A 64,549-nucleotide genomic window follows, 5' to 3' on the forward strand; every position below is an offset into this window, starting at 1 on the left:
CTACCAAAGTGACCTCAGAAACATCGACTTGCTGTACGTTAAAATAGATCAGATATATGAATAATTTCAATATACATCTAGAGATACAAAGCCCTAAGAAGCAAGCAATAGGTACTAATGGAAACGGGGATCCCAATCTTTCGTCAGGTACAGGTAATTATCGTTGTGGCGGAGAATGACACACTGATCCCACTTCGGATCAAAAGATCAAACCCTGCAATCTTAGCACTACAACTCCTCTGGTTATCAACTGAGACACGTATCTAGTTGACCTCGCCAAGATGGCTAATCCTTGCCTACGCAACAAAGAACACAAGCAAGAACAAGAAAGAAAGCAACCAAATTGCAGATGAATGATTAATCTTATGAAGTTGGGGTCTCACAAACCGATGAACGGCGAAACTATTCTTGACAGATTAATCTAAGTAAAACCCCAAAACCTAATGACGGTGGTAGCATATGATTATAAAGGTCTTAGGGTCATCGCCTACCCTGGACGTGCCCCCTAATGGGCCCAAACACGATACATGGTCCAACGGACCAAAAGACGGTGTCACAGCACCCTGACAGATTCTGGATATTGACTTGTTTTGACGATTCCTGTTGATTCTGAAGGCCTTTTGACATGAGACCACTTGGATTGGCTTCCTTATCAAATTAGTTTTCCAACCATATGTGGATCGTTGAAAATGGAGTCTGAATGCGTCTTGGGTGACCAGTTTAAGGAAGACTGGTCCTAGAGGCCGAGGCAGACTCAAACTTAAGTTGCTTTGGGCCTCCACCTTGGGGACTTGAACCGAATTAGCCTCGGGCCTCCTTCTTGACTTGGACACCCTTGCTGGCCTCCTACCCCTCCATACCATATGCCAAACATGGTCATATGCAAGGGTGTCATGTCCTCATCATCCTCCCATTCTTGACAAAAAGCCATCATCAGCGTCGATTGTACTTGAAACTGATCCTGCACAACATAAAGGAGAACGGGGTTGTGAAGACAAAGGGAACTAAAATAAGTGTGAGAAGGAACGTGACCATGTTTCCAAGAAATTTTAGCAAGCATGTAAACTCCATGATCCGAATGCACACGATGTATGTCAACACTATCCTGCAAAAGATTAGAACTAACCAAAGACAATGTAGGAATAGATGGTCTAGCAGACATAGGTAGCCACCAACAATGCTCCCCTTCTTAGAAGTGAACTTGCTTCTTTGATTAACATGAGAAAATGTTTGTATTATTATAGCTGCCCTCTAAACGATCATAATCTTGTACAACAAAAGGAAAATTCATATTACTATGAATGTATACTCGATGTATCGTATATTGTCCCTTGTTGTTATATTTGCCAATAACATGATATGTGTGTTTAGAAAACCAAGGCAAATCAACATATTTAAAAAGGCTCTCCTCCAAACAATCTAGGTTACACAAAACATCAAATTCAATGTAACCAAAAGTATGTAAAGAAGACAACAGTTTGAACTCATCAGTTTTTGTAGCAATATGAATAACATGTTTATTTTTATCACAAGTGACTGGTTCCAAAACATGTAAAACTGAAGCATCATCAACCAATTCATCTTTATCACAAGGAACTTCAAGCAAATTATCATGGGACAGAGATAAATCAAGAGAGGGTTCCACTAACAATTGCTCTATGATAGCATGGTTTGTGGAAAAATTTAGTACATTAAAACATTTCTCACCTTCTGTGAGTGTAGCACCATGAGCATTACCTGTGTTCTCAGCAGGAGTAATAGGTGCATTATGAAGTGATGGTTCCGAATTTGCATATGAGGTTATGAGCTCCTTATTTTCTTCCATGTCATCCTCTTGCTTATGGACATTATCCTGCAGAAGGTTAGTCATAGCAAGAGGAATAACAATAGACTCTTCCTCTAAATGGTGCACCTCAGCATATGAAGTCAAAAGAGGAGGTGGATTAACAAAGGTTTCTCGCATAAGGAGTTTCATATCATTCCAAGTTTAAGGTTTATCAGAAGGATCTAAAGACTCCCACCAAGATAAAGCAGAATATCATAAAACACTAGCTGCATTTTTTACCTTCCTCCTTGGACACATAAAGCGAGTAGCAAATATGTTATCTATGGCAATTTCCCACTCCATGTACTCATCACCACCTATACCATCATAAGTCGGTGGATACGAACAACCAGTCATTGTTAGAAGACAGCAAAAGACAACACAAAAGTATTATCCCTATCAAATGACTACGTGGTTGTCGTGGTGTCACTTTTTATAGCAAGTGGAAGTGTCTTACCAAGCTCTTACAAAGTTCTTACCAATGCAAGCAGTGGGCGGTACAACCGGTGGCTAGTTCGTGATACCTGTGAAGCAGTGGTACCGAGATTGCAAGGCCCTTTTTTGTACTGATCTGAAGAGTTTGTGGAGCTTGGAAGGCACACAAAGAATAATATGTATATCTAGCACACAAGTCAGTAATAGAAAGTAATGTTGAATTATAGTCCAAAGTACTTGTTCTCGTTGCTAGTCTAAAATGTTTCAAGTACCAGAGGTGTAACAAACAAGTATGGTGGATAGCAAGGTGACAGGTGTGTGAAAAACAAGTATGGTGGATAGCAAGAGCAACACAAACAAGGAACAAGACAGCACACGCTAACATAACTCACTTTGGCCTTCTCTATGTGCTCCTCTAGATATTGTTCCTCTTTTGCCCCTCTTTTTTCTATTTTTTGGGCTGTCATTGTTTTTTAGAAAATTTTGACTTTTTCTTTTTTTTTTGATATTTTTCCTTCACTTAGGATCACAAAAGAAGTAATCACAGAAAATATGAGCCTAAACAAGTGAAAGGTGTGGCCTGTGGAAATTTCAGAAGACGTGCTTAAAAACGACAAAAAGCTTGTGACCACGAAAAGAGGATCTTGTGACCAGTTTTTGACCAAAATAAAAATCTCCGACCCTAACAAGTCATGGGATGGACGGATCCAAAATTTTTTTCTGATCAATTTTGATATATGGAACGTCGAAATCCGAGTTCGTATGCGAAAACTAGACTAGTTTTAAGAATTGGCTTCGAATTAGATGACAAAACGGGAATAATGTGCGCAAAATTGGTCACGGAAGCAAAGATTTGATGGAAACAATGGGGGAAAACACACGAATTGGACTCTAACACGACCTAACCAGCAACAAGACCTTGACCAGGACACAAACTCAACACGACGGACTCTGAAACTGAAATATGCAAAGGCTATGGCGCGGAAGGTTCTAGGACAGGAAAAAAAAAGTATGGCACTGGACTATGGGATGAATGCGAAACACTCCAAACTAGGGGATAAATATGAACCTGACGGTATACCTTAGCTCTGATTACCACTTAATGGGGACGGGGATCCCGATCTTCCGTCAGGTATAGGTAACTATCGTTGTGGCGGAGAATGACACACTGATCTGGTTTTAGATCGAAAGATCGAACCCTGCAATCTTAGTACCACAACTCCTCTAGTTATCAACCAAGACATGTATCCGGTTGACCTCACCAAGAAGGCTAATCCTTGCCTGCGCAATAAAGAACACAAGCAAGAACAAGAAAGAAAGCAACTAAATTGAAGATGAATGATTAATCTCACGAAGTTGGGGTCTCACAAACCGATGAATGGCGAAACTGTTCTTGATAGATTAATCTAAGCAAAACCCCAAAACCTAATGATGGAGGCGGCATATGATTATAAAGGTCTTAGGGTCATAGCCTACCCTGGATGCGCCCCCTAATGGGCCCAAACACGATACATGGTCCAACGGACCAAAAGACGGTGTCGCAGCACCCTGGCAGATTCTAGATGCTGACTTGTTTCGACGATTTCCATTGATTCTGAAGGCCTTTTGATGTGAGACCACTTGGATTGGCTTCCTTATCAAATTAGCTTTCAAACCATATGTGGATCGTCAAAAACGGAGTCCGGATGCGTCTTGGGTGACCAGTTTCAGGCAGACTGGTTCTGGAGGCCGAGGCAGACTCGAACTTGAGTTGCTTTGTGCCTCCACCTCGGGGACTCAAACCGAATTAGCCTCGGGCCTCCTACTTGACTTGGACACACTTGCTGGCCTCCTACCCCTCCATACCATGTGCCTAAGGCTGGATAACGAGCCGACTCGGCTCGGCTCATTCTGGCTCGTTAAGATAACGAGGTAGCTCGGCTCGGCTCAGCTCGTTAAGCTCGTGAGTCAGGTATAAAAAATACACAAAATATAATATTTGCATTTATCTAAAGTTTGAGAATAATAATAATATAAAAGAAATGCATCTAGACCAGTTACCAGTCAATTTATAGGGTCTAGACCAGTTACCAGTCAATTGTAAAGTGCAAGACATGTAGTAATACAAAAACTAATATAAGTTTTGATACTTTTTTCCTGGAAGCTTGGCTCGTTTAACTCGTGAGCGGCTCACGTGCTTATTATAGCTAACGAGCTAAAATCTTGACTCGGCTCGGCTTGTTATCATAACGAGCCGAGCCGAGCCGAGTCGAGCCAGCCACAAGCCGAGCGAGCTAACGAGCTTCAAGTTTTTCATCCAGACTTACATGAGCTAAACATGGTCATATGCATGGGTGTCTTGTCCTCATCAGGTACGAAATTAGAGACGATGGCTTGCTACCTGATGAACTGGCGAACTGAAGAGTAATGAACGGAACATGAGGGCACCACCGGGTTGGCAAAGGTTAGGGTTCCGGCATCGTGCAGCGACAGCCAAGAAGATGTAGGGCAGTGGATTAGGGCACGGCGTGGAGCAATGTGGCACCATGGCGTAGTGCGGCATGGGCAAGCGGCGTTAGGGCATGAGAGCAGCACGGGAGGCGGCGGCGCTCAGGAGCAGCGCGAGCATTGTGTGGACGCGGTGCAGCGAAGCTCTGCTATGTGGTGGCACTGCTTCGATGCAGGCACGGCGTCGCAGGGCGCGAGGTGAACGGTGGCACGCGGGCGCGGGGAGGCATGGTTGTGCGGTGGCAGCTAGGGCACGAGCGAGGCGTGGGCAGGAGCGGCAAAGTCGGTGCGGTGGTACAGGTTAGGTCACGGCGCGGCCCGATTTTATGGTGGCCCCCAAGGTGATAGAAAAGGAAACAGAGAAGAATCTGGATCCCGCATGATTACTATTGACCGAACGCTCCGGTGGCAACGACCGGACGCTACCACCCAAAGTTCGGTCGACTCCAGAGAGGTCCAAACCCCCTTGAGTCGCGATCGGATGCGTCCGGTCCCAACTGATCGGACATAGCCAGAGTCCGGTCGATCCTATCTTCGTCTTCTTCGCTTGACCGAACGTAGGAACACCTTCTAACCGGATGCAGGGAGAACACAGTTCTAGCATCCGGTCACTCCTTCGTAGCACCGGTTCACCACCTGTGAACTGATCGGACGCCGGACATCAGAGTCTGGTGTAGCGTTCGATCACTCTTTTTCAGCAGATCTTCAAAGTTCCTTCGTGCTGTCTGTTCCCAATCAAGTTCCAACTTCAATAAGACCCAAATAAACACCAATTGGGACTGATGTGAGTGACCTCTCTTAAACCCTCAATTTTTTCAAAATATTTTGCCTTAGGCTATAATTCTTTTTAAGAAAATAGAGAATAAAAGGGTGATTGAACATAAACGACAAAACAACATTCACGTATATGCAATGCAATACTTGAAAGTAATTCGAGTTGCTTGTCAAGTTTGATCCAAGGTTAGGCTTCTTCACATGCTTTTCGGCGGTTATCTTAACCATGTTAGACAAGTCCTAAGTGCATTACCACAAAGTAAACATGTTGTATAATACAATGCAATGCAAGGGACAACACAAGCTTATTTTCTAGTGAAGTTGCTAAAATCAAGCACATTGAGCTCATTCCTCAACCGACAAAATGTTGCCTCATCTAGCGGTTTGGTGAAGATATCCACCAATTGATCATCGGTCCTTACACCTTCTAGTGAAATATCATTCTTAGCAACATGATCTCTAAGAAAGTGATGGCAGATATCTATGTGCTTGGTGCGAGAGTGTCGAACTAGATTATTAGCAAGTTTTACCGCATTCTCATTGTCACACGAAAAAAGGTACTTTTTCTAGAACTACACCATAGTCTAGCAAAGTTTGTTTCATGTAAAGTATTTGTGCACACCAAGCCCCCGCGGCGATGTATTCCGCTTTGGTGGTGCACAAGGCCACACTATTTTGCTTCTTGGAGGACCAAGACACAAGTGATCTACCAAGCAAATGACACCCTCTGAATGTGTTTTTTCTATCAACTTTGCAACCGGCATAATCCGAATCGGAATAGCCAACTAATTCAAATCTACCTCCTTTGGGATACCAAAGGCCAATGCTTGGTGTGTGCTTAAGATGCCTAAGGATTCTTTTAACAGCAATCAAATGAGCTTCCCTAGGATTAGCTTGAAATCTAGCACACATACACACACTAAACATGATGTTGGGCCTAGATGCGGTTAAATATAACAAGCTACCAATCATAGAGCGGCAGAGAGTTTGATCAACCGTTTTACCTCCCTCATCTAGGTCGAGATGTCCATTAGATGGCATTGGTGTCTTGATTGGCTTACATTCATCCATATTGAACCTTTTAAGAAGATCCTTGGTATACTTTTCTTGAGAGATAAAAATCCCTTCTCTCATTTGCTTGACTTGAAAACCAAGAAAGAATATAAGCTCTCCAATCATTGATATCTCGAACTCCTTCGACATCAATTAAACAAACTCTTTACAAGAATCTTAATTTGATGATCCAAAGATGATAGCATCAACATACACTTGACAAATGAAGATATATCCACCAAGCTTCTTAGTGAATAGTGTGGTGTCGACCTTCCCAATGGTGAAGCCCTTCTCAATGAGGAAATCCCAAAGACGCTCATATCAAGCTTTGGGGCTTGCTTAAGACCATATAGTGCCTTGGACAACCTATAAACATGATTAGGATATCTAGGGTCTTCAAACCCGAGAGATTGATCAACATAGACTAGTTCATTTATAAAGCCATTTAAAAATGCACTTTTCACATCCATTTGATATAATTTCATTTCATGATGTGATGCATATGCAAGGAGGATACGAATGACTTCTAGTCTTATAACTGGTGCAAAGATCTCTCCAAAATCCAACCCTTCAACTTGAGAGGACCCCTTTGCAACTAGTCTTGCCTTGTTCCTCACAACAACGCCTTGATCATCTTGCTTGTTGCAGAACACCCACTTTGTTCCAATGACTCTTGCACCTTGTGGTCGCTTTTCAAGAGTCTAAACTTCATTGCGGGAAAAGTTGTTCAACTCTTCATGCATGGCATTTATCCAATACGGATCTTAATGAGCTTCTTCTACCTTGGTAGGCTCAAAGCAAGAGACAAAAGAGTGATGTTCAATAAACAAAATAAGTTTTTGAGATCGAGTCATTACACCCTTTAATGGACTTCCTATGATGAGATCTTGTAGTAGAGGTGAATTTCTTCTATCAACCACTTGAGGGGGACATTGTGGAGCATCAACATCTTGTGCTTGTGTCACCATTTACTCATGGGAGACATGAGTATCTTTATTTTCTACTCTCCCATTATTATCACCATCTTGTGGCACATTTGATGAAGAAGGTGGATTAATCACTTGTACATCATCTTCATCATCTTGTGGCTTGATGTCTCCAACCAGAATATTCTTTATGGCCTCCCTCAATGGTTCATCACCTACATCATCAAGATTCTCATGTGCTCCTTGGGAGCCGTTAGATTCATCAAATTCTACATCATATGTTTCTTCAACCAAGCCGGTGGCATGATTAAATATTATATATGCTTTGGACTTTGATGAGTAACCAATATCACAACGTCTTTGAAACTTCCATAGGTGTTGTCGCTTCTTGTAGATGTAGCATTTGCAACCAAACACCCTAAAGGAGACGTTCGACTTCTTCCCATTGAGCAACTCATAAAGTGTCTTACCAATAAACTTTTGAAGGAATAGGCGGTTGGATGCATAACATGCGGTGTTGATAGCTTTCACCCATAGAGCTTCGTGTGTATTGTACTCATCAAGCATTGTTCTTGCTAGTGTGATTAATGTCCGGTTCTTTCTCTCAACTACACCATTTTGTTGAGGAGTATATGCTGTGGAGACCTCATGCTTGATCCCAACTTCATCACAATAAGCTTCAATGTTTGTGTTGTCAAATTCTTTCCCATTATCACTTCTAATCTTCTTGAGCTTCATCTCAAACTCATTTTGTGCTCTCTTAGTGAACTTCTTGAAGCATGATGCAACTTCAGATTTGTCATGAAGGAAGAACACTCATGTGTATCATGAGTAGTCATCAACCATCACAAGACAATAAAGATTTCCTTCCAAACTCTTGTATGTTGTTGGTCCAAATAAGTCCATATGAAGGAGCTCTAGCACTCTTGTTGTTGACATGAAAGCTTTTGTAGGATGAGTCTTTGCAACTTGTTTGCCAGCCTGACATGCACTACAAAGCTTGTTCTTCTCAAACTTCACATCCTTCAACCTTCTCACCAATTCATTCTTCATTAGCTTCTTGAGTGAGCTCATCCCAACATGAGCAAGTCTTCTATGCCATAGCCACCCAATTATTGTTTTGGTGAATAGGCATGTCTTCAAGTTAGCATTTTCGGAGGTGAAGTCCACTAAATATAGGTTGTTGTATCTAAATCCCTTGAATATCACTTGATCATCATCTTTCTTGGATACAACCACTTCCTTCTCGGTAAATAGGCATTGAAAACCAAGATCACACAATTGTCCAACAGATAGCAAGTTGAAACTCAATGAAGCAACATATAACACATTTGAGATTGAATGATCATTTGATATTGCCACTTTGCCTAATTCTTTAACTTTGCCCTTTGAATTATCTCCAAATGTGATTCTTTCTTGTCCATCTACTTCTTCATCTAGGGAGGTGAACATATGAGGATCACCGGTCATATGTTGTGTGCAACCACTATCAATTACCCAATGACTTCCACCGGTCTTGTAGTTTACCTACACATAAGAGATCAAGCTTGTTTAGGAACCCAAACTTGTTGATGGCCCTTCACTTTCTCAACAAGTAACTTTGCTACCCAAATTTTCTTAGACCTATTCTTGTTGGGAGGTCCTAAGAACCTAACTTTCATCTTTCCACTAGAGTCCTTTCTAAGCATGTAATGAGTATTGAAAGCAAAAGGTCTAGTATGCTTGGGCAAGGGTTGTGGTGGTGGAGTTTGACACTCATGGACAAAGTGACCTTCTTGTCCACACTCAAAACACCTCTTTGCCTTTGGCTTTGACTTATGTTGTTGTTGAACTTGATCCTTCTCCTCTTGGTTTGCCAAGTACCCAATGCCACTTCTATCCATCTTCATAATGGTGTTCATTAGCAACTCACTTTGAAGGTGCTTGCCTCATGTGAACTTGCTCAATCCAATCTTGAGATGTTTTTTTTCCAACTTGAGCTTCTTGTTCTCTTCTTTGAGTGCATCATCGTTTTTCTCTTTCTTCTTCTTGCCATCCTTCTTCTTGTATGGCTTGTTTTTTTTCTCATCATTATCTTCATCACTTGAGTTATCTTTCTTGCCCTTGTACTTTTTCTTATACTTGTCTTTCTTGGGCTTGGTGCATGGATGAGCTAGATGACCAAGTTCTCCACAATTGTAGCAATCCATCTCAAAGATTGGCTTCCTTTTTGTGCTAGTGAATAACTTCTTTTTCTTGCCATCAAACTTGATGCCATTCTTGTTAAGCTTCTTTAGCATCTTGACGGTTTTTCTCACCATGAGAGCAAGACTTGCATCATCAACTTCATCATCACTTGAGCTCTCATACTCAATTCTTGCTTTGCCCTTCTCTTGGCTAGCCTTGAATGCTAAGCCTTTTTCTTTCTTCTTATAGAGGATGAGCCATCTTGTGGTGTGATGTGCATGTACATCTCATGAGCATTAATCTTTCCCAAGATTTGAGTCAGTGTAGCGGTGGAAAGATTACCTTGATGAAGCATGGTAACAATATGCCCATATTTATCAATGGGGAGGACACTCAAGATTTTTCTTACAACATCGGATGGTTGTATTTGAGTGAGTCCAAGCCCATTGACTTCCTCTACAAGAACATTTAAGCATGAGTACATTTCATTAGCACTCTCCTTAGGAAGCATCTCAAAAGAATTAAGCCTTTTCATTACGAGATGATAGTGTTCCTCATGCTCGCTCTTAGTTCCATCATGGAGCGTACAAATGTCTGACCATAGTGCATGGGCGTCCTTGTGGTTCCTCACCCGATTAAACACATCTTTGCAAAGGCCTCTAAAGATGGTGTTTCTAACCTTTGCATTTCATTTCTCGTAGTTCACTTCATCGCCTTGAAGGTGCGTGGGATCCTAAGGTTTTAGGAATCCTTGTGAGGCGGCTCTAAGTATTCCAACATCTAGAGCTTCAAAATACATATCCAAGCGGATTTTCCAATAAGGAAAATCATCACCCTCAAAGATAGAAGGAGGACCATCCCCATGAGACATCTTTCTCTAGACGGTTAAGCCTAAAACGTGAGCACGAGGCTCTGATACCAATTGAAATGATCAAGATCTCCAAGAGGGGGTGAATTGGGCTAATTCTAAAATTCTTTGCAATAATTAATTGGGCTAATTCTAAAATTCTTTGCAATAATTAAACCCTACACTTAGCCCACTTCACCCCTTGTGCCTAGAAAGTGTTTCTAATGTTCTACCGCACAAAAGTTTAGCACCCTAAGTTCTAATCCTACTCTAGCATGGCAATTCTATGAATGTAAAGACACGAATTGAATTGCTCAAAGTAAATGCTTAAAGTAAAGAGAGAAGGAGAAACACGATGATATTTTGCCGAGGTATCGGAGAGTCGCCACTCCCCACTAGTCCTTGTTAGAGCACCCACGTAAGGATGTAGCTCCCCCTTGATCCGCGCAAGGATCAAGTGCTCTCTACGGGTTGATTCTTCGACACTCCATCGTCGTGAATCACCCACAACAGCTCACAACTTGAGTTGGGTCATCCACAAGCTCCACCAGATGATCACCAAACTCCCAATCACCACCAAGCCGTCTAGGTGATGGCGGTCACCAAGAGTAACAAGCACGAACTCTCACTTGACCACGACAAGCCTAATGAGAAGGGTGGATGCACACTTTGCTACTCTTGCTTTCACTAATGAGGTCTCTCTCTTGGATTCTCAAATCTCAATCACCTCACTAGAACCTTGCTCTTCTTGGCACTCTCAAGGGTGTTTCTTAGCTGTTGGAATCAGCAAAAGTGATCCCTTGAGTGAATAGAGGAAGTATTTATAACCCCTCATTCAAAACGAACCATTATGTGCCACTGCGGGGTGACTGGACGCTCCAGTCAAGGTGACCAGACGCTCCGATCAGTTCTCCCCGCCATCGAGCAGTTAAGTTGTGACCAAACATAGACCAGCGTTCGGTCAGCACTGACCGGACGCGTCCGGTCACAAAAATTGCTCTCTAAAACCTTATCGATGTTGATCGGACTCTGGAACCCAGCGTCTGATCACTTTGCTGCTCCGCATCCGGTCAGTAGCCAGAACCTGACCAGCGTCCGGTCTGCACTGACCGGACGTGTCTGGTTAGGATTCTCCCTCTCTAAAACTTTACTGCAGTTGACCGCACTCTGGCACCCAACGTCTGATCACCTTTCTCTTAGTGTCCGGTCGTATCCAGATGACTTCACCTTGATCAAATCAACTGACCGGACTCTGCGCCAGCGTTCGGTCACATGGGAACCAGCGTCCGATCAACATTTGACCCTCCATTCACTTCCAACTCGCAATCATATGTGAATGAAGTTTGCTCCAATTAATCTAAGGACTATTTAGGAGCTACCTAGTGCTAGATTTGACAAGTGTGCACCACACCTAACCCACTAGACTCACCGTGGTCAAGTTACCTGTCCATACCCCCCTTAATAGTACGGCCAAAGGAAAAACAAAGTCCTAAACTACTCTAAGTGTCTCTTCAACACCAAACGACACTTAGAACTAGTCCATCCTTAACCTTGTCGTCCATCCTTTGAAAACCAAAATGATTTCCATCGTAGGGGCATGACAACCATGATTACCCAATTAATTGCCATTACCATGACCTAACTTAATTGCATCTGTAAAACACACGTTAGTCACAGTAATCACATATTGTCATTAATCATCGAAACCCAATGAGGGGCCTAGATGCTTTCACTAGTTTCCTTTCCCCACGGCCCTTGGGTAGACAGGAGGCGAGGAGTCACGCTGCACACAGCACACTCTGATCGTGAGTTCGCGACGTACGCCTTACACACGCGGAGCTAGCGAGTCGCGCTGCCGTGAAGAGCTAGACTACCGGAGACACAGACACGGCGCACGAGGACGGCGACTAGGCAGGGCTCCACGACGATGACATCTTGATTCTTGGCTTCTTATGAATTGCGATCACCGATCAGTTGTTTAGGCCCAAGGTATTTTTTTCCTTTTTCTTTTTAATTCAAATTAATTATTTGTATAGTATTCCAGACTTTTAGTACTTTGTACCCATATAGTCATATTTTTCTTCTAATTTAGGTGTTAGAATTTTAGAATGTTACCTAAGAAACATTTGTCATGGGTGAGAAGAAAACAAATATATTGCTTTTTTAATCTACATTGTTTCTCAATAATTATCATACATCTATAAATATATTGCTTAATCTACGTTGTTCCTCGATAATTATCAGACATGTTAAATCAAAAATATGTTATTGAATTTGGCAGAAAGAAAAATGAAATGATATGATTGAACTTACTTTAATGCAATACAACGTTCTAAGCTGGTCATGATGATAAGACAAGGAAACAAAATATACCAAATGATTATCACCAAGCAAAAGTAAAATGATGAACAATAATAAAAAACAAGCATTTGTATTTCGTTCATAAGCAACAAGCAAGATGACACTACGGTTCAGAACTAATACTATAAATCCAGACACTTCCATTCATATAATTTGGAACCATACTGTAAAAATAAGGAAAACGTGACACTAATGATGTAAGTTAACTTACATATGTTAAGTTTACTAAGAAACGTCAAAACATTGCGAACTCTCTCATCATACACTTGACATTTGACTTCGACTGTCTTAAGGCGTTGTGATAATGCAGCTGACATCTCCAATGGTTTGCAGTTCAATTTAATCTCCACTTCATGTTTAGGCCCCTGTAGTAAATATAATGATTTTACCTAGATCAATCCACAAACTACAATAATATTTCGTTTTGTAGTTTCTACAGCGCAACAGTAGCATTCGAAATTATATACCCTTGAATATAGTTGAAGAGTGAGCTTCTCTAACACCGGTAAAAGTTTGAGGAGGCAAGCTAGGGCGCTGAAATCAGCAGGCCCACACTAGTATTCGTCGAGGAGCAAAGACTTCAATTTGTTGAAACTAGAGCAAAATTTCAAGTCCCTTCTGAAAATAAACTAGACAATTGCAAACAAAGAAACATCAATAAAACTTAAATGTAAGCATGAACATTACAACTCAAGTGTGTAAGGAAACCATGTCAGTGTCATGAGATATCAGCACCAAGTTCTGAACTTTTGATAGACCTTGCAAGAGAATACTTTGGTTGCTGTCTGTTGACAGAATATCATCGGCAGTCCACCAAGGGGTATCCCGCGATGGTAGATTTGTTGGTGGGGGTGCGCATAATCAGGAACCGGATGGTGACACAAGGCGTAGAGATAGCGATTTAGACAGGTTCGGACGGTCTGATCGACGTAATACCCTACGTCCTATGTCTTTGGTGTATTGTATTGATCTGGACGACCAAATAGCTTGTCCGCTAGGGGACCCTTGCCTCTCCTTATATAGTCTGTAAGGGCAGGGTTACAAGTAAAGTATCCTATTTGGTACTATACAATGTCTTGCGGTGCACACCGAGAAGCGTCGTGTACACCTTGATCTTGTGGGCTAGGCCACCTCTGATGGTGCGGCCCATGTCTTGGGGGCCATACCCCCATAGCTAGTCCCTGAGACTGACAGTAGGTGACACAGTCATGTGGTGCCAGGGTCATAAAGTAGAAGGCCAGCCGAGCAGGCAGCCAGTCCCCGAGCGTAGCCTCGAGATGAGAACAAGCACATTCACCGCAAGGTGAAGTGTGCCCACTTAGTCCCCGAGCCTGCTGGAAGATGAAGAATGAATCTTGTAGCAGGGTCAAAAAAGTCTGAAAGCTTGTCGACATCGTCTGACATGCGCGTATCAAGACCCCAGATGCGCTGCCCAAGATCCGCACCCTGATCCGAACAGCATGGACCAGCTTCATAGCACACCGATGAGACATAGCAAGATCCGAGCAGCAAGGGAGTCCTCGGCGTCGCCGGTGATGTTTGAGCACCGAGGAGCGAGGAGTCTCCGGTGTCGCTGGCGATGACCGAGCACCGAGGAGCGAGTCCCCGATGTCGTTGGCGATGACCGAGCACCGAGGAGCGAGGACTCCCCGGCATCGCTGGCAATGTCCGAGCACCGAGGAGCGAGGAGCCCCCGGTGTCACTGGCGACGACACCGAGGAGCAAGGAGTTCCCGGAGTCACTGGCGATGACCGAGCACCGAGGAGCGAGGAGTCCCTGGTGTCGCTGGCGATGATCGAGCACCAAGGAGCAAGGAGTCCCCGACGTCGTTGGCGATGACCGAGCACCGAGGAGCGAGGCGTCCCGACGTTGCTAGCGATGACCGAGCACCGAGGAGTGAGAAGTCCCCGGTGTCGCTGGCGATGATCGAGCACCGAGGAGTGAGGAGTCCCCGGCATCGCTGGCGATGTCCGAGCACTGAGGAGCGAGGAGCCCCCGGCGTCATTGATGATGACACCGAGGAGCGAGGAGTCCCCGGCATCGTTGGCAATGACCGAGCACCGAGGAGTGAGGAGTCCCCGGCATAGGCGACGATGTCCGAGCACCGAGGAGCGAGGAGTCCCCGGCGTTGCTGGCGATGACTGAGCACCAAGGAGCGAGGAGTCCCCGACATCACTGGCGATGTCGGAGCACCGAGGAGCGAGGAGTCCCCAGCGTCGCTGGCGATGACCGAGCACCGAGGAGTCCTCGGCGTAGGCGGCGATGTTCGAGCACCGAGGAGTCCCCGACATAGGCGGCGAGGTCTGAGCACCGACGTAGCTGACGACGTCCGTGCGGTGAAGTGTGCCCACTTAGTCCTCGAGCACGAAGTATCCGTGCACCGAGGAGTAACCGGCGTAGCTGGCGATGAAGCATGAGCGACGAACAGTCTGGTCAACTGGTCGGCAGCGAAGTGAGCATTGAGTAGAAGCGACTGGCGAACAGTCTGATCAACTAGTCGGCGACGGAGTCCATGAACCAAGCGGTCTGTGGTAGAACCGCCCGGAATAGCATACTTACGGAGGCGCTTGTCTTCCACCAGACACTAAGCACCCCGAAAGCAACTACAGCGAGCGGTGTCCGTCAGGCACACCCCAAGGGAGAACCCAAAAGATCCGCATTTTTTCCAAGGATCCAATAATGAAAACGAGTTACAACACAAGTCCATCTCATAGATTAGAGTTTCTTAGAAAGTACATTATTACAATACCAAATACAGAGTGCGGAATGATAAACAGCGAAATATTAAAAGATAACATCTAGCGATAAGATAATGAGGATTTCGTCTGAGCCCACCAGAAGAATCCTCCACACAAGGTACTCCTCAAGCATCACCTGCAACAGGGTAAATAAACCCTAAGTACACAATGTACTCGCAAGACTTATCCGACCAGTGGGAATACTTTCCTGACTCCAAGGAATATGCTAGGCTTTATGGTTTGCTGGTTCTCTTTTAGCAAAAAGCAATACTAATAGTGAGTCCTTATTGATACATTATTATCATCAGCCGTATTAAGTTTTCATCTAGTCAATCTATATAAGCACATGTTCTACTTTCAAGCAAGAGTTGAGCAATCGATAATGTTCCTCCTCCTTTTTCCACTTACAGTTCTTACTATGGTGCTAAACCGCAGACAAGCCGTACCGGATAACCCGGTGATTTGCGAATCAATGTACCCAGCTGGGTGCCCCGAAGACACACGTCCCGCTTGTACCCTAGGCACAAGCAGGACTAACCCACCACTCTCCTATCCTAGGTGTCTAGGTCCCCGTCCAAACTTGGACTCCAAGCCCCCGCCTCTGAATCCCGGACTCAGTGCGGTGCAAGGACCTCCACCACCTCCTCTTCCAATCAGTCGGTCCGGAAAGAGCCGGATCTGCAACAAGAGAGTAGCAAGTCTTCCCTGCGCCCATACCCAAGTATGTGCTCGGGACAATAGTCTGTGACTTGCCTAAAGTCATATGCAACGACCGGTCCTTAATCAACACAGATAGGGAAAAAGTGTAACCGGGCTATGCCCTGTTGGCAGCAGGACACAACCCCTCACACCCATCAGTACCAAATCCATATCCCTGTCCGGTCACCATTTTCCTTTCCATTATTTCATCATGATATCATAGTTTAATCACCTATTTGCGAGTAACGGCTGGTTACTCATGCTACCGACATCCTGAGCATAGTAGCTACTCGACCTGTACTAGTAGGACTCATGGTAGATATATTTATGCATGTAGTTTCCATAAAATGCATGTAACGTAAATGCATATCATATAAATATATTCAGTGATCATTTAAAAATAGGGGTTATGCACCGGGGCTTGCCTTGGGTAGGTTCCGGGTCAGCAAAGTCAGTACCAATAGGCTCCTGGGCTCCCTCCTACGCGAAGAGCTCCTCATCGTACTCCTTGATCACCTCGTCGTACTCCAGCTCACCGACGGGTACGAAGTCTACCTGTTCATGATCTACATGAAATGACAATGCAATGATTAACACTACGGCAACAGAAATTCTCAATGCAAAAGTACCTCTATTAAACTGCTAAGTGATATCTACCCACTAAAGTCTAAGCTACGTATCAGCACTACTAACAAGTATGAACGTGTCATACATTCTTACGGTGACTATGGATACTCCTACTCCTAATGCCAGTTTATGATACATACACTAAAGCAAGGATAATAACTACGCCATTAAACGACTCGCTCTATGGCTACTAATTTTACAGCAAGTATATAAAGGTCTAAGGACCCTACTATAACAATTTCGAAGCTAAAGCTATTGTCGGTTCGCCACAACAATTCTTGCAATTATTGATCGATATAATTCTAAGCTTTCTATTTAAATCTTATGAGCCTACCATCCTAACAGCTAATGGTGAACTAACTGTACCAACAGGTAGATGACATTTTTGCGAACCTAACAAACTTAGTTTCGCTATTTTTGGACAACCATGCAATTTAATACGATTTTTCGAAGTTGGATTCATAACAGAAAAATAAATAAGCATTTCTAATTCCAGGAAATAATGAAAACCGAAACCTCTTTCGCCGGCCCACAACGCGCGGCCCGGACCAGCGCGTCACCCCGCCCGCGCACGACGGTAGGTCAGCGCGCGGCCCACGTGGAGGCGCGGCCCAGCCGACCAATGGCCCGCGACGGGGACGGCCTGCGTGCGAAGGCGATTATGCACGGGCACCCCCGACGTACACGGTATTTGCTACGAGACCTACGGTACTGTTTCACTAGTCTACAGTTTTACACCTGCACCCTCCAACTTCTACGTCTTCACCGCGGCGAAGTCCCTGGCCCCCCCTAGGGCGCGCACCGGTGCGACGACGCGGGCACTAGGCGACTATGCCGGCCACACCTGAACCTCTACGGTCTACCTAAGGGGTCGATAGGTACCTTGACAACAAGTTGAAGCTACTTGAGGTGACACGGCGAGCAGAGGCGCAGTGACGAACTCCCTCCCCGACGGTGGCTCCTGACCTGCAAAGGTGGCCGCGTTCCCGTGAGCAACAGCGAAGGCGAGACCAGCACATGAGCACGCGAGCACCAGGGAGTACTCACCGACACCATGGCGCTGATGGTTTAGTTGGAGGCGGTCTGAGCAAGGCTGGCCACGTGAGCTCACGGTGGTGCGGTGGTGCCCGACGGTGGCACTACCACAGCGGTGGGGCTGGCATGCTGCGAAGCTACGGCTGCGGGGCGTGGGATGCTCAGGAGGACATGGCGAGACTGTGGGTGCACTGAATCGCCACGAGGTGTATTGCGGGGCTGGCTCGCCGGTGGAGGGCGTCGGCTCGGCCTTATGGACCCGGTGGTGTGGTAAATCGAAATTGGAGCACAGTGAGGTGAGAACGGCAGCACGGTAGGGTAGGTTGGACGATTGACTGCCTAACGGAGCTGCAAGCAAAGCCAATCGAAACGTGGTACAACCACTACGGCGAATTAGGAGAAATCATCATGGCGGCAAGGAGACAACGGAGATAGGGGAGGTCCTGGCTTGGCTCGTCTGCGGCGTCAACGTTCAGGCCAACATCACCACTACAGACAACGGGACAGGCGGGACGTACCCCTAGACGGCTGCCTGCACGACCATAGCAGCAACGCGATGAACGCGGTATGGCGCCATTGCTGCAGTCAGCACCCGACACCGACGCAAAACGATGCGACGCGGAGGTATGGCGGTGCAGGTGGACGTCCAGCGCGCAAGCAGCCAAGGAAGTCAATGGTACAGTACCGAGCGTAGCCGCTGGCGACGTGAACGCGGGACCCGATGCGACAACGGCCACAGCGGGGCAGGGCAAGGCGCTGGCAGAGCACGGCCGGCAACCAGGGCGCAACGCGTCAGCTGGCGAGGCGAGTAGCAGTGAGGCAGTGGCCTTAGCGCGTAGGGTGTGCGCGCGCACAAACGCGGCAATGGGCGCAGTCAGGTGGCAGCGGGTGCGACCCGCGCGGCAGAGCGCGCTGGCAAGCGGGTGGTGACCGCGCTCAGGACTCAGCTAGGGGCCATGCACGGGTTTTAAAGCGGTTAGAAAACGCGTACGCCGTGTTCCAAACGCTAAGCTAATTGCTAGATGCGCAAAGGGGTACAGCGAGCCATCCACCACAGTCACGACATTGCGCTACTCCTTAAGCCAATTGTTCTACAAATAATGCCAAAGATGGCTTCGTCGACCTCTTCTAAAACTTACGCGAAGGACGTCAATTCGAATGGTTTCGCGTCGAATCCCAAACCCGACCCCCGGGACGTACTCGCTAGCCATCCATGTCTTCGACCGCACATTTTTTATCGTCGTTCGCAAAAACATTTTATAACATTTTGTTTTAACAAGAATTTGATTAAGATAATAAACACGTTATGTGACGCGAAATATAACATTCGCTTTCCCGTTTCGTCAAAATGTTTCAATGCCAACATTGATTATAAAGCCTGTCATACACAGGTGCACATAATTCAGATGTTTACGAAATGTTTCAGCAAAACATTACAATGTAACACCGGGGTGTTACACGGTCCGACCAGTTGATCGGTGGAGAAGTCCGAGCACCAGGTGGTCCGATCACCTGGACGATGATCCTGCAATACAAACATGTAGAACGGGTAGTACATGACGCACAAATAAATAAACTCCGGAGAAAAATCAGCAATGGTGATAAAACGACGTATGTAGTTCGGTGATTAGTTGGTGTGAAGATATATTTATATTTAATATAAACCGCCCGAACAGTTCGTGTGTAGCTGAGTCTCCAGCCCTAGCTAGCCCATAGTCCATAACGTCGAGCGCGGAGCCTGTGCACGTGTAGGAGGAACAGACGTTGCTAAGGAGCCGCTGCCGACCACCCATAACGCAGAGGGTAGATGCTCGTGCACGTGTAGGGAGGAGCCGGGGACAGGGCCGTCTCTGGAGGCGTCCGAGCATCAACAGGACTGATCGAGGGTTCGGAAAATCGTTTGGAGAGCAAATAAGGAGAAAACAGTTCGGAGAAATATCATGGTGATATACGGAGATTGGAGAATATTTAGAAGAATATTAAAACGTGACTTAGCTTTGGACGGAGCGTCTGGTTGGCGACGTATGACGTTATCTGGTCGGCGTTGACAGCGAGCACCTGGCGGGCGGTGAGTTGTTAGTGAAGGCGACCTCGAAGGTGGTTTCGAGATCGGATCTGCTGTCGCGGAGGCTGATGTAGCCAGCGATGAATCGTCATCGTGGACCGGCAAGGATCTCCACAAGATTGATGACGAGAACGCGCTGTTGATTTAAGGTCCATCTAGCTTGCCATAGATTAAGCGCACACCCCTACCTAGCGCACCAACTGTCGACAGAATATCATCGACAGTCCACCAAGGGGTATCCCACGATGGTAGATTTGTCGGTGGGGGTGCGCGTAATCAGGAACCGGATGGTGACACAAGACGTAGAGACAGCAATTTAGACAAGTCCGGGCCGTATGATCGACGTAATACCCTACGTCCTGTGTCTTTGGTGTATTGTATTGATCTGGACAACCAAGTAGCTTGTCCGCTAGGGGACCCCTGCCTCTCCTTATATAGTCTGAAAGGGCAGGGTTACAAGTAAAGTATCCTATTTGGTACTATACAATGTCTTGCGGTGCACATTGAGCAGCGCCGTGCATGTCTTGATCTTGTGGGCTGGGCCACCTCGCAGCCCATGTCTTGGGGCCATACCCCCACACTGTCATCATCAGAGTCAAGGGTAACCAGATCATAACCGTGGATTTTGATAAACGCTGTTAGTAAGGATGGCATCCTCTGAAGCGATGGAGTCCTGCCATCACGGACTTCAAGCCATAGTGAAACCAGATTTGGGGCACAGATAGGCAAGCGCCATTCTTCACCAAATTAGCAACACTGGATGGTTAGATGCTTTAGGGATTGTGACGAGATGAGTAAGAGATCCCCTAGGTTGCAGTCATCAACCTCAAGGTCTTCCAAATTCGGGCAGCATGAGAAGTCAAGCAATCTGTTGGGCAATGTGTCAAGTCCTTCAAGCTCTAGCTTCTTCAGGTATTGGGAGATGAAGAAAGGATGGCCATCGAGAGAACAAAATTGGCCCGAATAGTCAAGCCGGAGCACCCGGACTTTGCACTGGAGAGCTATATGGATCCAAAGGTTAATGCGAGCCATGGCGGTGGCGCGATAGTACTCGTCGAGACGGGACTCGCACGTGTCGAGCGGTGTGCCTCCGTGGATGCGGAGGCGCAGCAGATGGTCCACAAACTCCGGAATCTCGTCCATGAACCCTGGTTCCTTCAATCCGCTGCACACGAAACGCAGGACGGTGGTGGACTCCACAAGTGGCACTAGCGCTTGGCGAGCACACATGTCCGCACGACGTCCTGCGCCGGCAAGGAGAGTATGTGCTGCAGCACGCCGTCCGGGAGGTTGCTGATGTGGTCGTGGCCTTCGATCGGAGCTGCGGCGGCGGCCGATGCAATTTTGGGCGCTTTCCGCGGAAGCATCCTGCCGGTCGTTCGATCGAGGATGCCATTAGGCACTGTGGGTGTGGGACAAAAGAAACAGTCAAAGAACACAAGAGGTTAGCTGCATTGAAACAGCTAGCAGATCGATCCATGGGGAGGAAGACGAGGAGATGGATATGCATCTGCATCAATCACCTGAGATAGAGAGGCGGCGGCAGCCGTGCAAGATGATTCGCTTCTGCTCGGCTCTACCCTATCCCCTTCTCTCCCTCGCCCGTCCCTTCTCCCTCGCATCCCCCTTCGTCCCCTCCTCCTCAGATCCGTGACAACCTCCAAGAGGCCGCCCCCCAAGGGAGGAGCGGCGGCGGCGTCCCCGAAACTGCGAGAAGCAGCGAGGGCGGGCCACAAGGCCACAAGGGGCGAGCAGCGGCGGCGGACGGCTTGCTAGCTTAGAGCGGTGGGGGCTCAGGCGTGGGGTGGCGAGTGGTTTGCTAGAGCAGAGCGAGGTGGATCGGGCTCGGGCATGGGGGCAACGGTGGCCCGGCAGGCGCAAGAGCGGCGGCGGCGGCTGTGAGGTCCGAGGCGGAGGTATCCCCTTCTACCAACGGTTGGATTGCGCTTTGTGATTCGTGCGTCAACTGTTCTGCCAGTGTAGCCGACTGGATTCATGCCTAAGAGCAACTCCAAGAGTTTGTAAAATTAAACAGCTAAATCAATGATTTAGTTATATTTTTAAAATAGAAAACCCCTCCAAAAAATAGATAATGAACTTGCGGTGAAAATTGTGGTCAAACTGCGGCAATGAGGTGTACCCCATCACTGCTGGCTTAGTTGTGTCGGTTCAAATCCGATAGTGAAGGGAGGTTTGAACGACACTAATTAAAGGATATGAGGTAATGTATATTATATGATAGCGTGTCTCGGCGCTGTACAGCGACTCGAGTAGGGTTCCTAGCGCGTCGTGTTAGGGTTCCTTCCCTTCCTCGTTCATGTTCTAATCTTCCCTCAAGATCTGAATTAGAATCCATGCCCCCATCCATCCATTGTGACCATGTAAGTCTCCGTGACGGAGCTGAGCCTTCTCTGCTTACTGTGTAGATACACCTTTTCAGTTGGTTCTTAGGGTTTGGGGTGGCGAAGTTGCCTAAACGTGAGAACCATGAACCCTCAACAATGGATGCAGTGGCAGGATTGATGGAGAAGATGAAACTCTTGAAGGCGGAAAGGAGAGGGATCCGAGCGACGACAGGGAGTGGAGGTGGAATGGTGGATCGAAGTCGGCAAAACCAATCGGGAAGGTTCTGGCGGATAGCTTATCAACGCGGAGGGGCTAGGGCAAGCACTAGGAAGGTCTGGTGTCCGATCCGGGGCATCTACGGTAAGGACCTCGAATCCAATCACTTTCTATTCACATCCCATCAGCCGATGGGAAAAAGAAGGGCGCCAGAGGACGGGCCGTGGTGTTCACAAAGGATATGATCGTTGTGGTTCATTTTGATGGGAAGAAAAGGCCGGAAGGCAATAAGTTTGAGTGCGTCCCAATTTGGCTTAGGGCTTCGGGAATACCACTTTGGATGATGAACAAGGTGACAGGGAAAGGGATCGGCAATGAGGTGGGGGGTTTTTGTGGACTTGGATTTGGAGGACGACAGCTCTGCAGTCGGCCAATACCTGCAGATCAAAGTGAAGCTGAACATCAACAAGCCGCTGGTGCGGGGAGTTTCTTGGTAGTGGATGAAGATGACAAGCCCCTATGGTGCCCCATAGTGTACGAATTAGTGGGGATCAAACAAAAGAGAAGAAAGTGCTCCTCTAAACTTTAGAGCTAAAGTCTTCAAATAGGTGGTCTAAAGTTAGCTCTACTTTAACCCACCTCACACTAAAGCTTTAGATCTCAAAATTGAGCTAAAAGTGCTCTAAAGTTTATAAGGGATCCAAACACGCCCTGCCTACTCACTAATTAGTGGGTTGCATCCCTAGGATTTATCACTAGGGATAAGATGACAATTTCTATTAGTTCATTTGCTTCTCCACCGGATTGCTTCGTAACAGTTTCAAGGTTCCAGCAAGAGTTCAAATAAGTGCTCGTTCCTTAGTGCTGGTTCAACATAGCAAGCAAACATGTGCTATTAGGTTTCTGATACATCAATATATAGTAAATGGACAGGTAAGAGGTAGAGTTAGGTTGAGCAAGCTATTAAGCAAGAAGGTAGCCTGAACTACATAACGTGGTACCACGCCGGCTACCTGATTACAGACAAAGACGTCATCCTTAATACTTGTGCTGCTTTAGTTGATTTGAGCTTCACCTTGACTTAATTAAGTGATAGTAGGTCCATCCTCATGCATAGCCTTCTGTCCGCTGAACTGAAACCCTTCACATATATCAAAGTCATGCCACAAGTTGAGGAGCATAAAAAAAATACATGATAAACATATAGAAATGATGATACCAATATTTGGACAGCAATAAGATCAGCACAAAAGAAAATAACCAAACCACACAAAGACAATTTGTCTCGAGGCTTGACAGATTGTTTTAGAATAATTGGTCAAAATCATTTAAATGAATATGTGTCGGTGTTTCGTACAAACACCGGCAAATAGATTTATAGTAATGCGCGTTAGGCTCGGATGGTGCGCTAAAGGACACAAGATTTATACTGGTTCGGGCTGAATGTCCCTACGTCCAGTTTGTTGTTGCTCGTGTTATTAGCACCGAAAACGGTTCATAGTAGGGGGTACAAACGATCGAGAGAGGGATTGGTCCCAAGTCTCTGATGGAAGGGTCGAAAGGAGGTCAAGAGCTTGGTAACAGCTTGACTGTGTGTTGTGTGTTGTGCCGTCAAAAGTTGGTCCCTCTGTTGGAGGAAGCGCATCTCCTTTTATAGATGAAGGGGCTGGCTTTACAAGGGTGAGGGCTTAGGATGCGTACTCTACCTAGTCTTGTGGCTCACGTCTACCCAGCCTGGTTTCTCATTCTGATGGGTGCGAAAGGATGATAAGCGTCTACAATACTGTCGATGCCCCTGTAGAATGTCAGGATGGTTACAGAATACTGCCCTGCGCAGGGTATGGGCTGCAGTACAGTGATTTTGACTTATGAACCTCGCCCAGCCTTGCTCCGCACGCCTTCTGGTTCCTATGAGTCTCTGTCGGAGGGACGCGGGGTCGGGGTCCGGAGTAGCGCTGTGGGCAAGGTCCTTTGATTTGGTGGACCCGAGAGGTCGGGAAGCGGGCGCCGCTCCCTTGGGTCCATAACATGGTGACGGCATGTCCGTCATTTGTGGAGATCACAAATCCTTTTCTGGAGTGTAGTGGTTGTCGTATATCTTCGTCGGGTTCCGTGTCCCAGAGCTGAAGGCGGCACCTACAACTCTACAGGGCGAGGAGCACGCGCCTGCAATACCATTCGGGCTCTGCGACGCCCGGAAGGGTCTAAAGCACCCGTCCCGTCGTTCCCTGGCAGTACCTTTCCTGCCGGGGCGCAGGGTATGGTCCTTGAAGCCGTGGTTGACGCGAACGTCTTGTCTTGCTCTGTACCCATCATCGTGAGGGAACAGGGGAGAAGTTATCAGGTAAGATGAAACCAGTCTTTGGACATCGAACGGGGCGAGGTTCGTCCTCGGTTGTCGAACGAGGCAGAGTCCAGTCCTTATCCCTTGGGCGTGACCGAGCCCACCCCTCGGGGGTCGAGCGAGGCGGAGTCTATCCCTCAACCCTCGAGTGAGGCGGAGCTATCCCGAAGGCGTCGGGTGAGGTGGAGACTAGCCTTCAGCCCTCAGGCGAGGCAGAGCTGTCCCGAAGGCGTCGGGCGAAACGGAGGCCAGCCCTTAGCCCTCGGGCGAGGCGAAGCTGGCCCAAAGACGTCGGGTGAGGTGGAGACTAGCCCTTAGCCCTCGGGCGAGGCGGGGCTGCCCAAAGGCGTCGGGCGAGACGGAACCAAACTTCCGTCATTCGGGCAAGGAACATAGCGGCGCCCTTGTTCGTCCAGAAGTTTTTAACGTTCGATGGTTATTGGTTCCACCTCCTGGGGTACCCCGGTATTAGGTCCCCGATAGTAGCCCCCGAGCCTCTGGGTGATTCGGATAGAATCGCCTGGGGGTGTTCTTGATTTCGTCGGAGTTACTTTGCCGGAGGGTGCGCGCGAGCGCACCCGATGGGTGTAGCCCCCGGGTGATTCGAATAGAGTCGCCCGAGGGGTAGTATCGGACCCTTCGCGGGTAAGGCTAAAAGACTTGGTTTTTTATCAACTAGGTATTTTTAAGGGGATCGTGGTATTCCGTTCGTGGGAATTTTATTCAGTGTTGGCCCGGCTGGGTCTCTACTATGGATCGAGGCCCTAGTGGTCTGCGGGCCTATCCCTCGTTGGGACGGCCCTTTGGCTCTGGAACCCTAGGTGGGCCAACTTCTGGTTGTTATGGGCCCAGACGAGTTTAGTGAAGAGATTTTTCTGGTCCACGTCCCCCCTATGGGAAAAGAGTCCGGTTGCTTCGGGAAAGCGAACCGCCTGGCACGATTTTGGTGGGAGAGGATAGGGATCATGGGCGCGTATCCCGCGACGCGACGTGACGGTGCGCTTGGCTAGCCCGGAGATCGAGGCGGACGGTTGCCCTTCTCGCATCCGTCGCCACTATAAAACCCCGAGGTTCGCCCCCAAGGTTCCATATTTCGCCTCCTCGCCTTTGCGTCCATAGCCTTCGCCGCCAATCGCCCTAGCTTCCCACGCCAAAATCACCGTCGCCGTTAGGTTTGCATCTGCGTTTACCGCCGCCGTCGAGCTCGCGTCCGCGCCGCCGCCCTCGTTTGAGCTCGCACCCACCTTTCCACCGACGTTTCGATGGAGCTGTGGGGCAGATCTGGCATTACTTCTCGGCATTTGGAGGGCCTCGTCCACCGCGGCCTCCTCTGCCCACTGTCCGCCGTCGGGGTGTGGCTGCTGCCCGATGATGAGAGCGAGCCTGCGCCGCCCGAAGGGTACGTCGTGTCCTTTGCCATCTTTCATGAGCGAGGTTTTGCCGTACCCACGCATAGATTTCTTCGGGGGTTGTTGGATTATTACCAAGTAGAGCTGCAGCATCTTACCCCCAATGGTGTCCAACACATGGCGGCGTTTGTTGCCCTGTGTGAGGGTTTCCTAGGGATCGATCCCCACTTCGATTTGTGGAGGCATTTTTTCACCGTTAGTTTGTCGAAGAGGAAGATTGGGGGGAAGGATGTGAGCGTGCCGTTGGGATGTGCTAGCATTCATCTGCGCCACACCCGGTCAAGGGACTACCCGCTGATGCGTCTGTCATCCTCAAATAAGGGGTGGCACTCGCAGTGGTTTTATATCAGGGACGACCCGAGCGCCACATTGTCGAAGTACTCTGGGCACCTCATCGACGAGGCTCCAGAGTCGTGGTTGTGGGGCTGTCCGACTACGGAGAAGAAACACCTTGCCGACCTTCTCGCCGCCATTCACGCTCTGAAGGCCCGGGGCGTGAAGGGGTCGGGGATCATTGTGCCTACCAGCACGGGACTGAGGAGAGGATGTAAGCAGCGATGATGATGATGATGATGACAGCGATGATGAGATTGATGAGGTCGCTGCCGGTGTGGATTAGGGCGTCCTGGAGGACGAGGGCACGCTGACCAATGTCCCCTCGTCTGTGCAGGAACCCCCCCCCCCCCCCCCGTCCCGCGTAGAGGGAAGTGAGTCCGCAAGGATAGAGGAGGTTGGAGCCGAGGAGTCTGCCGTTTCGCGCGGGGTGCCGACAGAGGATCGGTGGGTGGCTGGATCCGAGGAGGCCCCCAAGGTGCTGACGGAGGAGGGGGGGCCTGTTGCCGTGTCTCATGAGAGGACGGAGGTGAGTGGATTCACCGCCCAGCCTGAGGTGTTGACCGAGAGGGGTGCCTCCGCAGCCGCGCCCTCGGAAACGAGGGAGATAAGCTCCATTGCCCAGGAGCAGGGGACAGGTTCGAAGCGGTCCCATCCCGATGAGTTAGGGCAGGGGTCCGGGAGTTCGTCCCCAAAGCGCTCCCGTCGACCGAAGGCGTCGGGGTAAGCCATTGTCTCCCCTGTTTTTCTTTTATTTCGTTTTTCTGTTTTGACTTTATGCCTTTTCCTTTTGTGTAGACTTTTGCGGACGGGCCGCGTTCTGGGGATGGCGCCCAAGAAGAGCCTTGCCCGTCAAGCGGGATGGGGGGCGTCGCTCGACGCTGCTCCTATTTCGGGCAGGAGTGGCAACGAGGCTACGGCTGCGTTGGTTGACTCGACGGCAGCCGTGTCCATACCCGTGCCCTTGTTGGCCGCCGAGCAGGCAGGATCTTCCGCAGTGGGTGCGGCAATGCCGGCCGAGGGTCGTGTATCGCCGGTGGAGATGGTCGTGACCGCGCCAAGCCAGGATCAGCTGGGCGCAGCCACGGTGGTGCTCGAGGGCGTAGTGCAGTCCGCGCCATCAGGGGCCCAGGCGGATCCGCTCGAGGCGCTCAAAGTGGCCCGATGGAGGAGGATCTAGTCGGAGGGTCCTCGAGCGTCGTTGCGGTGGTGCGGAGGACTAGGAGGGAGTCTCCCCCGGCCCCTTTATCGGGAGGCAGCCGCTCCCCCGCGTGGGGCGAGCCGCCGCTTCAGTGGATGGACGCTTAAGACCCAACGTCGGCCCTTTTCACGCTCGACGACCATTCCGAGAGCATGGAGCGGGAAATTCTCGACTTCGAGCTTTCGACAATGATGAATGCCCTGGACCAGGTCAGAGGGTCCCTACATGAAATTGTCGTTCCTACTAGCCAGGTACCTGCTAGTTCTTCCTTGTTTTCCTCCTTCAAGTACTTTTGTGTTTTCGTATTTTTTATACCACTCTTCTTTTCAGATTATCGTTGCTCGTAGTCGGAGCAAATCCCAGTTCCTTCGTGAACAGAAGGCGGAATGGGATCGCCTTGCCGAAGAGGCCTGACTGCGAGATGTGGGCGCGCAGCTTGCTGCTGCCCAGCAGCGGGAGGCCCAAGCGCGTCAGGACGCGGAGGAGGCCCACGGGATGTTTGAGGATTTGTCGGCGAGGACAAAGCTAGATGAGGAGATCGCCAGACTCCGAAAAGAGCAAGACGAGCTGCTGCAGAAGAATGCTGCAGCTAGTGAGAAAACTGGCGAGCTCCTGGCGGAGCTACAGACAGAGCGAGACCTCAAGCTGAAGGCTGAGGAGAGGTCCGTGACGTTGCAGGAAAAGGCGAACCAGGATGCCGCAGTGATCGAGCGGACGACCCGAGAGCGTGACGAAGCGCGTCGGGAGGCCAAGGCACACCAGACGGATCTTGGAGTCGAGGTGACCCGACGGTTGGATGCCGAGGAAGTTTCTACCGGTTTGCGCATCGATCTTGCCGAGGCGCGGCGGCTTCTTCAAGCTGAAGGTGATGAATATGATCGCCTGTCCCTCGCCGTTCTGGCGATCTGCGACAACCTGCAGGTGGCACAAGAGGAGGGGACCAGCTCGCTTGCGACCCGTGCCGCTAGTATTACGGCTCGGGTGGGCCAGCTTGAGGAGAGTGCTTTTCACGCCAAGATCACCCAGGCCTTCACCGTCGCCCATGCTCATTACGAGATCAACCTGGAGGTGATGAGCGAAGGTTTCCCGCCTACCTATGAGGATGATGAGCTGGACGCAATTGAGAAGGTGGTGGCTCCCTTGCGAAAAACCTAGCGGATAATCTGAAAGAAATGGTTCTCCCTTCGCGGAAGTAGTTAGTCGAATAATTTTGAACACAGCTTATATGTAATATGTGAACAAGTGTCGGTACTTTCGAGTCTGGACGCAGTTTCGTGATTTTGCTTCGTAATTTCGTTTTGTTTGATTTCACCTTCTTCCCTTTTTGCAATAAAAAAGAGTGTTTATTCGATCCGACCCTTCCCTTTGCCTAAGGACGCAGGGCTAGTGGTGCTTTCAGGGAAAATTTTGGGTTGTGCTGCTTGAGCAAAACATACCGTAGCCGTCTGGCCGTTTGGTTTTTGCGGTCTTACCAATCTGTTTCCCCGAATCTTGCCGCTGGCCTTGACGTGAGGAGGGAATCTTAACCAGCCCCCGAGTAAGGCCCGACCCCCTGCATTTGCTGGGTCGGGTGTTACTAGAGACCGGAACGTTCAGATGGAATCTCATTCCATGGTTTTTGTGACAGGGTCGGCGAAGTCCTTGGATGGCATCGCACTATTCCCCGCCCTGCCTTCCAACAGAATTCCCCAAATGGGGACTCTATGGGCTTGGCAAGGTAGGGCCTTCAAACTTGTGTCCCTATATTGAGCGGCTCGAGCCCTCGGACCTTGTTAGGGTCTGATAGGGGTCGACCGTAATTCGCGTGTTACCCCGTCCTCGATTTTCGTAATCAGAGGGGCTGAGTAAACAACACTTGCCTCGGTGGCTTGAGTGTTGTGCTCAATGAGCTCGCTAACGGGTACGTTCGTGTGGAATCCGTGCTCATCATTTTGCTGATGGGGTCAGAAGAGTCCTCTGGTGGCATTCCACAACTTCTCAACCCGCCTCCCGGCAGATGCCCGAGCCATTCGATAGGCTCAGGTGGCCCGATGGCCTCTCCTCGATGGAGATTCTGTGGGTTGAGACGTCCCTGTCCGCTTCTGAGCGAGGTCGGGCAGGGCCGCTGGGGCTCATCTCCGCTATTTCTCCCTGGCTCTGTTTGGCACGAGGCGGCCTCGAGCCCTTCGCGGGCCGGCCTTCGAACCTCGGCCTGCTGCCACCCATATCGAATGAGGCGACGACTGTTTCGTGACGCGATGCAAAGCGTTGGGATGCAACGTTTTGCATATGCAATGTTTGAATGTATAATTTAATCGAAATAAAGGCGGGGTCAGCATGAGTGACGGAAAGCTCCTACCGGATGTGTCCGAGCCAGGTTCTGGGTCCGATGTTTCCAACGAGGCCGGCGTAAACTGCATAAGTATTGCTACTTCTGTTTTTGTGATTGATTTTTAGGCGACCTGCCAGCTTCCCCCCTGAAAGGGAGGGCTCTACGGGTGGACCCCTCCGAAGTCCTTTCGGGAAGGTAGGAGCTAAGGCTAGCAGTGTGAGGGACTGTGAACGCGATTATGCTGGTGAACCAAAAAGACTCCGTAGCCGATGGAGTGTAGGGCCCGGTGGTTCGTCCAGTTGTATTCATCGTTATATTCCCACACGCCGTGCTTTTGGTTTCCCAAACGTAAGGAGGGATCGGGCTAAGAGGGTGTTTAAACAAACATGCGCCCTCGGCAGCCCCCGAGCGATGTCCATGTCCTTGCCGTTGCTAGGGTCGAAAGCTCGACAAAGAACTCAACACTCAAAGTAAATAAACAAGGGTGCTTATCTTACGGTCGATCGTTCGTTGTTGGTTGTTTTGCCTAGGCCGACCGATCGACCTAGGGGGCCCGTTGGGCTTCCCCCGGATGGAGGTTCCATTGTTGGATCATCCCTGGTCCTGCTTGGGGAAGCGGAGAGTCGACTGTAGGTGAGTGTGCCCTGGTTCTTGCGTCCGGGGCGCGTTAGTGGTGGGCCATGCCCGGGTGACGTTCTGGCTTACCAGGCGGCGTCCCGTCGATCAGAGCGCGTCCCGTCGTTTCCGACGCGTCACCTCAGATTCCTGTCAGCATTGATTTCGCATTTGTATTGAATAGGAGAAGGCAGAGATCTTTTCGGCCGAACCTTTTGCCTTTCCTCAGCTGCTGAGCCCCTTCTTTAAATAGGGGGGAAGAGTTTTCGTCCCACCTCCTTGCCATCCTCTAAGCTGCCACCCCTTTTCCTTGTTCCTTTCCACCGAATGCCTCGGTTCCTAAGTAAGAGAGGGTGATGCCAGGGGGAGAGAAAACTCATAGATCCGCTCGTGAATCTAGAGCGTGATGTCGAGCCGGAGGTCATCCAACGTAGATGAGATGGTGCGAGCCGCCATTGCTGAGGAGTCGCTACTGCCGAAGGAGAAGGAGCACAGGAGGGCGCCGCACGTCGTCGACTTTGCCGTCATTCGCTGTGTCCCACCTTTGGCGGGAGGCGTTTCCTGCCCTGACGCCATTGTCAGGGTTGTGGCTAACGACGATGGCGTAGTCCCTGGACGCCCTAACGGAGGCGTCACTGTCAGGGTTGCGGCTGACGACGATGGCGTAGTCCCTGGACGCCCCGGCGGAGGCGTCGCTGTCGGGGTTGCGGCTGACGACGATGGCGTAGTCCCTGAATGCCCCGACAGAGGCGCTACAGTTGCCGGCATGGAGCTCGACATTGCAGGTGACGACGCCTTCGAGGACCCCGCGAAGTGGTAGGACGTCGCCGATGGAGAGCGTGGTGCGGTGACCGTAGTAGACGAACTGGCCCGTGTACATGCCCGGACGTTGCCGATGGAGAGCTCGACGCGACGGCCGTAGTAGTACTCGTAGTAAAGCTAGGCAGGGACTGTAATCGAATAAGTTTGTGGGGTGGCCCCCGAGTAAACAGACTTCTAAATCTACGAGTGTATTAGTCCTTTTCGTGATGAAATCACTTTGTAAGTGGTGAATTCATGCGAAGAATGAACGAATTTTCATCTTTTATTGTGGCAAGCAGTTTTTTTTAGCTTCCTCTTTTTGTAGAAGAGGTTTTGGTGCCCTCCGACCCTTTCCATGGTTCAAGTCGTAAGAAACTAGGAGTGCGGGCGAATTAATTCTGATCGCGCTGGTGAGCAAAGAGGTTGTAGCCGCTGGAGCGTGGGTCTCCCGCAGTCCTACCAGTTGTACTCGGAATTAGTTCCCGAAATCTTAGTCCTTAGGACTTGTTTACGAGAAGAGCGAAAAACTTAGATAAAGTTTTTCAAGGATAATACAAGAAGTGTTTGCGAGATAAACATACTTGTACTTATATCAGCCCCCGAGTGAGGTTTGGCCCCTCACAATTTGTAGGGGTCGGATGTCACTAAAAATCGGGGTTTTGTAAAGACAAAGACTGATAAGAAGAAACACGCGTTTATTTAAGGGTAAAAACGACGTAGCTGCTCAATGTTCCAGGCGTTGGTGAAGACCTCGCCGCTGACGGTTTTCAACCTGTAGGCGCCTGTGGGGGGATTAACCCCTATATCCTTACGGCTAGGCTTGGGCCGGCCCAGATCAGAGGGTCCGGTCCATCAAAAGACGACGCGTGGCCCGGCCAACCTATTTGGAGTCCCGCGCAAGGAGTCAAGGCAGATTTAGCGATCAAGCAAGATCCTAGTCAGTTAGAAGAGAAATCCTTATCCGGCCACCTATGGCAATTGTAACTGGCTAGGATTAGTTTCCATATCTATAACCCTGCCCCCCAGACTATATAAGGCGGGCAGGGGACCCCTCTAAAAACATCTCTCATTGACATACAGCAATATAATCAGACGCAGGACGTAGGTATTACGCCTTCTTGGTGGCCAAACATGGATAAAACCTCGTGTCTGTCTTGCGTCACCGTCTTGTTTGTAGCTTGCGCATCTGTCTTCCGACAATCTACTACCTTGGGCATACCCCTAGGTAGACTGCCGACCATATTTCGTCGATAGTGGCGCGCCAGGTAGGGGGTGTGCGTACTGCTCTCCAAGCAAACAAGATGGTCATCATCTCTGGCTCCACGGCTACGCCGAACGGCCTCACGTTCACCGTCGGCCAGATCACCTAGACCACCGGCTCCGACGACTTCATCGCCATGACCACGGAGGAGGCGTCGATTCAGTCTGCGCCGACCACTGCTTCACCTGCATATGCTACGGCTCCGACCACGGTGGATACGGCTCTGGCCACGGTGGATACAGCTCCGACCACGATGGATCTGGCTCCGACCACAGTACATCTGGCTCCGACCACGCCTGCATCATCCTCAGCCACGCCGACCACTCGTCGTCCGCTTCCACGCTACAAAGGAAAGCAGATCGACCACACCGACCTGCTCGACTCCATCGATCAGGTCGGCACCAAACTCACCGAAACCCTAGCTCTAGTAAGTGCAATTCAAAATCGACCTAATGAGCAGGTAAACGCTCCCCACAACAGATCTACCCGACCCGCTCGGGCCAGTCGTCCTGCACGATTAGGTACAGATCTCGTGGTCATATCTACTCCCAAAGGGCGCTCCGCTCGTCGCCGGCCAGCCTCCGCGGCCGAACTCCAGCTCTCTGAGTGCGAAGCCTCGACGGAGAACTACCAGGCCCAGCCCTATGGCCTGCGAAACGCTGCCTCCAACTACGCGTATAATATACAGCGCTGTTCAGATCTGTCTTGTACATCGACCACGGCCAATGCCACGCAACTTCATCAACATGATCCGAGTTGAAGATTATCAAGAAGGATCCGTCCACACGGTCCAAGAGGGCGACTCTAGCTCCTCGTCTGTCATCGCATCTAATGCTTCCGTCCGCACCGAGCTCCAGCATCATGACGATGAAGGCATCAAATACGATCTGGATATACCAGACCACGCCCCGAGGTTCCCACAATTCCCATCTTTCCCGCCAAGACGAGGGGATTTGATCAATGTTGTCAGCAATGACGAACCGCCAGCAGTTGGCGAAACAGAACAAAAAGGATTGCACGCGAGGCACGCAATATTGACCGGTTTAATCGTCGGCAAATCGAAGCTGAAGCAGAAGAGGAGGCACGACGCATAAGGGTCCAACCACGCGACCTTAATAATGCTTTCGACAGGGTGGGGGACAAACAGGTCTTCAGGACTCCAAGCGCCAACATAGCCGTCGCCATGGCGACAATGCAACGGCTACCGAACACCCCGGAAACCCAGGCAGTTCGTGATGAAATACAAGCCTATCTGACGGCTCCTATGGCCCAGACCGCAGAGATTGTAAATCAAGCTCGGGCTCCATCCGTCTCAGTCGAGTCAAGTCACAGCCGCCAGTACTCAAGTCGCTCACAGCCACTCAACCAACGTGGCTCACGCAACAACGACCCATCAGACAACCGTCAAGGCGGAAACGGTGGCCATGATGGTGGTCAGGACGACAACCGCCGTCGGGAGGATAACCGCCGCGATGTCCGGGACGATAACCGTCGAGACAACCGCGACAATCGACGCGATAACCACGGTCGCAGGGCTAATCTAGATGGCAATCGAGATCGCCGTGATGGCAATAACGATCTCCGCCATTACCTCGTTGGACGTGATCTACGCGCTCGCATCAACCAGAGAGCCAACGATCGTGCATCCCATGAAAGCTATCGCCGTATGGAATATGACACTACCCACGGCCCGCCGGGTTTGAAGCAGTTTACTCCACACCTTCGCCAAGTCATATGGCCCAAGAACTTCAAGCTCGAGAAACTTCAGAAGTACGACGGCAAGGAGAACCCCGAATTATGGGTCATGCTCTACGAAACTGCGTGCAGGTCAGCCATGGCTGACGAGCACGTCATGTCTAACTACTTCCCAGTCGCTGTTGGTCATGCAGGTCACCAATGGCTGGTCAGCTTGCCGACGAACTACTTTGATTCTTGGCAAGAGCTCAAGCAAGCCTTCATCGACAACTTCATTGCTACTTGCGAACAACTCGGCAACAAATATGATCTGCAACGGATTCGAGATCGAAAAGATGAGCCACTGCGCATCAAGGTCCCGTCAATCTCCGACAACGAGGCAATCGAGGCTTTCATCACTGGCCTCCGCTTCCACGACGCCCTGAGGGACAAGCTCCTCCGCAAGAGACCCGAATCGGTCACAGCGCACTTGGCCACCGCTAAGAAATATGCGGACGCCGACAACGCTAAAAAGATAATTATCGAAGAAGCAGCAAGGATTCCACGCTCCGACCACCCCACACCGCGCTGACTACCGCGACAACCGTGGTCGGAACGACAATTTTGACTGCCGCAACCAGCGCAACGACTTCCGCGACCACCGCGACCAACGTAATCAGCGGCATAACCGTCGCGATGATTACAGGGGCAAGTGTGCTCGGGAAGACGACGGCGAGGTCAACACCGTTAAAAAAAGTGGCGGACGTCGTAACTACGAAGACGACTACGCCAAAGCATTGAAAGGGCCCTGCCAGCTCCATCCTAAGTCAAACCATACCATGAAGAATTGTCGCGTTCTCAAGTCTATCTACACGCGTCAACAGGCTCCGAATACGTCCAACAAGCCTAACGACGTAGGGGAACAGCGCAACGAGGACAACGATGACAAAGACGCGGATCCTCATCACAAGTACGTCAAGCCAACCAATCGCGTGCACACCATCATCGGAGGCAAAGTGTCCATCAAGACCAAACGAGAACGCAAGCTGCTCGCCCACGCTTGCTTGAACGTGGCCAACACCGACAACCTCCTCACCGATCCGCGGCTCCCTCCGTGGTCTCACCGCGAAATCTCCTTCAGTAGAAAGGACCAATGGGCCGCAATACCTGAGCCATGACGATTTCCCCTGGTCCTCGATCCTTGTATCAACAAGGTTCAGTTCGACAGAGTACTGATCGACGACGGCAGCTCCATCGATATACTGTTCAAAAACAGTCAGCCCGCCCTGAAGATAGCCCAGGCGGACCTCAAGCCGTATGAGGCACAGTTCTGGGGTGTTCTCCCCGGACAGAGCTCTACACCTCTCGGGCAGATCACGCTACCTGTGCAATTTGGGACCCCGGACCACTTCCGCACCGACTACGTCAACTTCGTGGTCGCTGACTTCGACGGCACCTACCATGCTATTCTTGGTCGACCATCGCTCACCAAGTTCATGGCCATACCTCATTACAGGTATCTGGTGCTCAAGATGCCCACCGAGAAATGAGTTCTAACCCTCCGAGGCAACGTGTACGCAGCTTATACCTGCGAGGACGATAGTTTCAAAATAGCAGAGGCTCACGACCTCTCTCTATTCGCATGGCCGAGACCATGCTCGATGCCAAGAAGACCTCGGCCGACCACCTAGAGATCCTAGAGCTCGAGGCTCCACGCAAGAACATCAAGTCCAAGGAGCACAAGGTGATCCAGCTGGTCGACGGTGATCCCAGCAGAACGGCCCTTATCGGGGCCAACCTGGGTCCCAAATAGGAAGACACGCTCGTTAGGTTCTTGAGGAGCAATGTTGATGTGTTCGCATAGAAACCTGCTGACATGCCCGGTGTACCTCGGAACTTGATCGAGCACTCCTTGAATGTCAACGGCAAGGCCAAACCTATCAAGCAGAAGCTACGACGTTTCGCTCGCGACAAAAAGAAGGCGATTAGGGTAGAAGTTACACGACTTTTGGCAGCCAGATTTATCAAAGAAGTGTATCATCCGGAGTGGTTAGCCAACCCGGTTCTTGTACGCAAAAAGAATAATGAATGGAGAATGTGCGTTGATTACACTGATCTCAACAAACACTGCCCTAAGGACCCCTTCGGCTTACCTCACATAGACGAGGTCATAGATTCAACCGTCGGTTGCGAGCTGCTTTCCTTTCTCGATTGCTACTCTGGTTATCACCAGATCGCTCTCAAAAAGGACGACCAGATCAATCCATCTTTTATCACGCCTTTCGACGCCTACTGCTACACAACCATGTCGTTCGGGCTCAAGAACGCCGGGGCTACCTACCAACGCGCTATACAAGCCTGCCTCAAAGACGAGATAAAAGACGACCTCGTCGAGGCTTATGTTGACGATATAGTTGTCAAAACCAAGGAAGCACATACCCTTGTTGACAACCTGGAACGCACCTTTGCAGCCCTTAACACATTCCAGTGGAAATTAAACCCAAAAAAGTGCATCTTTGGTGTTCCTTCTGGCATACTACTTGGCAACGTCGTCAGTCACGACGGCATACGCCCTAACCCGGAGAAATTCAAAGTTGTCTTGGACATGAAGCCGCCCAAAAAGGTGAAGGATGTTCAGAAGCTTACCAGATGCATGGCCGCCCTCAGCCGTTTCATATCAAGATTAGGCGAAAAAAGGATTACCATTCTTTAAACTGCTCAAAGCATCCGAAACGTTTGAGTGGTCGGAGGAAGCAGACACAGCCTTCACACAGCTGAAACAATACCTTACGTCACCTCCGGTCCTCACTGCTCTCAGAGAAGACAAAACACTCCTGCTTTACATTGCGGCTACTAATCGAGTGGTCTCCACGGCCATGGTGGTCGAGCGCGACGAGCCCGGCCACGTCTACAAAGTACAGCGACCAATCTATTTCATCAGTGAGGTACTCAATGAGTCCAAGACCAGGTACCCACAGATTCAGAAGTTGATCTACGCCATACTGATAACATCCCGAAAGTTGAAACACTACTTCGACGGATATCGTGTGGTGGTCATGACTGAGTACCCTTTGCGAGACATCATTAGCAACAAGGTTGCGAACGGGCGCATCGTTAAATGGGCAATGGAGTTATGCCCCTTCTCCTTGGAATTTGCAAGACGTACTACAATCAAGTCTCAGGCACTCGTTGATTTCATCGTCGAGTGGACAGACTTAAGCACGCCTGCCTCTCCGGGATCCGACGAGTATTGGACAATGTACTTCGACGGCTCTCAAAATTGACAGTGCGGGAGCAGGAGTCCTTTTCGTGTCACCATCCAAGGAGCAGCTTCGGTACGTGCTCAAGATTTATTTCCCAGCATCTAATAATGCCGCCAAGTACGAAGCATGCCTACATGGTTTGCGCATTACGGTTGAGCATGGCGTTAAACGTCTCTATGTCTACGGAGACTCCGCTCTGGTCATCAACCAACTCAACAAGGACTGGGACACGACCAGCGAAAAGATGGATGCATACTGCAAATCAATCAGAAAGCTGGAAGGCAGGTTCTATGGCATCGAGTACATACACGTGGTCCGGGACAAGAATCAAGCAGCGGATGCGCTGTCAAAGTTAGGATCATCACGAGCCAAAATCCCACATGGCATATTCGTCCAAGACCTGCTCACGCCTTCCATCGAAGAAGAAGACTCCACGGTAGACAAGCCTCCAGACCAGCAATTGGTGGCTACGGTTCCGGCGTCGAGCACCACCGAGCCACCTCCGACCACTCATGAGCCTGACTGGAGAATACCATTCATCAAGTACCTAACAGATGGCAGCGGTTACACTGATCGGACAGAAAACGAGCGCCTGATGCGTCGTAGTAAGCAGTACCTGCTCATCGATGGCAAGTTATGGCGCAAGAACGCAAAGGAGGAAATCTTGATGAAGTGTATAACCCAGGAGGATGGCGAACATCTCCTGGACCAAATCCACTCTAGCTCCGGCGGCAACCACGCGGCCTCAAGAACGCTGGTCGGTAAGGCTTTCCGAGCAGGGTTCTATTGGCCGTCAGCAGTAGCCGACGCAGAGAAGCTAGTCCGCCACTGTGAGGGTTGTCAGTTCTTTGCCAAGAGAATCCACGTACCAGCACATGAGATCCAGACAATACCAGCCTCCTGGCCCTTCGCATGCTAGGGACTGGATATGATCAGGCCCTTCAAACCGGCTCCTGGGAAATTTACATGGTACAGGCATCCACAGAAAAGGCTGTCACGTTCCTCGACCAGGTCATCCACCGTTTCGGCATACCCAACAACATCATCACTGATCTGGGTACTCAGTTCACCGGGAACGCTTTTTGGAACTTCTGCGATGAAAGGAGCATAGTAGTAAAATACGTCTCGGTGGCGCACCCTAGAGCTAATGGACAAGTCGAGCAGGCCAATGGCATGATCTTGGACGCATTGAAGAAGAGGATGTACAGAGAAAATGACAAAGCTCCCGGAAAATGGCTCAAAGAGTTACCAGCCATGGTCTGGGGCCTCAGAACTCAGCCCAATCGTAACACCGGCGTCTCACCGTACTTTATGGTTTACGGCGCTGAGGCAGTCCTCCCAGCAGATATAGCTTTCAAATCAGCACGGGTAGAGAACTTCGATGAAGGCAAGGTCAATGAAGTACGGGAGCTAAAAGTGAATAGTGCAGAAGAGAAGCGGCTCGAGTCTTGTGTACGTACGGTCAAATACCTTGTTGTTTTGCGTAGGTACTACAACAAGAACATTAAAGAGCGTTTCTTCGTGGTCGGGGACCTGGTCTTGAAGTGGAAGACGAACCAGGCTGGTGTCCATAAACTCGCAACCCCATGGGAGGGGCCCTTCATGATCAAGGAAGTCACACGACCAACGTCTTACAGGTTAGCTCACCTAGACGGTACGGACGTACCAAACTCGTGGCACATCGACAAGCTTAGACGTTTCTACGCTTAACCACTGAGATATGTACTCCTTTTGTACTTTTGATTTACTTCAATAAAGCTATTATGATTTCTCCGACCACTCTAATGTGTCACTTCGAATTTTATGGTTATTCTAACTTAGCCAGTAAAAGCCGACCACCATTCCTTCTACGGTTTTCGGAGCAGGCCCTATCTCCGATTCCTCCCAACACGTGCATGGGATCCGCTCTCAACGTTACGGGTGATCGGTAGGTCCCCCTGGTTTGACTTGTCCGTGTCTACGTGTGCACAGCTCACGCACCTCACACTCCGACCACGTGGCAAACTAGGGCCGCACAAACTTTTCGGAATGACGTGTCGAGCAAAATGGTACAACTAAACAGAACATTAACATGTTCTAACTTAGTTACACCAACATGAGTTTCAAGGTTAAATACGTTTTATACAAAGCAAACAAGCTTATGATGATATACAGTTACGTTATTACAAGCTTGCCTGAAGAGGTCCAAGTTTACAATAACACAACTATGTCCTTCTTCTACAGCTCTAAGCCTATTCCATTGGTTGGTCAGGGCGCACGGCACCTACTGCTCGCCGCTTCCGATTTCCTACTCGAGTCTCGGGGACTCTTGTGCTAGTCGAGCTGAAAAGGATGGCCCCGCCGATGCCTGGCTGGTCGAGACCACAGGCTTCATCGGTTGGCTTGCAACTGATGGCATTTCCAGCTGACTTGTCGATGGCGTACCCTGTACAGGTGTTGTCCCACCTCCACACAGCTTAATGTCGCCAATTATCTTTGACGATAGGTCCAGCTGGGCCATCCGAAGCTCCTCAGCCTTGTCTGGGTCTACCTCCTTCGGGTACCCAGCCTCCAGGCGCTTGAGATCGATTAGGGGGTAGTGGGCACGCACCATGCTTAGCACATGTGCATCCGTGTACTCACCCGTCTCCTTCACGAACTCTTGGAACTATTCCCATGCCTTTCGGCATCTCTCGACCAGTCCGAGCTGTGGCGTCCTTGGCACTTCCTCTGTGAGCACCGGATCGATAAGGTCGATGACGGGCAAAATGCCAGTTGCCACTTCCTGGCACCGGTTCTTCCATGTGTTTCGATCCTCGATGGTCTCTAGGCATCGCTCCTTCCAGCCGTCACGATCTTTCATCACATCTTCTAGATGTTTCTTGGCATTGACTTTTAAAACTGCAAACCGTACAAGACATCAGAATGTAACGGCACAACAGGATAAGGCGGGCAACAGAATGAGCAAGGTGGTCTAGAACACTTACTTTTCAGTTCCTCCTTCATCTTAGTTGTGCGGTCCCGGAGTTGAGACTGGTCGCGGGCTAGTTTCTCGTTGTCCTCCTTCAGGCGACCACACTCTGCAGCCACACGGCTATTCTCCTCTTGGAGGCAGGTTACTTCGGTTTCTAAGCCTGCATTACAGCTATCACTACCAACAATGCAACAACACGTGTCATGCACTTGCTGTGATAAAATGACAACTTACTTGTTTTTTCCTGCTCTTTGTTACTAAGCTGGACGACCAGGTTCTGGTTTTGTGCCTCTTGCTCCGTCCTCTCCTGGTCGGTGGCTTCAAGTTGGCGGCGCAAGCGTTCCACCTCAGCCGCCAGTTCTCTATTGTTTGCCGTGATTCCCTCAATCTGGTCGAAGCACCTTTTTCGGTACTTTGCGGTCTTCATCAAGTCCTGCATATAAACAAGCTAAGTCAGACAGTTCGACTAAATAGCAGGATCAAGTAGTCAAGCCAAACATACCTGGACTTCTATCACTAGACATTTTGCCGCTCGTTCAACTTTTAGGGTCTCTTCGACCTCTGGGATTTCCTCATGCATAACCCACTCGTCGTTCCGCCAATGCGACACATATACATGTTGTCGTTTGTCTTGGGGACGGCCTAGGACCTCTTCTACTTCGTCCTCTTCGACCTCTTGTTCAGGAGGCAGCGCTGGTCTGGAGTTTGTAGTCTCTGCGACCACTATGGCTTTCCCACGAGCCGTAGCATCGGCAAGCGTGTTCTGTGCCACTTCCGGCCGCTGCTCCTCGACGTGGTCTGGTCCCCTTGGCGCCGAAGTATCCCCCTCAGCTAGGTTAGTGCTCGGAGCACTTGTACTTGGCTCGGCTCTCTTCTCGACCGGCTGCTCGGGGACTGTCGTCTGGCCGCTTGTCTACTGAGGTTCTGATGGATTTTCTTCTACGGGTTCCTCCACAGATGGCTGTTGGGCAGTTCTTTCCGCCATTGCTGGCGAAGCCATGCCACACCCGGCTAGCTAGTCGAGATTTTCGGTGGACGCCGACCTAATATATCAGGGATAAGTTCAAAAGACAATAGTATTCAATACAAATTGTAAGCTTACATCAAGGTTACAAATACTTACAGCTTGGAAGCACGGAATGACGTGGCGAAGCAGCATCTCTTCGACTGTGCTTGCTCCACGTGCTCAGCGGGTTCCACCGGGTCTTTTTCCATGACCAGTACCGGCGCTGGGGCTTGGTGCTCGACCCCTTTGCCGCTTGTCCTCTGTGTTGCAGTGGTCGGTGATGCGATCCCTGCTGGCATGGAGGAGCCACCCTGCTCCGTCGACTCCAGTTGTCTCCTCTTTCGAGGGACGAGTCGGAAGATGTCTGCATCCTCTATTTCGTCATCTGACAGTGGGAAGATGGCCTGACGATGTTTGTTGGCCGCCGGTCGCTTGCCAGCAGCCCTGGCCGTTGCCTCCTCCCCAACCCCAAGTACGGCCTAGTCGACGTCTTCGGCCCTAGCACTGGTCTGGGCGGTTGGGCCGGCAACTTGCGGCCAATCCACACCAGGGGGTGGAGACACGAACACTGCTGCCCTGTCACGACCATTACTCTGGGAAACATAAAGGCGACAACACAATCAATTTTTGTTACAACATAACTCTACAGGTACAAGGAAGCATAATTTACCTTTGGGGGAGGTCGAGCCAGCTTGAAGGCGTGCTCGATGTCGCTTAACCTGACATAATTGGGATCGGCTAAGTTGAATAGCTCCCCAATCCTGGCCTTGACTTTGATTTTGTCAAGCGCCTCTTTTCTGGTCCTCGTTGGATCTGCGCTCCCCTGGTATTCGTAGCCAGGATGTACCCTCCTCTGGCAGGGCTGGATCCTTCGGCTGATGAAGTTTCTGACCACGCTTGGACCATCCAGCTTTCCCCACGGGATCATCCCGAGCAGTTCTGCGATCTGTTCCAAGTGCTTAGGCTTCTCCGACCAGCTGTTCTTCTTCTCCGGAATGAACCCCACGTCGCACAGGGTGATCGTGTTCGGCTCTTCGCGAATGTAGAACCACTTCTTGTACCAGTCGTCCAGCGATGTGTTCCAAGGGCAGTGCAAGTACTGGGCCTTCATCCCGTCACGTAGATTGAGGTATACGCCTCCGGCTATCTTCGAGCCGCCACTTCCTTTCTTCCGCAGACAGAACAAATGGCGAAAGAGGTCGAAATGGGGCTGGAAGCCACCATATGCTTCGCAAAGATGGATGAAGGTGGAGACAAGAAAAATCGAGTTGGGATGCAGATTGCAAATCCCAATCTCATAATACAAACAGAGCCCCTGAAGGAAAGGGTGCACTGGAACCCCAAAACCCCGCTTGAAGAAATCCTCGAAAACCACAATCTCACCTGGTTGTGGATAAGGGTAGCTTTCTCCTTCCAGCGCGCGCCATCCTACGAGTGCCTTGTTGTGGAGCACTCCCATGGTGACGAGGTCTTCGATGGTCTGCTCGTTGCTCCTTGACTTCCACCACTCCTTCGCCATGACTCCGGCTTTCTTCTGGGCGTCTCTCTTCGCCATTAATCCGACCTTGCTAAAGGGGTGGATAAGGTGGAGGGGTGATTGGTGATGATTTCGGAGGTATAGGGTTTGGCAAGAGGAAGAAGAAGGCTGCGGCGGCGAATGATAATGGGGATCGGTAAAAAGTAACTTACCAGTTCTATATTATAAATAACCAAGGGTTCCGTCATTTCGTCCGCCCAAGATTCTTGGGAGACGTGCGCACGCGCTGCAGACGGTTGTTTTCACAACCTCGAGATCTACGCCAATAAACGCGCCCCTTCGTTACCAGTGTACACGCCTCTTCGTTGCTAGTGTGAGAGGGCCCACACTGACGCACCTCTTTACAGGTGCCAAGCGACTATTTGCTAGAAAGGGCAAGAAGACAGTATGACGTGCTATACCTGTCTGCTTTTTTGACCAGACATGTACGATTGGACTTGACAGAATACGAAGATAAATAAATACACCAAATAATAGTACAAGCGGCGTTCGTTTTTTTGCTGCATGTCTTGTGCTCAAGGATGGTCCAGACCACTATCGTACTCGGGGACTGCTTCGACCACTACCGTGCTCGGGGACTACCCAGACCACTGCTGTGCTCGAGGACTGCTCCGACCACTACCGTGTTCGGGGACTGCTCAGACCACTACCGTGCTCGGGGACTGCTACGGACCACTACTGTGCTCAGGGATTGCCTCGACCACTGCTCGGAGATCATTCTTCTCGGCTACATGTGATTTGTACTCACATACAGCCGAGAGACATTTATTTAGACCTTGCTACAAGGCTCATACATCGCCTTCCAGCAAGCCCGGGGACTACATCGGTACGATGCACCTGCCGGTGCATCTCGTATCGCCTGTACGATGATTGGATTCTCAACTTAACTGGAAATTCTTTTTAGACCATGGCACCACGTGCCTACGTCACCTATTACCAGGCTTGGGGACTAAGTGGGCACACTTCACCTTGCGGTGAATGTGTTTATTTAATCGACCCTTATGCTTTGACTGATTAAATGGATTACTATTGTGCTCGGGAACTGTCCCGACCACTGCTCGGAGATCGTTCTCCTCGGCTACATGTGATTTGTACTCACATACAGTTGAGAGACATTTATTTAGACCTTGCTACAAGGCTCATACGTCGCCTTCCAGCAAGCCCGGGGACTACATCGGTACGATGCACCTGCCAGTGCATCTCGTATCGCTTGTACGACGATTGGGTTCTCAACTTAACTGCTAATTCTTTTTAGACCCTGGCACCACGTGCCTATGTCACCTACTACCAGGCTCGGAGACTAAGTGGGCACACTTCACCTTGCGGTGAATGTGTTTGTTTTTCAACCCCTACGCCTCTGATGATCAAGGATGCTACGCTTCAAGATTCACTTACATTTCTTTTCAGAAATACAAGTGGACACACTTCACAGGATGGAAATCTTTTTCTTTTTTCTTAAGAGCACCATACATTCTTCGGACAACCTATTTCTTCAGCGACAACGGTGGTCAGAGAGGTCAAGGACTCAAGCCTTACTTGTCGGAGAAGGTTAAAATGGCGTGTCGTAGCATAATACATGGTGCTCGGGGACTAGCTGTGGGGGGATTAACCCCTATACCCTTACGGCTAGGCTTGGGCCGGCCCAGATCAGAGGGTCCGGTCCATCAAAAGACGACGCGCGGCCCGACCAACCTATTTGGAGTCCCGCGAAAGGAGTCAAGGCAGATTTGGTGATCAAGCAAGATCCTGGTCGGTTAGAATAGGAATCCTTATCCGGACACCTATGGCAATTGTAACTGGCTAGGATTAGTTTCCAGATCTGTAACCCTGCCCCGGACTATATAAGGCGGGCAGGGGACCCCTCTAAAAAACATCTCTCATTGACATACAGCAATACAATCAGACGCAGGACATAGGTATTACGCCTTCTTGGCGGCCGAACCTGGATAAAACCTCATGTCTGTCTTGCGTCACCGTCTTATTTGTAGCTTGCGCATCTGTCTGCCGACAATCTACTACCTTGGGCATACCCCTAGGTAGACTACCGACCATATTTCGTCGACAGCGCCCGGGCGAAGTACTTCCGCGACGACGTAGGGCCCCTCCCAGGGCGGGGAGAGTTTGTGGCGGTCCTTGTTGCTCTGTACAAGGCGGAGGACGAGGTCCCCGACGTTGAAGGCTCGACCCCGCACCCATCGGCTGTGGTACCGTCGCAACGCCTGCTGGTACTTAGCCGAACGGAGGAGGGCGATGTCGCAGGCTTCATCTAGCTGGTCCATGGCATCTTGGTGAGATGCCTCGGCCCCCTATTCGTCGTATGCTCTGATTCTTGGTGCTCCATAGTCAAGGTCCGTTGGGAGAACAGCCTCGGAACCATAGACCATGAAGAAGGGTGTGTAGCCGGTGGCTCAACTAGGAGTTGTCCTCAGACTCCTGAGCATGGCCGGAAGCTCAGCGAGCCAGCGCGCGCCGAACTTGTTCAACCGGTTGAAAATTCTCGGCTTAAGGCCTTGTAGGAGCATGCCGTTTGCGCGCTCGACCTGCCCGTTCGTCCGGGGGTGCGCGACGGCTGCCCAATCGATCCGGATGTGTTGTTCATTGCAGAATCGAATGAATTTCCTACCAGTGAACTGTGTGCCGTTGTCTGTGATGATGGAGTTCGGTACTCCGAAGCGATGGATGATATTGAGGAAGAATAGCATGGCCTACTCGGATTTGATCGTGGAGATCGGTCGAGCTTCAATCTATTTTGTAAACTTGTCTATGGTGACAAGCAGGTGGGTGAAGCCCCCGGGTGCCTTTTTGAGTGGCCCAACCAGGTCGAGCCCCCAGACCGCGAAGGGCCATGTGATGGGGATCATCTAGAGTGCCTGGGCCAGGAGGTGAGTCTGCCGAGCGTAGTACTGACACCCTTCGCAGGTGCGTACAATTTGCTCGACATCGGCTACTGCGGTGGGCCAGTAGAAGCCTTGTCGGAATGCATTCCCAACCAAGATCCTTGGTGCGGCATTATGACCACAGACCCCACCGAGGATATTGCTCAGCAGAAGTTTTCCCTGTTCGCTAGGGATACAGAGCTGCAGGATCCCAATGTGACTCCGCTTGTAGAGTTCGCCCTCTACAAGAACAAAGGACTTGGCGCGGCACGCGAGCCGTCGGGCTTCCGTCTTGTCTGTCGGTAGTGTGTCGCGGAGGAGGTAGTCGAGGTAGAGCGCTCTCTAGTCGTTGGGAGGGTCGGAGTCTGCTGCTGGATCCTCTTCAAGCTCCATGACCTCGAGGTCGGGAGGAGCAGTTGGTGGGTCGATCCCCGGGACAGGATCAGGCGGGCCATCGTCGGCTCGTTCCGAGCCTTCATAGCACACCGAGGGCTTGTGTTGATCGCTGGCGAAAACACCCGTCGGCACCGGCTCTCGGCTGGATGCTGCTTTCGCGAGCGTGCCGGCTGCTTCGTTGAGACGCCTTGGGATGTGATTGAGTTCGAGGCTGTCAAATCTGTCCTCCAGCCGTCGGACTTCTCGGCAGTATGCCTCCATCTTGGCGTCGTGGCAGCTTGACTCCTTCATGACCTGATTGACGACTAGCTGGGAGTCGCCCCTGACGTCGAGGCGTCGAATGCCCAGCTCGATGGCGATTCGTAGGCCGTTGATGAGCGCTTCATATTCTGCGGTATTATTTGATGAGGGGAAATGGAGTCGAACCATGTACCTCATGCGGACCCCGAGGGGAGATACGAAGACTAGTCCTGCTCCGGCGCCCTTCTTCATCAGCGATCCGTCGAAGTACATCGTCCAGTACTCTTGATCGACGACTGCTGGTGGTATCTGGACCTCGGTCCACTCCGCGATGAAGTCAGCCAGCACATAGGATTTGATCGCTGTTCGGGGGGCATAAGAAATGCCCTGATCCATCAGCTCGAGTGCCCACTTTGCGGTTCTTCACGTAGCATCCTGGCTACGGATGACCTCACCGAGGGGGAACGACGTCACGACTGTCATAGGGTGTGACTCAAAGCAGTGGCGTAGCTTCCTCTTGGTGATGAGGACGATGTAGAGGAGTTTCTGGATTTGGGAGTAGCGGGTTTTGGAGTCGGATAACACCCCGCTGATGAAATATACAGGGCGCTGCACCTTGAAGGCGTGCCCCTCTTCTTCTCGCTCTACCACTAAGGCGGCGCTAACCACTTGCGTGGTGGCCGCTATGTACAGGAAGAGGGATTCTCCGTTGCTTGGAGGGACCAGGACCGGGGGTTTAGTTAGAAAATGCTTGACCATGTCAAGTGCTTCCTGGGCCTCGGCTGTCCACTCGAAGCGACCGGATTTCTTCAGGAGTGGATAAAGGGAGAGTCCTCGTTCACCGAGGCGCGAAATGAATCGGCTGAGGACGACAAGGCACCCTGTGATCCGTTGAACCCCCTTTATGTTTTGGATTGGGCCCATCTTTGTGATGGCCGATATTTTCTCCGGGTTGGCTTCGATGCCACGCTCGGAGACGATAAAGCCGAGCAGCATGCCCTTTGGAACCCCGAAAACACATTTTTCGGGATTGAGTTTGATGCCGTTTGCCCAGAGTTTCGCAAAGGTTTGTTCAAGGTCGACGACAAGGTGGTCAGCTCGCTTGGACTTGACTACGATGTCGTCGACGTAGGCCTCAACGGTCCGCCCGATGAGGTCCCCGAAGCAATTGAGCATACAGCGCTGGTAAGTTGCCCCAGCGTTCTTCAGACCGAATGGCATTGAAATGTAGCAGAACAATCCGAAGGGGGTGATAAAAGACGTCGCGAGCTGGTCGGACTCCTTCATCGTGATCTAGTGGTAACCAGAGTATGCATCAAGGAAGCAGAGGGTTTCACACCCCGAGGTGGAATCGACTATTTGGTCTATTCGTGGCAAAGGAAACGGATCCTTTGGACACGCCTTGTTGAGGCCTGTGTAATTGACACACATTCTCCATTTCCCGCTCTTTTTTCACACAAAAACAGGATTTGCTAACCACTCTGGGTGGTGTACTTCCCTGATGAACCCAGCAGCTAACAATTTTGCTATCTCTTCACCGATGGCTCGGCGTTTTTCCTCGTCAAAGCGGCGTAGGCGTTGCTTCACTAGCTTGGAGCCTAGGAGGATTTGGAGGGTATGCTCGGCAACCTCCCTCAGGATGCCTGGCATATCCGACGGTTTCCACGCAAAGATGTCTTTGTTATCGTGGAGGAAGTCGACGAGCGCGCTTTCCTATTCGGAGGAGAGCGCGGTCCCGATGCGGACTTTTTTGCCCTCGGAGTTGCTAGGGTCCAAGAGGACCTCCTTGGGCCCTTCCGTCAATTCGAACGACCCGGACGACCTCTTCGTGTCGGGTGCTTCTTCAACGACCTCCTCCCTGAGGGTGGCGAGCTCTTCGGAGGCGACGACTGCTGTGGCGTGGCCGCAGCATTCGACTTCGCATTCGTAAGCGCGACGGAAGGAGGTGCCGATGGTGATGACCCCGCGAGGGCCCAGCATCTTCAGCTTTAGGTACGTATAGTTGGGGATGGCCATGAACTTCGCGTAGCATGGTCGTCCCGGGATTGCGTGGAAACTTTCCAAGAACCCCACTACGTCGAAGGTGAGGGTCTCAGTCCAGTAATTGGACCGATCCCCAAAAGTGATGGGTAGATCGATCTGCCCCAGTGGCACGGACTGCCTACCAGGCACGACGCCATGGAAAGGCGCTCGGACGGGGCAGAGGTTGGTTCGGTCGACACCCATCTTGTCGAGCATCTTGGCGTACATGATGTTGAGGCCGCTGCCTCCGTCCATCAGTACTTTCGTGAGCCGCTTTGGGCCGACGATCGGATCGACAACAAGCAGGCACCTTCCCGGGTGTGGGACGGCATCCGGATGGTCGGTCCGGTCGAAGGTTATGGCGGATTCCGACCACCAGAGGAAGGCATGCATGGCTGGTCCGACTGTATAGACCTCGTGGCGCGCGACCTTTTGACGGCGCTTGGAGTCGTAGGCCGCTGATCCTTCGAGGATCATGAGCGCGCCGGTCGGCGTTGGGAAGGCGTCGTCCTTCTCCTTAGTGTCGTCTATAGTGGGGGTAGGTTCCTTCCCCTGCTCCCCTTTGTTGAGGCCCCTGGACAAGTATTTGCGCATGAGGCGGCAATCCTTGTATAGATGTTTGGCCGGGAAGGCATGGTTTGGGCATGGCCCCTCGAGCATTTTCTCAAAATGGTTCAGAGCACCCTCCGCGGGTTTCCGACCACCCTTGCGATCGGCTGTGGCCATGAGCGAGTCGTCGCGCCGTTGCTTCTTATTCTTTCTTTTGGCGGGACGGTTGGAAGCGCCTTCGCCGGCGTCCTCGTCCTGCCTTACCTTGCCGTCGGAACGGTCGAAGATGGCTCCAATCGCCTCCTCTCCTGAGGCATGGCTGGTGGCGATGTCCAGGAGCTCCTTGGTGGTCCGCGTGCCCCTGCGCCCTAGCTTGTGTACCAGAGACTCGCAGGTTGTCCCAGATAGGAAGGCTCCTATCACATCGACGTTGGTGATGCTAGGGAGCTCGTTGCACTGCCGAGAGAAGCGTCGGATGTACCCGCGGAGGGTTTCATCGGCCTTCTGGCAGCAGTTCTTGAGGTCCTATGGGTTTCCAGGGCGTTTGTACGTGCCCTGGAAATTCCCCACGAAGATCTCTGTCAGATCCGCCCAACTTTGAATGGCGTTGGACGGTAGGTGCTCCAACCATGCTCGTGCCGAATCGGCCAAGAATAGTGGGAGGTTGTGAATAATGAAATCGTCATCACTCGCACCACCGGTCTGACACGCAAGTCGATAGTCTTTGAGTCAAAGCCCGGGGTTTGTTTCCCCAGAATATTTAGGGATGTTGGTAGGCGGTCGATACCTTAGTGGGAACGCGGCATTGAGGATGTGTCGGCCGAAGGCCTGAGGGCCTAGGAGGCCGAGGCTCAGGCTTCGGTCCTCGTTGCTGTCGTAGCGTCCGCCACGTCGGGGATGGTAGCTGCGACGTGCTGCCTCTCCATCATCATCGTGGGCGCGTTTGCGAGCGTCGATGGTGCTGCGTACGTCGCGGTCACGGCCGAGGCGTTGATGCACCGGGACGGCGGAGGGCTGCTTGTCGCCTGGCAGTGTTTGGTGAACGGACGCGTCATTGGTGGGGCGCACTGCTGCGCCGCCGCACGCTCGAGCAACATGCGAATTTCTCGACAAGCGCGGCGATCCTCGGACGTCGCGGCCTCCGGAAGGCCGTGCAGCAAGGTCGTCGCTGCGGCGATGTTTTGGCTTGCCCAAGCGAAGTGAGGAAGGCCCCCGTAGTCGGTGAGGATCCTCTGATGTATGGTGCGGGCCGTGGCGCATGCGTGCCCACCACCTTCGCGGCGTTCAATCTCGCGATTGATGTCCGAGTACTCCTAGACGAGCCCTTGTTCGGCCTCATCGATCTCCAGCTTGCGGGCTCTCAGCTGCTCCATCCCCAAACGAGATGGGGGTGTTGCCTCCCCCTGGATCCGCAGTCAGGGTCATTTGTCGGGGTAGCCTCTTCCTCGGAGACGTCCTCGACATGCCCCTCGGGGATCCGCGCCATGAAGCACTCCCGGGAAGGGTGATGGCTCCCCCTGCTGGAGTCCGAGCTGGAGAACGATCCTGGCTCCTCCGTGAGGAGCCTATGGAGAGTCTCCGTATCAGGTTCAATTGTCCCCACGAACTCGCTGTCCGTGGGTGGCTGAACCATGCGTAGTGCCAAAAGGTGTCCAGCGGTCGCCGTGGCGTTGCGGAGACTGAACGAAAACGCTATCGGGGCGCTCCGTACAGGGCCTTCCGGAAACAGGGCAATGTTGCGCGGGGCCTCCCTGGATAACTGGGATCCAAGGGAGTCGCCCGGCAGGCCCTCAAGCCTCAGACGGCTGAGGTTGATGGAAGGGAGAGACTGTGCGGCCGTGTGGGTCAGCGTCAGTTCTCCTCCTAGTGTGACGATGAAATCTAGGTCGCTGAAACGCACATATGCGCCCGGGGCCCAGCTGATTGCGTGGGTGGCCATCCGAGGCCTGATTTAGAACGCGCAAAGTCCCCTACCTGGCGCGCCAACTGTCGGTGTTTTGTACAAGCACCGGCAAGTAGATTTATAGTAATGCGCATTAGGCTCGGATGGTGCGCTAAAGGACACAAGATTTATACTAGTTTGGGCTGAATGTCCCTACGTCCAGTTTGTTGCTGCTCGTGTTATTAGCACCGAAAACGATTCATAGTAGGGGGTACAAACGATCGAGAAGAGGGATTGGTCCCAAGTCTCTGATGGAAGGGTCGAAAAGGGGCCAAGAGCTTGGTAACAGCTTGACTGTGTGTGTTGTGTGTTGTGCCGTCAAAAGTCGGTCCCTCTATTGGAGGAAGCGCATCCCCTTTTATAGATGAAGGGGCTGGCTTTACAAGGGTGAGGGCTTAGGATGCGTACTCTACCTAGTCTTGTGGCTCACATCCACCCAGTCTGGTTTCTCATTCTGATGGGTGCGAAAGGATGATAAGCGCCTACAATACTATCGATGCCCCTGTAGAATGTCAGGATGGTTACAGAATACTGCCCTGCGCAGGATATGGGCTGCAGTACAGTGGTTTTGACTTATGAACCTCGCCCAACCTTGCTCCGCACGCCTTCTGGTTCCTATGAGTCTCTATCGGAGGGACGCTGGGTCGGGGTCCGGAGTAGCGCTGTGGGCAAGGTCCTTTGATTTGGTGGACCCAAGGGGTCGGGAAGCGGACGCCTCTCCCTTGGGTCCATAACGTGGTGACGGCATGTCCGTCATTTGTGGAGATCACAAATCCTTTTTCTGGAGTGTAGTGGTTGTCGTATATCTTTGTCGGGTTCCGTGTCCTAGAGCTGAAGGCAGCGCCTACAACTCTACAGGGCAAGGAGCACGCGCCTGCAATACCTTTCGGGCTCTGCGGCGCCCGGAAGGGTCTAAAGCACCAGTCCCGTCGTTCCTTGGTAGCACCTTTCCTGCCGGGGCGCAGGGTATGGTCCTTGAAGCCATGGTTGACCCGAACGTCTTGTCTTGCTCTGTACCCATCATCATGAGGGAACAGGGGAGAAGTTATCAGGTAAGATGAAACCAGTCTTTGGACATCGAACGGGGCGAGGTTCGTCCTCAGTCGTCGGGCGAGGCAGAGTCTAGTCCTTATCCCTTGGGCGTGACCGAGCCCACCCCTCGGGGGTCAGGCGAGGCGGAGTCTATCCCTCAACCCTCGAGCGAGGCGGAGCTGTCCCGAAGGCGTCGGGTGAGGTGGAGACTAGCCTTCAGCCCTCGGACGAGGCGGAGCTATCCCGAAGGCGTCGGGCGAAACGGAGGCCAACCCTTAGCCCTCGGGCGAGGCGAGGCTAGCCCAAAGACGTCGGGTGAGGTGGAGACTAGCCCTTAGCCCTCGGGCGAGGCAGGGCTGGCCCAAAGACGTCGGGCAAGACGGAACCAAACTTTCGTCATTCGGGCAAGGAACGTAGCGGCGCCCTTGTTCGTCCAGAAGTTTTTAACGTTCGATGGTTATTGGTTCCACCTCCTGGGGTACCCCGGTATTAGGTCCCCGACAATATGTTTACCATAATTGTATAGTATTGTATATTGACAAACACATGGTGTTATTATATTTTAAAACAACCACAAAAACTAATGGTTGTGTTGTTTAAGTGTCAGAAAAAATTCTGAGGAAGTGTTACCAATTTCCAAAACAAAAAGAACATGCAGCCATAAATGTTAGCACAAAAACAAGCCACCCATTGAGCAAAGGAAATCAAATCAATGTTACGTTCTCATTTTAAAAAACAATTTTGTATTCTGGTATGACACTATTCATCTATTATATACACACATAAAAAGCTAATGGTCATCTTTTTATTTAGTTGGCAGAAACAAAAAAATGATATGATATGATTGAACTACTTTACTGCAATACAACATTCTAAGCTGGTGGGTGATGATAAGACAAGAAAACAAAATGTACCAAATGATTGTCATGAAGAAAAAGTAAAATGATTGACGAGAATAAAAAACAAGCATTTGTGTTTCGTTCATAAGCAACAAGCAAGATGACACACTATGGTTCAGAGAACTAGAGCTAATAGAATCACTGCTCAGTACAGCTAAGGGTGCGTTTGGTTGGGCTTTTGGCTTTGGCTTTTGGCCCTAAAAGTCAAAAGCCCAACCAAAGGGGCTGCTTTTGGAGGCTGCTTTTTCTGAAGCAGTTGCTTTTCCGTAGTACATTTTTGAAAGCTGGTTTGACCCTGCTTTTGGCTTTTGGCTTTCTGCTTTTCAAAATTGGTGGAATAAAAAGCTCTTCCATAGTTGTTTCAAGAGAGATAAAGATAGAAGGTATATTTTATACTTGTTTAACCAAACAGCTTTCAGCTTTTCTACAGCTCACAGCCCACAGCAGCTTTCCCACAGCTCACAGCCCACAGCAGCTTTTTCCCACAGCCACAGCTCAACCAAACACACCCTAAATCCAGACGCTTCCATTCATATAATTTGGAACCATACTAATAAGGAAAGCGTGAACAGTAATGTCAGTTAACTTACATATGTTAAGTTGTTTGCTAAGAAACATCAAAACATTGTGAACTCTATCGTCATATACTTCACATTTGATTTCAAGCATCTTGAAGTGTTGTGAGATTGCCGCTGACATCTCCAATGGTTTACAGCCCAGTTTAATCTCCACTTTATGTTTAGGTCCCTGTGGTAAATACAGTGATTTTGCCAAGATCAATCGACAAATTTGAATTATAATTTGTTCTAGTTTCTACAACGCAGAAGTTGCATTTGAAATTATATACCTTTGAATATAGTTGAAGAGTGAGCTTTTCTAACACTGGTGAAAGTTTGAGGCAAGCTAGGGCACTGAAATCAGCAGGCTCGCACCAGTATTCATCAAGTAGCAAAGACTTCAATTTGTTGAAACTAGAGCAAAATTTTAAGTCCCTCCTGAAAATAAACTAGACAATGCAAACAAAGAAACATCAGTAAATCTAAATGTAGGCTGTAGGCATGAACACTATGACTCAGTGTGTAAGAATACCATTTCGATGTCGGGAGATATTAGCACCAAGTTCTGAACTGCCGATAAACCTTGCAAGAGAATACTTTGGTTGTTGTCATAATCAGAGTCAACGGTATTGAGATCATAACCGTGGATTTTGACAACTGCTGTTAGTAAGGATGGCATCCTCTGAAGCGATGGAGTCCTGCCATCACTGACTTCAAGCCATAGTGAAACAAGATTCGGGGCACGGATAGGCAAGCGCCATTCATAAGAAAAATAACCACGCTTGATGGTTAGACACTTGAGGGATTGTGACGAGATGAGTTTAGGACGCACTAGGGCACAGTAAACAATCTCAAGGTCTTCCAAAAATGGGCAGCAGGAGAAGTCAAGGAATCTGGGCACCATTTCGTTGAAATTTTCAAGCTCTAGCTTCTTCAGGTATTGGGAGATAAAGAAGGGATGGTCATCTTGAGGAAGAATGTCCTGATAATTATCGCCCACAAAGATGAACTGGAGCACCCGGACTTTGCACTGGAGAGCTATACGGATCCAAAGCACGATTCGGCTCATGTCGAAATCTTTATTCTCGTCGAGATGGAAACGGAAATCGCAGGTGTCGAGCGGCGTGCCTCCGCGGATGCGCAGGCGCAGCAGATGGTCCACGAACTCCTTAATCTCCTCCACGGACCCTGGTTCCTTCAATCCGCCGCACACGAAGCGCAGGACGGTGGTGGACTCCCACATGTGGCGCCAGCGCTTGGCGAGCAGACATGTCCGCACGACGTCCTGCGCTGGCAGGAAGGAGAGAATGTGCTGCAGCACGCCGTCCGGGAGGTTGCTGATATGGTCGCGGCCTTCGACCAGATCTGCGGCGGCGGCAGACGCATTTTTGGGCGCTTTCTGCGGAAGCATCCTGCTGGTCGTCCGGTCGAGGATGCCATTGTAAGTGTGGGACAAAAGAAACAGTCAAAGAAACAATAAGAGGTTAGCTACATTGAAACAGCTAGCAGATCGATCCACGGAGGAAAACGAGGAGATGGATATGCATCTGCATCAATCAACTGAGACAGAGAGGCGGCGGCGGCGGTGGCCGCGCAAGACGATTCGCTTCCGCTCGGCTATGCTCTATCCCCTTCTCTCTCCCTCGCCCGTCCCTTCTCCCTCCCGTCGTCCCCTTCGCCTCAGATCCGTGACAACCTCCAAGGGGCGGGCAACAACGGCGGCCCCCAAACTGCGAGAAGCAGCGAGGGCGGGCCCCGAGGGGCGGGCAGCGGCGGCGGGGGGCTTGCTAGCTTAGGGCGGCGGCGGCTCAGGCGTGGAGCGGCTGGCGGTTTGCTGGAGCAGAGCGAGGCGGCTCGGGCTCGGGCTCGGGCTCGGGCATGGGGGCAACGGTGGCCTGGCGGGCGCAAGAGCGGCGGCGGCGGCTGCGAGAGCAAGCTCAGAGCCTGAGGTCCGGGGCGGAGCCGCGGAGGTATGCACCTTCCACCAACGGTTGGATTGCGCTTTGTGATTCGTGCGGCAAGTGTTCTGCCGACTGGATTCATGCCTAGGAGAGTTTGTAATAAGGCAACGTTATCTGATTTCACCCTATTGATCTTTTCTGTGCATGGATATCTTGACTCATGATTCAACCTCCTCCCAGAGCAGCAACTGCAAGAGTTCACTTCCCCAGCGAACTCCCTCACACCAACTGGCATTAAAGAGGAGCTGTGCCAAAAAGTGACATAGCATATATTCAGCCCGTTCATTTTAGCTGAAATGATCGTGGATTATAAGTCAGAAGTACTACTGGCTAATTTAGCATGAGAAAAAAATAATGTTACAGTTTATAATCAACGATCATATAAGCTGAAACGAACATGCTGATTATTGCTTGCGCAAAGATCGAAAATCCATCCCATTAACGGAATATATGTGACACAGCTACCTTGTTCAAGGAGATACCATTCCCGAGGACAGCAAACCATAAGCAAGGAGATTCCTCTGTAAAAAAGATTACTCTATTAAACATCTGCAACACATTCCACAGCTTTAGTGCACTTTGGTCTCAAAACTGTTGACTAGGCATTGTCTCGATGAACTGAACTATTGATCGCAGACTACTGGTTGTGAATTCACAATTGAATCGCTTCTAGTATGAGAATTTGGTTTTCACCAATTAACATATGTAAACTTGGAAGCTACCAATCAAGACCATTAGATGTTGATTCAATGAATGAGGTGAGATGTGTGATTTTTTTTTGCGCTTAAGCCCCCCACCCGCTGTCCTTTTTTGCGCTTAAGTCCTCTCATCCCATCCATTGGATCAACATCCAGTGGTCCTGATCGGTAGTTTTCAAATTTGCACAAGTTAAGTGGTTTGCACATGATATATTGCCTTATAATAAACAGCTAAGTTAATGATTTAGCTAGTACTTTCTAAAATAGGAAATCCCTCAAAAAATAGATAACTCCAAGAGCCTTTCTAATTTGGCATGCTATATTTTTGAAAGAGCCATGTCATCACCGTTTTCTCAAATACGATCGAACCTACGACTATGCCCTGCGCACGTAACACCCAGCCACGGTGACCCTTGTTGGACATCTGCGGCCTCCAGCCAAGCAAAGGCTGACAGACGATTGGTTCTAGGCGCAGCCAGATTCAGTCCCTACGATAGTCGACCACGGATCCCTTTGGCTTCTCTAGCTTGACGCCTTGACGCTTTGACGGTAGCACTGTTCTGGCAATGTGCTCCATTAAACAAGAAACACCAAACAACTCATATATTACTTCAAAGGATCCACACGCATGTATTCGCAAGCATATTAATTAGTAGTTCCCAATAAGCAAGTGGTTCGTGAAGACCAATGTGCCACTGTTACTCCGTCAAGTCTCTCGACTCTTAGCTTGAGCTTGACGCCGGCAGGGGCTCTGCAACGGTACCGCCATGCAAGGCAAACAGTTGACCAAAGGCAGCCAATTCGAGAATGGGAGAATCTCACTTGCGGAAAAGTCTCCACGCATGCACGGGATGAGCCAAGCAGGGGGAAGCGTAGGGGAGGCGGATGGCGAGCCACGATGGCATGCTTTATGTAGAGAGCGAGGATTCCGAGACAGACCGCTTGTTATTTTAGAACATCAGATCAGAAAATAGCCAAATATAAACTACAGAGCAAGTATAGCTTTCCTCTTGGAGATGCTCTAATTACTAGCTAGCTAAAAATAGCTCCTATGAGGTTAATTATATTGTCTGATAGCGTGTCTCGACGCTCTAGGGCAACTTGAGTAGGGTTCTTGGCGCTCTGTGTTAGGGTTCCTTCCCTCCCTCGGTCCTGTTCTACTCTTCCCATAAGATATAAATTAGAGTCCACGCCCTATCCATCCATTGTGTGCACGTAAACATCTCCATGATGAAGCCGAGCCTTTTCTGTTGACTGTGTAGATACACCTTTTCAGCCGGTTCTTAGGGTTCGGGCGGCAAAGGTGCCTGAACGTGAGAACCCCGACCCCTCGACGATGGATGCGGTGGCAGGATTGATGGAGAAGATGATACTCTTGAAGGCAGAAAGAGAGGATCCGGGTGTCGACGGGGGGTGGAGGTAGATCGAAGTCGGCAAAACCATAGGCAATTGAGAAGGTTCTTGCGGATTACCTGTCAATGCGGAGGGGCTAGGGCAAACTCTGGGAAGGTCAGGTGTTTAATCCGAGGCATCGACTGTAAGGACCTTGAATCCAATCACTTTTTGTTCATGTTCCGTCAGTCGACGGGAAAGAGAAGGGCGCTAGAGGACGGGTTGCGGTGTTCGGGAAGGATCTGATCGTTGTGGTTTGAAAGCATCTAGGCCCCTAGATGGGTTTCGGTGATTAATGATAATATGAGATTATTATGACTAACGTGTGTTTTGCAGAGGCAATTAAGTTAGGTCATGGTAATGGCAATTGATTGGGCAATCACGGTTGTCATGCCCCTACGATGGAAATTGTTTTGGTTTTCAAAGGATGGATGATAAGGTTAAGGATGAAATAGTTCTAAGTGTCGTTTGGTGTTGAAGAGAGACTTAGAATAGTTTAGGACTTTGTTTTTCCTTTGGCCGTACTATTACGGAGGGTATGGACTAGTAGCTTGACCTAGGTGAGTCTAGTGGGTTAGGTGTGGTGCACACTTATCAAATCTAGCACTAGGTAGCTCAGGAGTAGCCCTAAGATCAATTGGCCGGACGTTGGTCTGGTTGTGACCGAACGCTGAAGGGTGAGTCCGGTCAGTTCATTTGATCAACTAGAGCTGTCTAGTTACGACCAGACACTAAGTGAAAAAGTGACCGGACGCTGGGTGCCAGAGTTCGGTCAACTCCAGAGAGGTTCCAGAGAGGGAATTTCCTGATCAGATGCGTTCGGTCAGTGCTGACCGGACGCTGCTCAGGATCCGGTTGCTGACCGGACGCTGAACAGGAAAGTGATCTGACTTTGGGCGCCAGCATCCGGTCAACATCGGTAAGGTTCTAGAGAGCAGTTTTCATGACCGAACGCGTTCGGTCAGTGCTGACCAGATGCGGGTCAGAGTCCAGTCACAACTTAACAGCTCTATGGCAGGGATAACTGACCGGAGCATCCGGTCACCCCGCAGAGTGCTGACGTAGCCTCCTAACGGTTCGTTTTGAATGAAGGGGTATAAATACTTCCTCTATTCATCCAAGGGAGGTCTCTTGCCCATTTGATCAGCTGAGAAACATCCTTGAGAGTGCTTTAGAGAGCAAGAGCCTAGTGAGGTGATTGAGATTTGAGAATCCAATATTAGGGCCTCATTAGTGCAAGGAGAGTAGTAAGTGTACATCCACCCTTCTCATTAGGCTTGTTGTGGTCAAGTGAGAGTTCGTGCTTGTTACTCTTGGTGATCGCCATCACCTAGACGGCTTGGTGGTGATCGGGAGTTTGGTGATCATCCGGTGGAGATTGTGGATGACCCAACTCAAGTTGTGAGCGGTTGTAGATGTTCACCGTGATGGAGTGTCGAAGTATCAACCTGTAGAGAGCACTTGATCCTTGCGCGGATCAAGGGGGAGCTACACCCTTGCGCGGGTGCTCCAACGAGGACTAGTCGCGAGTGGCGACTCTCCGATACCTTGGCAAAACATCGCCGCGTTCCTTCTCCTCTCTTTACTTTAAGCATTTTCATTTGAGCAATTCAGTTCTTGTCCTTACATTCTTAGAATTGCCATGCTAAAGTAGGATTGGAACTTAGGGTGCTAAACTTTTGCGCGGCAGATCAATAGAATCACATTCTAGGCACAAGGGGTGAAGTGGGCTAAGTGTAGGATTTAATTATTGCAAAGAATTTTAGAATTAGCCCAATTCACCCCCTCCTCTTGGGCATCTTGATCCTTTCAATTAGTATCAGAGCCTCGTGCTCACGTATTTATGCTTAACCGCCTAGAGAAAGATATTCCACGGGGATGGACCTCCTCCTATCTTTGAGTGAGATGATTTTTTTATTGGAAAATCCATATGGAGGCTGATTTAGAACCTATAGATGTTGGAATTCTTAGAGCCGCCTCTCAAGGCTTCCCAAAACCTAGGGATCCCACACACCTTCAAGGCGATGAGGTCAATTATGAGAAATAGAATGTAAAGGCTAGAAACACCATCTTTAGAGGCCTTTGCAAAGATGTGTTTAACCATGTGCGGAACCATAAGGACGTCCATGCACTATGGTCGGACATTTGTGCGCTCCATGAGGGAACAAAGAGCGAGCGTGAGGAACACTATCATCTTATCATGAAAAAGCTTAATTTTTTTGAGATGCTTCTTAAAGAAAGTGCAAATGAAATGTACTCACGCTTAAATGTTCTTGTATAGAAAGTCAATGGACTTGAACTTACACAAATACAACCATTAGATGTTGTAAGAAAGATCTTGAGTGTCCTCTCCATTGACAAATATGGACACATTGTGACCGTGATTTATCAAGGTGATCTTTCCACTGTTACACCAACTCAAATCTTGGGAAAGATCAATGCTCATGAGATGTATATGCACATCACACCACAAGATGGCTCTTCTTCTACCAAGAAGAAAGACAAAGACTTGGCATTTAAGGCTAGCCAAGAGAGAGGCAAAGCAAGAGTCGAGTATGAGAGCTCAAGTGATGATGAAATTGATGATGCAAGTCTTGCTCTCATGGTGAGAAGAACCGCCAAGATGCTAAAGAAGCTTAACAAGAACGGTGTCAAGTTTGATGGCAAGAAAAAGAAGTTCTTCACTAGCAATAGAAGGAAGCCAATCTTCGAGATGGATTGCTATAATTATGGAGAACTTGGTCATCTAGCTCATCAATGCCCCAAGCCAAAGAAAGACAAATACAAGAAGAAATACAAGGGCAAGAAAAATGACTCAAGAAATGAAGATGAAGATGAGAAGTAGAGAAACAAGCCATACAAAAAGAAGGATGGCAAGAAGAAGGATTTCCACAAGAAGAAGAAAAATAGCAAGGCATACATCATCGGTGATTGGCTCACGGATATTGATTCATCAAGTTGTTCATCTGATGATGATAGTGAGAATGAGAAGATGGTCGCTATTGTGATTGACTCATCATCTTCACCGACACCACTGCCATCATCCTCTACACACCTATGCCTTATGGCCAAGGGTGAACGAAAGGTATCAAATGATGATAAAAATAGTGGTGATGAATATGCTAGCAATGATGATAGTGATAGTGATGATGATGATGAATTTGAATCATCGTCATATGATGATCTTGTTAAATTGCTAAATCAATACACTAAGATCATTAGAAAGTGCTAAGAATGAAAAGCTAGAACTTAAGAATGACTCTCTTTTAGCTAAATGTGACATAGCAGAAAAGACTAGTATTGAGCTTAGAGAAGCAAATGATGCTATGTCATCCAAACTCAAGGAGCTCAAATCTTCTAAGAAAGAGCTTAAAGAAAAACATGATAAACTTGAGGGGATGCATAATGAGCTCATCACTAGCTACAACATGCTAAAAGAAGAATATACAAATCTCAAGATCAATCATGATAATCTTGTTGTCTCTAATGAGCTATTATCCAATGAGCCGTATGATGCTACTAACCATGTTGTTAAGATTGATATAGCTACATCATGTGATGATTTGATCATTGAGAGCATTGAGCAAGGTTCTAGTAGCAAAAACAAGCAAGTGGTTGAGTCCGACAACTATGATGAGTATGTCAAGATCAAGAATGAGAATGAGAAGCTTAAGAAAGATCTTGAAAAGCTATCAACCACCAACACTATTGTGATAGAGAATCTTGACCATGATAGTGATCTAATTCTTGAGAATAAGAAGTTCAAAGAAGAGAACAAGAGACTCAAGAAGGAGAAAAATCATGATGAGCTCAAAGAAGAGAACAAGAAGCTCAAGCTAGAAAAAGAACATCTCAAGATCGGGTTGAGCAAATTCACAAGAGGTCAACATCTTCAAAGTGAGCTACTCATGAACACCGTCATGAAGATGGATAGAAGTGAAATCGGATACTTGGCACATCAAGAGAAGAAAGCTCAAGCTCAACACCAACAAAAACACAAGTCAAAGCCAAAGCTAAAGAGATGTTTTGAGTGTGGACAAGAAGTTCACTTTGCCCATGAGTGTCAAACTCCTCCACCACAACCCTTGTCCAAGCATGCTAGACCTTTTGCTTTCAATGCTCATTACATGCTTAGAAAGGATTCTAGTGGTAAAATAAAAGTCATGTTCTTAGGACCTCCCAACAAGAATAGGCCTAAGAAAATTTGGGTTGTAAAGTCACTTGTTGAGAAAGTCAAGGGCCCTCAACAAGTTTGGGTCCCTAAACAAGCTTGATCTCTTGTGTGTAGGTAAACTACAAGACCGGTGGAAGTCATTGGGTAATTGATAGTGGTTGTACTCAACTTATGAACGGTGATCCTCATATGTTCACCTCACTAGATGAAGAAGTTGATGGTCAAGAAAGAATTATATTTGGTGATAATTCAAAGGGCAAAGTTAAAGGATTGGGCAAAGTGGCAATATCAAATGATCATTCAATCTCAAATGTGCTATATGTTGCTTCTTTGAGTTTCAACTTGCTATTCGTTGGACAATTGTGTGATCTTGGCTTTCAATACATGTTTACCGAGAAGGAAGTGGTTGTATCTAAGAAAGATGATGATCAAGTTATATTCAAGGGATTTAGATACAACAACCTATATCTAGTGGATTTCACCTTCGAAGATGCTAACTTGAAGACATATCTATTCACCAAAACATCACTTGGGTGACTATAGGATAGAAGACTTACTCATGTTGGGATGAGCTCACTTAAGAAGCTTATGAAGAATGAATTGGTAAGAGGGTTGAAGGATGTGAAATTTGAGAAGGACAAGCTTTGTAGTGCATGTCAAGCTAGCAAACAAGTTGTAAACACTCATCCTACAAAAGCTTTCATATCAATAACAAGAGTGCTAGAGCTCCTTTACATGGACTTATTTGGACCAACAACTTACAAGAGCTTGGGAGGCATCTCTATTGTCTTGTGATTGTTGATGACTACTCTAGATATACATGGGTGTTCTTCCTTCATGACAAGACCGAAGTTGCATCATGTTTCAAGAAGTTTGCCAAAAGAGCACAAAATGAGTTTGAAGTGAAGCTCAAGAAGATAAGAAGTGATAATAGAAAAGAGTTTGACAACACAAACATTGAGGCTTATTGTGATGAAGTTGGGATCAAGCATGAGGTCTCCGCAATATATACTCCTCAATAAAATGGTGTAGTTGAGAGAAAAAACCAGACACTTATCACACTTGCAAGAATAATGCTTGATGAGTATAATACACCCGAAGCTCTATGGGCAAAAGCTATCAACACCACATGTTATGCATCCAACCACCTATTCCTTCAAAAGTTTCTTGACAAGACACTGTCGATGTTTCACCACCGATAGCCTGCCACGGGGGTACCCAGGGCAGTTTGTTCGGGCTTCAGCATATGTAGAACTTGATGGTAAACGTAAGAGACAGTCGATTTATCCTGGTTTAGACCCTCAATCTTTGATCGAGTAATAGCCCTACGTCTAGTCGGCGTTAGCCTTTGCGTTGGATTGATTGTAAAGTGTTGTGTTGTACAATTGTTCTCTGAACTCCCGATCCAAGGAGCTCTGCTCTCTTTTATATAGAAAGGAGGTCAGAGTCCTAGTCGGTTTATAATGAGAGTTCATAGTAGGATTATAGAGTAATACTGCTACTAAGAGTGCAGGGGAAGTATCCTAATTAGACTAGGTCTTCTCCCTTCCTTGCGGGGTATCCCATGGGTCCCGTACCGACAAGCCCCCGAGCACTTCATGGTTGAGTTCTGGAAGCCTCGTCTTGTTGCTTCAAGTCTCGTCGAGCAGGAACAAGCGTCGTCCGAGTGCTTTCTTGAGCGAAACCGTGTAGCGCTTCATGAGATCTTTGCGTAGTGTGTACCTTTTTTTAAAGAAAAAAGTACTCCCATTTGGATGCAGCCCCCGAGCCTCTTGCTGTTTGGCACAAGGAGCTTGAGGGTCTTTTCTTGAGATCGCCCTGATTCTTCGTTGAAGTGCTCCCGAGCATATACCTAGGTTCTTTTTATCGTATGGCCTTGAAGCCGTCTGTCTTGAAGAAGTCTTCTGAGTGATGTGCGCTTTTTTGAAGGAAAAAGTGCACTCACTAAGTGTAGCCCTCGAGCCTCTTGCTATTTGGAACAAAAAGTTGGAGGGTCTTGAATCTGAGTTGTTGAAAAGAACTAAAAACCTCTCCTGTTGTAGCCCCCGAGCATATATCCAGGTTCTTTTGTTCAGAAAGAACTCGGATGCAGGGTCTTGGCATATTCTCTGGTAGTCTGTTGTTATCAGATGTAGTTGTATGGTGGTTGTTGAGTGTAAATGCTATTTGTTCACAAGTTGTACAGTGTTGGTATATCCTTTCGAATATGCATGTCCTTGAGTACTGTTCCTTCATGCCTGAGTCCTCTTTCATTGAATTCTGTCTTTTCACTGTGTCCTTTGTTAGGTTTGTTTCGCTGGTGCTCCTGGTCTATGTGCACTGCTCCTTCAGTCTATAAATACCCTCCTAGAGTGCTGTTTTGATTCATTGTGCATTTTGTTGCTTGTTCTGAAGTCTCTATAGTCATGAATATGGTAGTTTGTGAAGTAGAGCAGCCCCCGGGCGTATTTTGCAGTCCTTGTGTGTCTTGCCGTAGCTAGAGGGAGTCTTGTGATAGGGATTA

General features: G+C 49.6%; 1 protein-coding gene across 4 annotated transcripts; it reads right to left on the reverse strand.

Moving 5' to 3' along the window:
- Window positions 1-16,751: 16,751 nt before the first annotated feature.
- On the reverse strand, window positions 16,752-55,837 carry LOC136490213 (F-box/LRR-repeat protein At5g02910-like). 4 transcript variants are annotated; one of them, XM_066486700.1, is made up of 4 exons: window positions 54,354-55,837; window positions 54,112-54,270; window positions 53,855-54,011; window positions 16,752-16,877 (listed from the first exon to the last, which is right to left on the reverse strand). In XM_066486700.1, the coding sequence occupies exons 1-4, from the start codon at window positions 55,230-55,232 to the stop codon at window positions 16,792-16,794; spliced, it is 1,281 nt and encodes a 426-aa protein (XP_066342797.1). In that variant the 5' UTR covers window positions 55,233-55,837; the 3' UTR covers window positions 16,752-16,791. The 4 variants fall into 4 exon arrangements, with proteins under 4 accessions (XP_066342797.1, XP_066342799.1, XP_066342798.1 ...); XM_066486702.1 differs by lacking the exon at window positions 16,752-16,877 and adding an exon at window positions 23,457-23,733; XM_066486701.1 differs by lacking the exon at window positions 16,752-16,877 and adding an exon at window positions 23,457-23,741.
- Between the last annotated feature and the right edge of the window lie 8,712 nt (window positions 55,838-64,549).

The sequence above is a fragment of the Miscanthus floridulus genome, chromosome 10 (genome assembly GCF_019320115.1).
Source record: "Miscanthus floridulus cultivar M001 chromosome 10, ASM1932011v1, whole genome shotgun sequence".
NCBI lineage: Eukaryota > Viridiplantae > Streptophyta > Magnoliopsida > Poales > Poaceae > Miscanthus > Miscanthus floridulus.

Excerpts from the sequence above, each read along its gene's own strand:
- LOC136490213 (XM_066486700.1), bottom strand. The coding sequence starts at position 55,232 with ATGCTTCCGCAGAAAGCGCCCAAAAATGCGTCTGCCGCCGCCGCAGAT. Across the intron at positions 54,271-54,353 it reads TATCTCCCGACATCGAAATG|TTTATTTTCAGGAGGGACTT; the intron begins GTATTCTTACAC and ends TGCATTGTCTAG. Across the intron at positions 54,012-54,111 it reads CTCTTCAACTATATTCAAAG|GGACCTAAACATAAAGTGGA; the intron begins GTATATAATTTC and ends TATTTACCACAG.